We start from the raw sequence: 71,628 nt of genomic DNA on the forward strand, positions 1-71,628 counted from the left end.
AAGATGTGGCACCAAAACAGACAAGAGGTAGGTGGCTTCAGACTCCATCCAAAACCCACTGATCAAATGCCTGCTTCTGTTGATTTCAGTGGACTTCAAATCAAGACCTTATTTTTTTTTTGAGGCAAACAATTTCTATTCCTTACAACAAAGTTTTAAAACATGTTTAAATGTGCAGGTGGTACATTAACCTCTGTTCATGGCTGAAGGAGCAGCTCATCTCTTGAAAAAAGCAAGAGCTACCAGATGTGGATGAACTTAATTTTCTCTGAAGTCAAAAGGACTGATAATCCAGTAGATCCCTCAGAGAGAGAGAGTAGCATCACCATCTCCCACAGGTCAGAGCAAAGGGCCAGTACCAAATCATTTGATACATTCTGTTGATCACATCGGGAAAGAGCAAAGCAGGTCAGTCAAAACTGTAAGAAGCAAGGCATAGCTGCCATGGGGAAAGACTCAGAAGTGTGGCCAGCAGGTCAAGGGAGGTGATTCTTCCCCTTTACTCCACTCTCATGAGACTCCACTTGGAGTACTGTGTCCACTTCTGGAGCCCTCAACACAAGGAGAACACGGACCTTCTGGACTGAATCCAGAGCGGGGCCACAGAGGTGATCAGAAGGCTCGAGCACCTCTCCTAATAGGAGAGGATGAGAGAGAGTTGGGGTTGTTCAGCCCAGAGAAGGGGAAACTCTGTGGAGACCTTACAGCAGCCTTTCTGTACCTGGAGGAGCCTACAGGGAAGCTGGGGAGGGACTTTTTACCAGGGTATGTGGCGGTAGGATGAGGGTAATGGCTTTAAACTGGAAGAGGGTAGATTTAGGTTGGACATTAGGAAGAAATTCTTTAGTGTGAGGGTGGTGAGGTGCTGGCATAGGTTGCCCAGGGAAGTTGTGGCTGCCCCCTCCCCGTCAGTGTTCAAGGCCAGGTTGGATGGGGGTTGGAGCAACCTGCTCTAGTGTGAGGTGTCCCTGCCCATGGCAGGGGGGTTGGAACCGGATGATCTTTAAGGTCCCTTCCAACCCAAACAATTCTATGATTACGGAATGCTATGACTATGTGCAGAAGTGTGGTGGCTCTTCTTGTGCAACACAACAGTGTGAGGTCCTTTCACCCCCATATCTCTCACCCACAGCAGCTGACCAGTGTGTGAGATACATTCAGCCTTGCCCAGAGGACATTTGAAAAGGGCCCTCCATGAAAAATAACTGACAAACTAAAAATAAGCCTCTCTAGAGCTAAACCATATAGTTAATTTTTCAGCTGGAATCGCTGCCCTGCAGTTGCACTCCTTTTTGGACAGCTCTCTGATCTGGCTTCTCATCTTCCCACCAAGGATGATGCTCCATTTGGGTATCACCTCCACTCCCCGCACGGAACTGAGTGGGCCACATCCAGTCCATGTGAGTGCAAGGGCAGGTTCAAGATGGCACATGTGACACCACTGAAAATAGCCAGGTGTGTCTGAAGGACTTGGTCATCCCCAAGGTCCTCCTGTTAAACTGTAACAGGAGTTCTGCTTACTTACATGGATGCCAATAGAGAAAATGGTGATCTTTGAACAAGACTCTAGTTAAAAAGTAAATCTGATCTTTTGAATTTTTGACATTATTCTGATGAAAGTCTAAGCCAGACAGCTCTGACTGGGTGGTAGGTGAGGTATTGCCTCCATGTTTTGCTTCTAAAAGTAGCAACACACTCTGTCTTGAAAATGTTAATTCTGGCTCGTCCTTACCCTTGGCATAGGGCTTGGGGGAAGAGATTCACAGAGGGTCCTCTCCTGTCACCTCACTCAAAGGGCAGGATTTCACCCTGACAGAAAGGCTGAAGGAGCTTCTCTTGCCTCTCCCCAGGCATGGCATTATGCCCTTGGGGTTCTCTGCCAAAGCAGCAGCCTCTGCTCCCTGCTCCAGGTTCCCTCCTCAGTGTCTGAGGAGAGAGAGGCTACCCCTGAGCCTGTCACCCCTTTTTATTCCCCTATAACTTACTGGGACACATATTCAGAGAACATCATCACTCCCTGAAGAATTCTTAAGTGCAATCAAGAAATGCAAACACCAGAAAAAGGCAGATATCTTCATGTTTGTGGACCTTTCTGTCTACCTGGCTACCTACAAGCACATGGCAGGAATAACGCTGAAAACATCTCTTGCTCTTTCTTAAGCAGTGGTAAAAGTATGAACCCAAAACCTATCATCCTGAAGAATTTTGAGGGAGCAGTGAATACGCCCTTTCTCACAGCTAATTTTCTCTTCCTTCACCTCAAGAAGCATGGAAAACCAAAATGGTGCTGCAACATCTTAGTGCCCTTCCTACCCTCTGCTGAACCCCCACCAGCCCCATGAAGCAGCAGCCAGACATGCCTGCCCTGCAAAGATGCCCACAGCCTGTGGCCCTTCACAGGTCCACAGGGAGTATCAGCTGAACTTGGGTGCACTCCTAGATGCACGTTTGTGCAGTCTTACCGTGTGACCAAGAGCCAGGAAGGGGATGTCAAGAGGATCTGAGTTGCCCATGCAGGCTGTGTGGCCTCCAGCAAGTGAAAAAGAAGTCATCAAGGAAGAGGAAACAGGTTTTCTCCTGTTGTAGACCTCTTAGACAAGGGCAAAAAATTATTTGGCTTATGAGGACCCAGGCATGTGAGCCAGCAGCATCTCAAAGGAGCAGGCTTACGGTTGGCAAGGTGAGGGCAGTTCAACAGCTCTTAATTTTTGCATTGCTCCAGCTGACTTTTGCAGATCATACTTGGGGTTATCTGGAAGTTGTCCTGTATTCTAAATGATGATCCAAGGGCTGGGAAGCCTGCCGTATGAGGAAAGACTGAGAGAACTGGGTTTGTTCAGCCTTCAGAACAGAAGGTTTAGGGTAGACTTCATCACCATGTTCCAGTTCTTGAAGGGCAACTACAGAGAAGATGGAGAGCCTTTTTACAGGGAGTGGCGTGGAAAAGACAAGGGCTAAAGTTACTTTTGGGGAGTTTCCAATTGGACACAAGAGGAAAATTTTTCATAATGCAAACAGTCAGCCACTGGGATAATCTCCCCAGGGAAGTGGTGGATTCCCCAATATTGGGCACTTAAGATTCAACTGGACAGGGTGCTGGGCCATCTTGTCTAGACAGTGCTTTTTCCAAGAAAGGTTGGATTCTAGGATTCTAGGAGTCTTTCCAGTTTTCTATGATGTAGGTCCATTTCAGAAATATCAGGCCTCCTGCCCCTGCTATAAGAATGTCCTTAACACATGCTCTTTCTCTCTCCTATCCCAACAATTCCCTACTGACCGTGTATCCTCCTTTGTCCCATTTCTACTCACTGGCCACTGTTCTTCCTTCTTCTTTCTAACTCAAGCCTGAGCCTGGTTGCTTTATTCCTGTCCAGCCACTGATATCACCATCCATTTCCTCCCTCAGGATTTTGTTCCAGTTCAGATCACCTCTTTCCATCTAGCCCCATGGTTTTCTCCAGAGCCATCGTCTGCCTGACCCAGCCTTTTCTTCTGCTTCCTAATTAGTCCTCCTGCTCATGGACCTCAACCTGCCCCATGCTCCTGACACCAAATGGGTTGACGTATGTTCTTGAGTGGGTCCACCCAGACTTATCACCCTACGTCAGACTTATGACCTGATAATTTTGATGTAGGAGGAACTATGAGCAATGAGCTGCAGTGAAGATAAGCTCCTTGCCCATGATTTCATTTCCCCATCCCAGCCCTGCATGCTGTGTGACTGCTGCAACCCAGCTGCAACACAAGCCCCAGTGTGATTCCTCAGGAACCATTTTGGAAGGCAGAAACCCTCCAGAACAAATTTTTCCTCCACATCCACTGCCTTGAGGAGGAGCAGGAGTGTGGGTGCAGCCCTTTCCACAAGGGACGGACTGCAGGACAAGCCCCCAAGCAGCTTGCAAGTGTCTGTGAGGGATCCAGGGATGCCTGGGGCCTCGAAGTCCCTGTTTGGAGGGCAGAGAAAATGACAGCAGCAAGGCAAGCAAAATGCTTCTCTGTGCTATGGTATGGTTTCAAAACAGAGCTGTGCTTAAGTAATCCCAGTTCAAAGTGCAGAGAAAGAAGGATGAAACTTCTTGTAACGCTTGCAATGTGCTCACCTCCCAGGTTAAATTCAGGTAAGGAAGAAAGGTGACTGCTCAGAAGCGCTCCACCCTTGCTGTCCCAGTGTTCCCTTGCTTAGACAAACCTAGAAAGGAAATGATCTGGTGGCAAAAAATACATGTAGCTGTGTCTTTCCCTGTTTTCAGAGCTCAACATTTCTGTTAAGGAAAGGTGACTGGTGCTATTGGACCAGGATTTCTGACTCTAAAACCTGGGAGCTAGGCCACCGATTGCCAAGTCCTGAGAAAGGAGACTTCTTAACATTTAGAAGTTAATGTTAAGAATTTAAGCTAAGTGGCTCCATCACTCAGCCCTTCAGTTAAAAAACAAAAACCAAAAAACAAAAACAATGAAACAAGAAATGTCTTTGAAGTTTTGAGCAACTATGGCTGAGCTGGGGACTAGGGACTACTCCAGGCACTCCTTTAATAGCTCAAGGGAGGTGATTCTTCCCCTTTACTCCACTCTCATGAGACTCCACTTGGAGTACTGTGTCCACTTCTGGAGCCCTCAACACAAGGAGAACACGGACCTTCTGGACTGAATCCAGAGCGGGGCCACAGAGGTGATCAGAAGGCTCGAGCACCTCTCCTAATAGGAGAGGATGAGAGAGAGTTGGGGTTGTTCAGCCCAGAGAAGGGGAAACTCTGTGGAGACCTTACAGCAGCCTTTCTGTACCTGGAGGGGCCTGGAGGGAAGCTGGGGAGGGATTTTTTACCAGGGTATGTGGCGATAGGATGAGGGTAATGGCTTTAAACTGGAAGAGAATAGATTTAGGTTGGACATTAGGAAGAAATTCTTTAGTGTGAGGGCGGTGAGACCCTGGCACAGGTTGCCCAGGGAAGTAGTGGCTGCCCCCTCCCTGGCAGTGTTCAAGGCCAGGTTGGATGGGGGTTGGAGCAACCTGCTCTAGTGTGAGGTGTCCCTGCCCATGGCAGGGGCGGTGGAACCGGATGATCTTTAAGGTCCCTCCCCACCCAACCCAATGTGTGGTTAACACCGAGCCGGGACGGAGGGAGGCTGCACCCCAACGTTCACCTCCCGGCGCGCCCGGGTCTCTCTCCGGGACACCGTCCCACTCTCTCGCCCGGGGGGAGCTTCCACGGCGGAGCCTCCCGAGATCAGGGGGTGTGCCCCCCGCTGCAGTACCGCGCCTGGCCGCGCACCGGCAACCGCCCCCCGCGTCGGGGCGGGCGGGGAGGGGTGAGGGGGGGGATCGGTGAGGGGCGGGGAGGGCAGAGCGGCGGCGGGGGCGGGGCGGTGGCGCGGGGCCGCCACTCGGCGGGGCGGGGCGGCGGGGCGGCGCGCGCCCGCCCGCCCGCCCGCCCGCCGGTGCCGCGCGGGGCCGCTGATGCCGCGCGGGGCCGGTGGCGCCGCGGGGCGGCGGGGCGCGCGGGGCGCGCGGCCATGGGGCGCGGGACGTGTCTGGCGCTGATGGCGCTGATGGGCGCCGCCGCTGCCGCTGCTGCTGTTGCCACTGCTGCTGCTGCAGGTGGGTCCCGACCGTCCGGCGCGCGGGTTGCGCGTTCCGCCCGCCTCCGCGGGCGCTCGAGGTCGATGCGGGGGCCCGCACGCCCGCCTGCACAGGCGTGTGCCCGAGTGTGCGTACGTGTGCGTGTATATAGAGATAGAGATAGAGATAGAGATAGAGATAGAGATAGAGATAGAGATAGAGATAGGTAGATAGATAGGTAGGTAGGTAGATAGATAGATAGATAGATAGATAGATAGATAGATAGATAGAAAGATGCATGCGCGTACAGTCCCGCGCGTGTCTGCCCATGTGTGCACGTGTGAGTGCGTGTGTCTGCGCGCGCGGGGCCGGGGTGGGGGGTCACGCCCGCGCACGCAGCGGCTATCAGGTCGCAGGGTGCGCACACGCGTGTGTGTGTGTGTGTGTGGCGCTGCAGGCAGACAACCTGCGCACACGCTGGGTGTGCCTGCTTGCGCCCGCACGCGCTGCCTGCGCAGGTATGCGCGGTATGGGGGGATGTCGGTGCGGGGATGCGGGAGGGCAGGAGCACTGGCGGCGACCGGGTCCCAGCCCCGCGCCCCTCGCCGCAGACAAAGAGGGGTCCGGGCGCGTCGCGCTGCCCGCCCGAGCCTCGAGGAGGGACGGCGGGACTGGGAGTGCTGAGCCCGGGGGATAGATGCCACGGAAGCCGAGAGCGGCTGCCTCCCTCATACCCCCGCACACACACCCCCACAGGCGCCGAGCCGGGGAAAAGCGCTACGGGCTACAAGTGCCTTCGGGCCGCGGTGTCCCGAGCCGTCGTGGTGCGGACGGCGACGGGCAGGGCGGGCAAAGCGGGCGAGGCAGGCAGGCAGGGGTTTCAGAGCCCGTTCCCGCAGCATTAAACACTTCGCGCTTGGATCTGCCCGCAGCGGGGTCCTGCACAGAGACAGCTGGGCATAAACAGTTTGCATAACGCTGCCGCGGCCGGTCGCAAGCCGAGTGCCAGTTTCCTTCTTTGAAAAGAAAAAAAAAAAAACAGAAACAACCAAACTCCCTACACATGGGAAGCAAACATTTAATCAGGCGTAAGATATAAACGAAACATCACAAGGCGAGTGTTGCTAAAATGCTTCAGCAGGAAGCATATGATTTTCCATGGATGTTTTACAGGTGAGTCATGGTAGTTGCTGCATGCTCTTACTCATTACTGAAGATCCCGCTCCGGTGGCATATACAGTGTATAGAATAGGAGTGTTCAGTTGGTTGGACTAAGTACAAGTAAGGAAAAGCACATTTTCACAGTCTGTGGTAGAGCAGTCTTGAGCTCAGGGCTGCCGGTGTGTAAAACTTTATGCTCTTCCCTTGTTCTTTTACTGAATTCCTGTGGCAGCCAGCATTATACTAGAAACCTGTCGCTTTTCATAACATACGGTGCTCTGCATCCATCATGCAACTCTTTCTGGTTAATGTGAAAACAAACACCCCTTGAAAGGGGGTTTCCTCTCCCCCCTTCCCACCCTGGGACTGGTAGATGACTCTGGTTGTGAGCAGCATCTCTCAGCCCCAACTGAATCCAAGATCCCAGGCTCCAAATCTGTCTCCAGGTGAGGAAGAGATCCTCCATGGCTGACCCAAAGGCAACTGCAGTCAGTGACCCTGCATGACTAGGGCTGAAGCATGCCAGGACCTGGGAGCAATTGAATACTCTCAGATCCCAGGGACTCACGTGGGAACTTGGTTGTCAACCCCTCCTGGCCAGGCTCAGCAGAGCCTTGCGTGTGCCCTGGGGACAGCTATGTAGAGCCCTGCAGTCAGCAGTCACCAGCAAACCTCCCACTGACCAGGTCTTCCTCCACTACCTCCCCACAGGCAGTAGTTGGTGGTGTGCAAAAACCAAAAGGACTCAATGAACATAAAAAATAATCTCAACCTGTCTTTAAGTGCTGTTTTTTGGTTTGTTTTTTTTCACCTCTTCCTCAATCTGCTTTGCTGTCCCGCAGCTGAGGGAACTACAGTAAATGTTCATCTATTTGTTTAGCAACTAACTGTGCTGCATTACATGTAGCCAAAAAATCCAGGAAAGCAGCCAAAGACATAAATTAGGCCAACTTGTGGCAAGTCTAACTGATATGATAATAGCACTTACTTACCTACCCTTCAGGAGAGCTGCATAGATTAGTTAATGTTTATACAATGCTTTGAAAAGGATGTTCAGGAGATGTAAGTGATATTGCATTAATTTTACAGTTACATTTGTTTATTTTACAGTAAACATATTCTGCATGGTTAATACAGATTATCGCAGACACAGTTTGGCCAGGTCCCCGTAGCAAGCCAACTTGACAGCATTTCTGGTTCACTAACAATTTCCCAAGGCTGTGTACCCTGTGATATCCAGAGACTGGATTCACAAGTGCATAACAAGCAGCAATACACCTCTGTTCAGGATAATGGGTATAGAAAACCTATATAGATCTTTGGTGGTAGAAATGTTTTCTTTCCACTGTGTTTCTTGAGGAGCAGAAGGAAAACTGTCAGGCTCCAAAGGCTTAGCCTCTGCTAGTGCATAATATAGCTTAATTGCAACTGTGACACTGTAGACAAAGGCTGAATAAACCCCAAATAAAGGATTTATTGGATGCTAAACTGAAACGACCTTTGGGCATAACAGAAATGCCAAGAAGAAGCCATAATAAGTGGTGCACAAAGCTGACTATGTATGACTGACCCAGCGATAAAGAATACATTATGTACCTCAGATGGTTTGGCCTGCCCACATCCAAGTCATCAGAGTACTTTTTTTTTTTTTTTTAATGTTAAAAGTTATGGTTCATCAGATACAGCCTTGACCTCCTGTTACCTTTATTAATAAAAAGCAGCCAAACATTCCTGCACCAGGAGAGTTACATTGCAGATGGGTTCACACCAAACCCCACGGAGATTTTATTTTTCTTTGACACTTTAACTTTGGATTTTTAAATTGTCAGGGCTTCCAGAGAAACTTGAACAAAAACCACAGATCCTCAGCTGTGAGGCATCTTGCCAGAATAATTTCAAATGAGGATTATTCTTCTTTTTTACACCCTTTACACACATCAGTGACAGCCTTCCCAAACTTCAGCAGTGCTTCAGTTCAGCCTTGACTTCGGCAGCTGTTTGGGACTGTGGGGAGATTTTGGGCAGTGATGGAGGGGTGGACAAGAGATGAAGATTTGAGGTCATTGGTGGCAGATGTTGGTACCAGCTCTGACAGCCCCAACACCCGATCTGCCACATGGTGAGCTGAGGTGCAGCAATGCTGTCCCCCACAGCCACCATCTAGCCTCCAGCTGGCATGCCACTCTGGTGTCACCTGCAGCCCATCTTTATTGTGCTTTTCTCCCCTCTCCAAGGATGACTCAGATCCCCCTGGAGACCTCAGAACAGGGGTGGTATGGCCATAGTCACTGCCCCTGAAGCCTCAGCCCTACCCTGGGTCTCTTAAGGTGGGAGGGTGAGGTGGAGGCATCCCTGCTGCTCTGCAGCTCTGGGTGGTTATTTTCCCAAGTGCAAGGAAGCCCCGATGGTGTTTTGGATTGTTCTGCTCTTACATCCACACTGAGCTGCATGGAGGCGAGAGCTGAGCAGCAGTGCCACCAGGGCGGCACACGGTCTTGGGGGCAGCATCCCCAAGAAGTGTGTGGTGGGACGGGGTGGGAAGCCACCTTCATCCCCCCCCTCTCTCCTCCTCGCAGGTTTGGTCGGCGCGGCAGGAGCGGGCAGCCCCTGCGAGAAGGCCTGCAACCCCCGGATGGGCAACCTGGCCCATGGGCGGGCGCTGCGGACGGAGACGGCTTGCGGCCGCCACGCCACCGAGCCCTTCTGCGCCTACGCCGAGGACACCCAGCGCCGCTGCAAGCGTCCCACCTGCGGCAGGTGCAGCGGGGCCCACGCGGGGCTGGCCCACCCTCCCGCCGCCATGGCCGATTCCCCCTTCCGCCTGCCCCGCACCTGGTGGCAGGCGGCCCGGGATGCCCCTCGCGAGACCATCCAGCTGGACCTGGAAGCCACCTTCTACTTCACTCACTTGATCCTGGTCTTCAAGTCGCCCAGGCCAGCTGCCATGGTGCTGGAGCGCTCCCGGGATTTCGGCGAGACGTGGGAGCCTTACAAATATTTTGCTGCTAACTGCTCGGCCACCTTCGGGCTGGAGGATGATGTGAGGCAGAGAGGAGCCATTTGCACTTCCAGATATTCGAGTCCCTTCCCTTGCACCGGAGGAGAGGTAGGTCTGCCTGGGGTGGGAAGAGAAAGCCCTCTGTCCAGTGCCCTTTCCCTCTGCAGTCTCCCCTTTGGCATTTATGTTTCTTATTTTACTGCGCTTGTCATCAAATTTAGTTCACAAGTGAATTAACACAGTTCACTCCCAGGTGATGTGAGCACCCGTCTGCACATTGCTTTACTGAGCTCGTAGTCCTGCTCTTCCCCAAAATCTCTTCTCCCTTCACCCCATTAAACTCCATCCCCACACAATTGCAAACAAGGTGGATGTGGCCGGCTCCTCAGGAAAAGCAAAGGGAGCATCACTCTTGACGGGCTTCTCCAAATCTTGCAGTCGTGTTGTTTCAGGGTGATGCACACCAGTCTGGCTTTGGCCAGAATGCATCTAGCTTAAACCTAGATGCATCTAGTGATCTCCAGTTTCACCTTTAATAGTGACCACCTTCACAGGGAAATAAGTGTGTAACCAATCAAAACAACTACTGATAACGATGAAGTACAGTTCCCATAACCCAGATTAGCTAGGTAACTAAGAACCTTATCCCTGATATTTTTCTTTTCTTTGCACATTCATTCTCATGTGAAGAGAGCTTGAAAAAAAATGAAGAAAAGCATCACGTTTCCTAAGAAGAAAAATATATGTAGAAAAATCAGATTATTTTCAGTATCAGTAGCGGTAGATAATTGTGCATTTGGAGATGCTGCCAACAATATCTTTTCCTTTAGTGCCCAATCCTGTCCAGCAAAGCCAGAGAGCTTATCCCAGGTACTCCCACCCGTGGGACTGCCCTCTTGGGTCCCCACTGGTGAGGATGTGTCCCCCCTGACCTGCTCTGGACTTTAAAGGCTGCTCCCTCTAGTGGTCTGATTTAATGGGCTTGTCTGAAAGTTTAATGACACTTTAAATTGTTCTCAGACCTAACACAGAGAAAGAAGCTAAAATGATTACTGAATCAGGTTATATAATTTTAGATTATGCTGACAGCATGTTTTGAGGTGAAGGCGTGGTTCTTGGAGACCATAATTCATTTCTGAGAAAAATCATCTGTTAGGCCCCTTTGAAGACATTTCGTTGTTACTTGTAGCCATGCTCTGACTGGGAATCCACTCAGTACTGAGAGCTGTTCACCAAAGTGTGTCTCTCAGCTGCTTCTCAGGAGACAGACAATGTTTTGCTCTAGGAGAAGCTGCTCTTTGCTCTTACCGGCTCAGAAACAAGAATCCCCAGAGCTTCCAGAGGGACCTAGGATGGTTATTCCATTTGCACAGTAAAGAATTTAAAGCAGGTGATTGGTGAGAGAAGCTGCTATCTTCCTCTCTTCTTCTGCCTCCCTTTTCTCATGCCCCTAGAAAGCTTTCTGAACTTCCTTACACATATAGGAGCATGTAAGAAAGATGGAGAAGAGCCATTTCTGTCAGGACAAGGGACAACAGCTTTAAACTGAAATTTATTTAGACTGGGTATGAGGAAGACATTTTGCCCAGAGAACCTATGAATGCCACCTCCCCAGACATGTTCAAGGCCAAGTTGGATGGGACTTTCAGAAACCTGATCTAGTGGGATGTGTCCTTGCCCATGCAGGGGTTTGGAACTATATGATCTTTAAGGTCCCTTCCAACGCAAACCATTCTGTGGTTCTAAATTAGGGCTAACTACAAAGAGACACCTGCAAAGAAGTGATGGCTGTACCCCACTGGGAATTTTCCACCCCCTCAGCACATCACTCGAGCTGTGTCCATGTAGCCAGCACCCCAGTGTGGTCACCTCATTGGTGTACCCCCGCACCAGGACAGGCTCTGTGCCTGGTGAGAACCTGTGCAAATCCCAGCCTTGGTCTGGCTCCTCTGCAGGTCAGGACAATGTGTGAGGACAGTAGCATCAAGGTCTTATGTGCAGAAAGCAGTGCCTATCTCAAGAAGAGAAGGAATTTGGTGGTGTTTGATGCACCTGTGGTAGCATGCTGCAAAAAAGAGACTGCTTACAGAGTTCTCTCCTGCAAGATCTTTTTGGCATGGCTGTAGTCTGTGTTACTGTAAAAAAAAAAACAAAAAAACCCCAAAAAAACCCCAAAAGAACAAAACTTATAAAAATCAAGATCATTTAATTATTCCAGGTTTTAAGCAAACATTGAGTCCAGGGTGCTGGAGCTTGTAAGATTTTATTTATATGGCACACTTCAGTTCCTTGCACTTAAACACCACTTTTTACCTGCAAAGTAATAACAGCAGCTTTCTGGTGACCAGATGGCAAGCCTGCATGCTTAGCAAATATCACATTTAATTTATTACAGTGTGCTACATTCCAGCAATTACTTGTAACTGCCAATAGCAACATGTATCTCACATAAAGAAACATCAGAGTTTTGTGTTCTGTTTAGAGTTATGTTGTGCTTTACTCCCACTTTCAGTAGCGCCTAATTTCAGCCATATGGAAACAGTCATTTCACTTGAAGCAGTGGTTTCAAATATGCAGTCATCTGGAATGTCCAAGTCTGAAGGGTATTATGTAATTGCAGCTCAGTTGCAGCAGTTTTCTTTAAAACACAAGCATACATTCTGCAAGTGTTACCGGATTTCTTGGTTAAATTTTTAGAGGTCTGGGTATTTTTCTTTTCAGCTGAGATGTAATGACTGTAAACTGTGATCCAAGCATACCACCCTGTCTATATACCACTTTCTCCCACTTCAAACATTTCAATGCCACATGTGCATTTCCAGGCAGAGAGTCAGGGTTTGCAGGGTTTTGCAGGGCAGTGGGGTCTCTGCACTCTGCTAGCAGCTCGGTCACTGCCACCCATTGCCCTGGATGAGAAATTTGCACAGCACAGCAGGAGGACTCTGGAGGTGGCCACCCACCCTAAAGGGCACTGGAGCTCAGCACAGACCTGTGGCTGGTGGTTTCTGGCTTTATCTGTCTGCAAAAGCTGTGCTGATCCACCTTCATTTCTGCTGATCATTACAGTGCCTGCAAGTCCTGTTTCAAGGCAGCAGCATGCAGAAGCTTGTGGTACTCAGAGGCTTATGGCCTCTTTTTTCTAAATCTCCTGTGTTAATTTTGAGCAAAGGTGTATCTGCTTCAATTTTGACTGAAAAGAAGGGTCAGGCTTTTTGCATTTCTTCTACCCTCTTCATCATGAGTCATTCTGTAGATGCTTAGTACAGTTCTTATGACAAAAATCTTCCCTTTCCCTTATCAAAACTTGCCATGATCTTGAGGAGATTTACAATAGCAGAGAAAGCAAGCTGCCAAGCCTCTAGGTTCATTTCCAAGACCCAGAGCTCAGAGCTGGTGGAGAAATGAGGGATCCTGAAATTACTCTGGGAGGTGACTTTCATCTTTCATCTTCCTTCTGTAGTAGAACATCTCTGGGCTTCTCTTTGAGGTGGTGGATTGGTCTGTGCTGGGAATGTGACAACATGCAGTGATCACCCAAACTGAGCACTGCTATGGCCGTGGGAGCCAGAAAAGGTAATGTCCCGTGCCATGTCTGGCACTTTGTAGGTCTGCTGGTTCTGCTGGTGGGCAGAGTCACCTTGGCAGAGATTTAGCAGTTCTGGAGCAGCCTGGCTATAGTCTCAGCTCTCATGACAAAGAACCACCTTTTCAGCAGCCAGGAAACCAATGAATTCTCTGCAAGGGTCCAGGACACAAACAAAACATCTGAGCCCTTCCTTGGTAGGGAACCGAGGAAAAGGTGGACAGTGACTGTCCACCTCCTGTCCTGGCATCCCCAGGCTCTAAGTGTGTCTTGTTCAGAAACCCACCTGCAGACTGGCACTGCTTTTGGGAACTCTCACCATTCAACACCTAGGTCCCCATCATGGTGCCCATCCAGTATGAGTGGAAAAGAAGCAAGAAACCAACCTGGGGTTTCAGCAAGTTGAGGGGTTTCACCCCTCAATCTACCAGTTTGAGGGGTGGGGCTTGCAATACATGAAGGGAGAAGAAACTTCTTTCCTGTCATGGAATAACTTCAGATCTGCTGCATGCAGAGGGGTCACTAAAGACTTTCCTAATGCTTAATTTAGTGAATTAATTGTTTCACAGCAGTGGTTCACTTAGTGTAGGCAGAAACCTCTATATGCTGGCCTTATATTATCAGACTTTTAAAGGAAAGGTTAGGCCCAACTTTTCGCCTGGATCATACAAATGTGCTACAAGTCTGGAGTATTTTCCACTGTTTTCCAGGGTGTAACCCTTCAGCCATGTTATTGCAAGGGAAAAGAGAATTGGATTCACCAGCCAAACAGAATCTGACCTAAGCTAACAAGATGCAGGAATAAACTCTGTTTGTGTCAAACTCCGACAGGAATGCCAATTCTCTTAGCATGCATAAAAGGCTATCTAGTCTATCTTCCTTCCCAAAATTCAGATCGTAATATTATTTCTTCTTTACAGCCTAATGTAATTGCCGTTAAGGGCTCATCGACAAGGGCCCCTCAGCAGATGTTAATTCTTTAACTGTGAGTGAGAGTGACTGTCCACTCTGCAATGCAATTATCTCATTCACTTTACATTCCCATCTGTGGTCAATTCAGATTAGCTCGCCTGAGTGTTCCCATTTAGACAAGCTCCAGGATAAAAGGACTTACTGAAGCAGAGTCTCCTTGACAAGATTTTAGTAAATTAGTAACTTATTTGAGTGTTCAACTATTCAGAATACTGCTAATGAATCACTTGGAGACCCCAGCTATTGTTGCTCTTTGCTATTAATAGGAGAGGTGTAATTGCAGCTTGATTGTATTCCAGCAACAAATTCTAATGTGCTTTTAACTTTTGAAACACCACATGCCACTGTTCTACTGTGGGTTGTGTGTCTTATTGAGCATTTTATTGACTTCGTGTGAAAAATCTTCAAATATTTTGCCTTGCACTGTGACTGCATGCTGCTGCCTCTTTTCCTTAAGGATTTGGACACAAGTCCTACTGTTTCTACCTGAAATGAGGTGTGTAGAGGAGAAGTAAATTGTGTCCTGCTGCTCACGAGTTTGGTCCTGATAAACAGTGAAGATTTGTGATACTCACTGACAAAAAAGTAGTTAAAGATGACCAGTGATTTTTATTTTGGAGCCTGAATTATGGGTTGTAGAAACAGTCTGTCGCAGCCTAGAAGCTTTTGTACGTTTTTTTACCTGTCTTTTTAGTCCTGAATGAGCTTTATTTTAGGTTTAGCATTGCTGTCCTTAATTGAAGCTACATCTCGATTGCTGAGATTCTCCAAGGATCTTGTGGGTCACAGGAGATTAGAGTTCAGTTACTTGCAGGATTTAGGACACCACAAAGAACCTAGGGAGAGATGCAAGAATAACCTCAAAACAGCCTGGGACATCAGCCCGTTAGAGGGCTGAAATAGCTTTTTTAATTGTCCTGTGCCACTGCTGCCTGCACAGATAGAAAACAAAGGCCCAATCTGATGAGAAGGGAAGAGGAACCCTGGCTGTTGAGTGTTGTTCAGCAGTGCTGAGGACATGTGAAGACACAGCTAGGGAAGTGTGTTTTCAGGTTGTATCTCTACAGTTTGTAGAAGTGCAGTTGGGAAAACAAACAAACAAACAAACAAAAAGCAACAACAACAAAAAAAAAACCACCAACAACAAGAAAGCCTACAACAACCTTCTTACCACAACAACCTTCTCCTGCAGCATCTTGCTGATCATTCTGTCTTTGGAAAAACATGAATTATTGGGCTCTTTACAGAAATGCCATGTTCAAATGAGAGTCTGTTCAGCTAGGGGCCAAGGGTGATGGGGGTGATGGCCAGACCCAGCCCAACTCTTTGCATTGTATCAGTGACTTTAGTTGGGGGGGGGGCACTGTTTCCTAACACAAGAATAATTATTTCTATAGAAGTAGTTAATGAGATGAAGTAAACAAAGTCAGGACAGAGTCAATGAAATTATGAAAGAACCAAGAGATCATGGGTCTACAGCATCTGACCACTGAGTGTTGGGGAGAGTTCATAAGAGCCAAGTGGGATGGGTACCTGCCAAGCAGGATGCTGTCCTGCTGCCAGCCAGACAGCCCCAAATGTCTCTCAGCTCAGCCTCCAGCACCTAAATGTTGCCTTCATCATCAAAGCCCATCTTTCCAAGCCCTGGGTGGGGTTTCCATTGACTTTAACATAATGGGGTGGAAAGAAGCTTCTCCCTTTAAATAATGGGGAAGCAAAAAAGGGGATTCAGGGAGAAAGGGGAAACCTGAGTTTAGTTTTTAATCTGTGCCTGGGAGGAGAGATGGTAAGGGCAGTTATGGGCACATGTGGAGACCAACCTTTGGTTTCTGGGGTACTTTACTATGGAAGATACTTTCCCTTTAGAATTCAGTCAGCATCAGGACTGAGCAACACACCTGCTGTTTTCTGGGCACCAGCACCTAGTTTTTAAGATTTCTGTGCATGGAGTAGCAGGGGTGATACTGCCAGATCTCTGAGACAGGAAAATCCCTCCCTGTCTCCTGTGGGCAACAGGTGACTTGTCCCTTTGCTGGTACTCCCAGGTGCTCAGCATCTCTGGAGGACCAGGGCATGCAAGGAGCAAGGTGTTCTTTCAGCTCACCTGGTGATGCTTCTCATGGTTCCCCCTGTTGAAGCAAGCCCTCAAGAAGGTCTTATTGTCTCCTTTTCTCCCTGGTTTTCCCAGTGCTTTAGTCAATTGCAGGTTGGCTCTCCACTTGGACAGCTCTTGAAATGCAGCCACCTCCAGAATGGAGCACAGCCAGTGTTTAACAGTGCATATCAGCAGTCCCCCATTTAGAACAGCAAGTTTCTAACTTGGATCAGAGCTTCTAGATCAGCCTTCAATTATTGCTAAAACAAATTACTCCTCGAGGGGAGCTTGACTGGTGTGTGAAAGGGAGTATATTGTAGGCTGCCAGCAGCAGGAGGGAATTGGTCCTAGAGCTCCAGGAGACCGTTTTCAAACTTCTTATGTAGAAAGTGAAGAGCACTGTACCCATATGAAACAAGAAGAATTTGTGCAGGCAGAATTTAATTCTCTAAATTGGCATCTGGCCTTGTTAAAGTGGGACTATTGCTTTCCTTGAGAAAAGTGCCATGGGATTTCAGTGATGGCAGCCAGAGCCTCTCTTCAGGCACTGCACCCCACTGCTTCATTTCACAGTTCATTTTTGGCATGAAGGGAAGATTTACTCACTTATTCATCTCCCAGTTTGCTGGCTGGAAAGTAGGGCTGCCATTTTCTCTTTGGGATTCCTGGATAAAATTGGTTACACGGGAAGTGTGTAACTTAAAGCAGTGAATCAACATGGCTCAGGTTTGGATCAAAAGCTCATGGGGACTTAAGCTGAGATTAATCACCATGTACAATGTGTGCCAGCATGAGATATCCAGTCTACCAGTGTTCAAAATCCTACACAAATGGTGAAATTCTCAAATTCTCCCCTGGACATTTCCAGAAAGACAAGAAGTTAATGTCCAAAACCAAACTTAATAGGCACATGTGCCATGGCTCTCTACCACCAGCCTCTCTGCAGCATCCCTCATTGCCTTATTGCTTTTGTCAAAATCTATAGCCATAGGCTGAAAGAGGGATCCTGTTTCTCATTACCTTTTTGACAGTGCATATTTGCATATAATTTGGACAGGTATTTCTTCTCCTAAAATTAAGTGGTAATGGAAAAATTAAATGGTAACTGGATGGTAAGCAGCCAGTTCTCTAGACACAAAGCCTTTTAATTATGGACAAGAGCAATTGAAGAATATTAATGCAATGAGGTTACTCTTAGGCTTAAAGAAGGCCTCTTGATCCTTAATACTGTTGCAGTTACTGAAACGTCAACTTACTGCCTTGCAGGTTTTTGCAGTTGTGAGTTGTGCCAGAAGCTGTCAAAGGGGTTATACTGCAATTCTTGGGAGTGAGCCAGCTTTATTTAAAGCCCTATCTACAAACAAGCAAGTCTAGTTCTCTACCTGTCTCTTTGGAAGAAGCTCCAGGTTTTCTTGGTCTTCTATATGCATGGTGGGTACTGCTGGCAGGCCAAGGCTGAGAACATAAATCTTAGTGGGAATAGGGAAAGGTGGGGAATTACTGGAGGGAAGAGCATTTAAATACCATCTTTCTTGCTCAGGAGTCAACGGACTTCTTCCTATCATCAGCTGAAATGTGCTGATTCATTTTCCTGTGTGGGATAGTGCAGCCTTGGAAATGGTGATACTGAAGATGAGGAAAAAGATGTAATTATTTTCCTTGGTAGTGGATATCTGGTGATACTGAACATTTCTATCTGTTTGATAAGTGAAAGAAGTGATTAGGCAAAATAAAGCCACTGTGGAATAAACTGTGAATTACTGGAGACACATTGTTAGCTGAAGGTGAAGAAATCCAAAATGTTTTGAGTGGCTGTGAGGTGGAGGGAGACTTTTCTAGTAAGAATATTACTTCTGTGATCATCATCTGCATGAAGGCAGGCGTGACCTAACAGGGTTTAATTAAATCTCATGAAAATGGTGGGATGTTGAAAAGAAACTGAAATGATTGCCCCAGTCTGATTGATTATTGCCAGAGATGTTAAGGATCCTGGAGACATCCTGAGGTCATTGCTTAGCCCTTCCTTGTGTCTTTTTGAGCCAGCAAGCAGCCAAGTGCTGTGTGTCAGTAGGAGCTCATGCCAAAGAGCTTATTGCTTTTGAGAATGGTGTAAGAATGCCTCGAGTTTCTCAAAAGAAAAAAGTTCCCTTGGTGTAAATTAACTTGCTAATGTAGCTATTTGAAATAGTTTAGATTTCCTTCTGAAGTTTTCGGAAGATTCTGTTACTTTTCAATGGTGAGACAAGGGATTATTTGCCTTGTTTTATGTGCTGTAGAAGTTTTCAGAAGGGCTGTAGGCATGGACCAAATGCTGTCTTTTGTTAAAATATATGAGGAATCTGTAAAAGCTGTGGGGGTGCCATTTCTCCAGTGTCCTGAGGAGCTCATGGGCTGCTGTTGGTGGTTAACAGTGGGTTTCTGTCACGATTGCTTAGGCATGTGGACAGAGTGGACCAGGAAGGTCTGAAGGACCAGGCTCCACTGCTCACTGTGTCTCTGACAGTCATGTCTCTTCAGTGGCAAGGCAGGTTTCCCAGTTTCTCTTGCTGTTTCATCTCACCTGGGAGATGCTGAGGTGTGCACCATGAGTGTGCATATGCAGGGGATGGTCGGACCTTTCTGTGAGTTGAGAAGCTTTTCTTCACTGCAGTCCACTTGGTCTGACAGGGAGAAAACCAAAGTGTATTAGAGAAGCTGGTCAGTGATACCTGCCCTGTTTAGGTTGATGAACTTGTCACCCCGTGTGAATTATTTACAGCATCTGCAAAAAAATCTTTTTTTAGCCTGGGGTCATTGCAATGAACATAACAGAGATGTGCATGGGTTTTTCTCTTAAAAGCTCTTTCATTTGGTAATACGTGAAATAGGTTTGTTTTGTCAATAGAGTGCACCAGTGCTGTGGATTTAGCAGCTTCCTTGACAGAGGGAGGAGTCCAGGGGGAGGGGGGAGGGGACAGGCTTGGTTTTGTGAAGGAACAAGACTTCTTCATAAATCTTTCAGGAGCTTAGCGCCATTAAGATGCATCACACAAATGTGTTTGAAGTTAGCCATTGGTTTTCAAAAGGTTTTGGGGTAGACTGATGGACAGTCACATGCGGTAGAGAACTAACCTCAGTGATGTGGGAAAGCTTTGCAAAGTGAAACACTCCTTTGAAAGCACAGTTCTCCTCCCCAGGAAGAGCCAAGGAGATAGTCAGATGAAAGTTGACCACCCTGATGGAGAAAATGATAGCATGAGGTTGAGCCCTCAATGCTAAAACCAAGAGACAAGAAAATCCTATCTGCAGACTATCAGTCTCTCAGAGGGTGTACATTGGCAGGGAATATGTTGGTTGTTGTAGGTGCTAGGGCTGGTGGTTAGACTATGCATCTGATAGATGGGGTTCTTGAGCTGCTCCTGCACTGGCAGGGCTGAGGAATCCCTGTTAAACCGGGCAGCTCCTGAGCCTGATGCTTTCTGCTGTAAAAAGGGGATCCCAAAGGTATCAAGGTAGGTGGTGCTGTTTCCTGTAGGTACCAAATGGGATTTATTGTTTTGGCTTGAGTCTCTCTGCTTGGCACAGCAAACTTTGAAAGTCAAGCCATCCTCACATGTAGAGGAAGACAGTCTCACTTCACTCTTCCTTGCATATCTTACTAGGTCAGGTGTTAGGCTCCATTAAGCCTAATTACTCATTCCTGGGAAGGTGCAGGGAGATGAGCAGAGCAATCCAAGCTCCAAGGTTCCTCTGCACTACCAAGTGGTAACCAAGCAGAGGTGTGGGAAGGAGATGTGCACACACCCTCTTCAAAGCAGGAGCACTGGGCTGGCACCAGATTTCTTGCAGCTTGTTTGATATCCAACTCCCTTCACAACTGAAATAAAGAAAAGTCTAACCAGGCTTTTTTGGTGATGATGGACTTTCTTGGATGCAAGTTGAATTCAGATGCTGTCAGAGGTTGGTGTTCTAAAAAGCCCCAGTGGGTACACAAGTCATTTTTATTTTTTAAACTGCCCTTTTCTACAAATCAGCCTTATTGCCCCCTGTGAGCTTTCCATAACACTTACCAAGAGAAACAGCTGCTTTTAACTTTTACACCTACTGAGAAGGAGAACCTAACTGGTCCAATAAAACTCCCTAGCTGAGCTTCTCCAAACAAGACCATCCAAGGCTGAAAGCAGTTGACACTTTTGGGTGGTTCCTGTGGGAGAGGGCCTAGGCTCTTGGATGGGCTGGGTGGGCTGTGGAGGGAGGCACTTGGGGACAGGGAGCAGGCATGCAGTGTCTGGGGTGGCCAAGGCATACACCATGGAGCAGGTACAGCATGGAGCATCTCAGCCTGTGGGCACCAGCAGACATGGAGCAAAGCTGGGCACACAACTGGAAATTGAGTCTGGAAGGTGGGGGATGAAGGCTCCCCTTTGCTTTAGCCCCAGTGCCTGGTATGCAGTGCCTAACCTCATGCAGTGCCAGGCTGGAGGGAAATTTTTCAGGAGGTGAAGGGATGAGGTCCTGGACACGTTGGCAGAGCTCCACCACTGCCTTTATTGCCTACATATTCAGAGTGTTGTTCAGGCACTAAATAAACCAGATAGCTTCCAGTGACATGAAGATTTAACAGGGCCTGATAATGCAGGCCAATTAGACACATTTATTTAGTGCCTGCATTCCAAGAGACACTGCAGACTCCTAATGCAAACCTTAACTTTTCTTTTAAACACTTACCTAGACATCACATACCTTTTTGGTGGGGGGAAACTCTTGCTGAGGTCAGGCTTCTAGCTGGGAGTTGGAGCCTGGCACCTCTAGTGCCAGGACCCAGGGAAGGGTTGTGAGTTTGGAGGCTGTGTCAATTTCGGAAAGTCTGTGAGGAAGAAACTTCTTGTGACTTGCATGTATCTCTTCAATGTCGTGGGCATTTGTGACCCAAAGGGCCCCATTTTATCACTGTGGACATTTGTATCTTGACAAAGGTCTGGGCCCCCACAGCTGTGGTGAGTGGTGGCTCCAGCAGTCCAAGATGTGCCCGTGACTCATCGAGAAAGCTTTGCTACTGGCAGATCTTCCATTTGTTTTGTTGACTTCCTCAGACAGCTTTGACTTCAGAGTCTTATTTTGTTGCTTTCAGCATCATTCATTAGCATTTTCCTTCCCACTGTGGATATATATAAAGCTGTCCTTTCATTGCCTCTCAAGTGTAAACATACTAGGGTACTTCTTGCAAAGGGACTTTTATGTATTTATAAATCGAGGTCATTGTGGTACGAGTGGTTACTTGAGTGCACTGTGTTCATGGCCACTGTTTTATTTATATACAGGGCTACATTACTGCATCTGCAGAATGGCAAGTAGCTAAGACTTCTTGTGCCACTAAGGCAAAATAAAGTGAAGTAATCAACAGAGCAAGAGCTGCTCATGACAGCCCATAAGGAAACTGAATTGCTGTGCAAATTTGTTAAAGGGTGTCTATGTAATGATGTGCCCAAACCACAGACAGCTGGAGTGGTCTGGATAAAGAGCAGGGTATTTTTGCTCCATGGCAAGTACAAGGTGCTGTGGGGCAGATTTTCTGCTCTCGTTCCTCTGGGAATGGAGTGGGCTACCTCCTGCCGCCATCAGACATCCCACCTGGCATGGGTAGAATCCCTCTTGAGGCATAGCTGTGTCATTCCCTGACTCAGGGACTGCAGTCTGCTTTTCCTATTTAGCTGTGTAGAGAGACTTTTCACCCACCAAAAAATCACTGTGCAGCTTTTAAATCACTCCTCTGTTGGTGTCTCTTCATGCAAAGGTTGCATTTATAGGCCATGGGATCCATCAGCATAATGCCCTGTGACGTGAAAGGAACATTATCCCAAATACTAGATATTTTGTTTTAAAGACAGAGGTTCTTTTTATTTGCTTCCTGGTTTCTGATATTTGCTGCCCAGATATGAGGTATTGCTAGACATTTAGTTTTCAATGAAAGCTGAGATACAGATTCAGTTCCTGCACTGTATTTAAGAAGAATCCCAAATATCGTAAGATTTATACTGAGCCAGAAACACTGGGAATGAAAATACCATTGTGATGGAGTATATTATGGTATATCTATCAAAGAAGTGCTGTGGGTTTTCAGTTGATTACCTCCTACTTATTCTACAAAATAAAAAATTTGAGTTAGTGCATCCACTAAAGATCTGCTGATGTACAGATCCAAGCCTCCCACCCTCTGCTGTCATAAGTGGTGTTGACTACCAGAAGTCATGCTGTCTGCCTAACACTGTAATGCTGGGGTTTGACATATTGTTGGTAAAACACATACACAGAGACAGACTTAAGTGGAAAGTTGGAGGTTACCTATGAGGCTTGGAGTGTATGGGTGGATAGATTCTGCTACCATTGCTTCACCACCAAGAGAGTTTGTCACTCTGCGTGTGGTGGAGCTTTCTGCTGGCAAAGGCCTCTCTGTGAAAACAGGAACAGCATCATCTATCAAAAAGGATGTTCTCCTGAGCCTCATCAAGCTATTTATCTCTCTTGTGTAATCACAACACAGCTCCTTGGCAGGTCCCTTGTACACAGCTTCTTCCAGCACTTTTGGAATAGGAGGAGAAATGGACTTGATGAATCTGTAGGCAGCAATTCCTCTGAGAGGGGGAAAGGAACTGCCATTCCCTGTTTCATCTGACAGAGGAACTGGCCCAATAACCAAAAAGCTGACATAAGATGTACCCATGTCAACCAAGACTGTCAGGCAGCAGGACCAAAGCCCTGCTCAATGTCACCAGGGCTTGCAAAACTGCATTGTCAGATGCACACGCATGTCAGCAAAACTGTCATCTCACTCCTGCCTACATGCTTCCCCTGCATCATTAAAACTAAACAGTTTTTTGGTTAAGGAAGCCTCTATCTGCAGTGGCTGGGGCTTGCTGGCAGAACCACAGGTGTGAAAGCCCAGACAGGTTTGATGTGCAAACCACAGTCTATTTGTAGACATGATGCTGCAACCCTGGGCCAGACCCATTGATAGGAAAACTGCCCGGAAAAGTCCAAGGGGAGGTAAATGCAGGAAAGATTGTATCTGTTCATGCACATAAGTGAGGCTGGGAGGCTGGCAGCACAGGGGTGCAGACACATAGCAGCTGTATGAGGTCTGTGTGGCTCCAGCAACGTGCTGACACCCAAGACAGATTAGGATAAATCAGCAAGGTTAATAACTGAACAGGGAAATCCTGCTGGGAAACATGTCCTTGACCTTATTATGCAGCCTAGAGCAGAGAATTAGTATTTGTATGGCATCCTGCGTGCTATAATGACGGGTTTGTATTTTCTTGAAGCAGAGCTACCAGTGTCTGAGATGGAGGGATGAGGGTGTTTACTGTCTTGGCAGCACTGAGACCAGGCTCACCCTGCTGCAGGGCACAGCTCTGAAGCTGCTGGGCACAGCCAAAGCCATACGGGGCAGCCACAGGGAGCAGCTGAGAGCCCACAGCCCCTGGGAGTTACAGACAGGGCTCATGTTTAGCATCACGGTTTTCAAGTAGCCATAAAAAGAAATGTTTGTAACGTTTTAGAGCCTGAGCAGGAATACTGACTCCATTGAAATCAGCAGCATAACTCCCCCTGAATTCCATACAGACAAGATTTAACTCTGTCAACTCAGGGTTATTGATTTCCTTGCTGTGATTGTCTTTGCTGGAACTACAAACATCAGTCACGAGTATTAAATAAGGACAGATAAAAAAGAAAAACTGAAAATTAGGAGAGGGAAGTCTGCAGCTGCATCTTATCATTAATTGTTCCCATGTATGCATTTCATTCTTCACTCTCATACCAATGAAGAAAAAACAAAGAATTATCTCAGATATGAATAATGGAATCACAAGGAACCCAAAATGCTAGTTTTCACTGAAAATTCCCAGCCCAGAATATCATCTTCACTAAAAGGAAATCAATGTCCCAGTTTGGATGTTTCCCAAGGAATTTGCTTTCCCTATCTGAAAGCATCTTGTATTCACAAAACCACTAACAAGTAAATGTGATCAGAATGACATTGATTTAAACTGGGGAGAGGTGCAGGACCTGATAGTTGGGTTTGCTTGGTTCATATCTGCTTAATATTTTAATTTTAGGAAAGCAGAAAAAAGTCCATATGTTCCTGAAAGGGAGGGAGGGGGAAATCACAACATTTTTAAAATACATTACTACTCATTAGCATCCCTCATCAGCCTCAACACTTCCACACAAGGGGTGTACTGCTCACCAGCTTTGCCCTCTGACCACTTCTCCCAGTTAACCTTCTCTCTTATCAAAGTCTTCCAGCAAAAGATGCTGGAATATCCTCGGGAGGGAGCATTTGTAGGGTGGCAGTGTGGTGGCTTGGGGCTGCAGCCCATGATGTCTGGCACCAGCACATCCCTGCTTTCACCAGACACCAGCAGCGCTGGCACTTTGCGGGATGACAAGCCACAAAAAAAGCACACTGCCACCATTCATCTCCAAAGCAAGCTCTAAATCTCCTCCCAGGCCAGGATAAAGCTTCCTCCTGCGGGATCCTGGCAGCTCTTGAGAAAAGCCAGGCCTTGGCCAGGAGTGGTGCCAGCAGTGGTGGCGCTGGCAGAGGTGGCAGCCAGCGGGCAAAGCCCACGGGTAAGCAAGCTGGCAGCTGCGGGGTTGGTCTTTCCAGGAGACATGAATCCTGGTGAAATAAACAGGAAATCCTCATCAGCCAGAGCATATTAGCCTCATCTTTCTGGAAGAGCAGATTTAGGGAGGAGGATGTGATGACCATAAAGGGTACTGGCAGGCTCAAATGCTGCCTCTTGCCAGGTGCTCCATAACATCTCCTGACAAATGATGGTCACCCTTTGCTGCTGTACACTTCCTTGCTGTCCACAGGAATCGGGTCAACATTTTGGGTGGCATGGGTGTTTAACAGCGTGGCAGCAGAGTGGTTTGAGGAGGTTTTAAGGCACTGCTGGGGGCAATGCATTGAGGCATTAGACTGTGTCACACCCTCAAACACTCAAGTGACTTATTGAATGCTGCTTATAAATACTGTGGTTCATCAAGCATTCAGTGGTTGTTCAGTGAAGAGCTATTTAACTATTTAGAAAGTGTCAACTATAAGTTGAATGTACCAGCGACTGATACATTTGTCAAAATTATGTAATTTTATTCCAGTGGTACTTATATGAAATACATGCTGTTTCTGATGGCTCACTGTAGGCAGCTTGATCAACAGCTGCAAAACAAATTTCCTCAAGAAAACTGGTTATTTTTATCTAGTGCTCTTAATTTTCAGCTTGAGACAATATTTACCTGTTCAATCAGACCAAAGTTAAAATAAAGACCAACTAATATGTATTCATTTAAACTTCAGAAGAAGCCCCCGACTTCTCTTTCTTTCTTATCTTGTTTTTCTCAACTCTTAGCTTGCTGTCACTAATTGCCACACCTAATCTCCTGGAATGATTGGAGCCACATACTTGGAAATCTGAGCTTTATTTATTAAAAAATACATCCATTCGGAGTGGTGAAAGGTTAATGAAGAATCCCCTACCTGAGCATTGCCTGCAGGACTGCCAGTCCCTGTGCTGTGTGTTAGTGGCACCAACCTCTGCTTTAAGTTATGGCAAAATGTCACTTGACACCCACAGGGTCTGGACTTCATGTCAAAAGGGACATAGGGGATCATGATGGGGGGGGGGGAGGAGTGTGGGCGTCACTTAGCACACACTGGGGTTGAGGTGGATTTGCTGTTCCCCCCACTTGCAGAGGAGGAAGAGTACCATGAAAATCTGGTGTGTGCTCCCAGAGGATACTCCCATTGCCATCCCACCTGCAGAGAGAGCTGGCTAACACCCTCCTTTCTTCTCCCCTTGCTGTGTTTCTCTGCCCAGGTGATATACCGAGCCCTGTCACCACCCTACACCGCAGAGGACCCCTACAGTGCGGAAGCCCAAGCGCAGCTGAAGATCACCAACCTGCGGGTGCGGCTGCTGGAGCGGCAAGGGTGCCCCTGCCTCCTTCCCAGCCCAGCCCACCAGCCCCGGCAGCCCCCACCAGCCCTGCACTATGCCATTTATGATTTCATCGTGAAGGGCAGCTGCTTCTGCAATGGCCACGCTGACCACTGCCTCCCCGTTGCCGGATTCAAGCCTGTCAAGGCGGCTGGTGTTTTCCACGTGGTATGTACCCGTGCCCAACAATGTTTGCACTGCAGGAAAGCAGAGTTTTAAAAATAGTAAGAGTGGTATAAACTATGGTTTAGGTCTAACTATGTGGTATTTAACATGTGATGCTCTTGAAGTACAGTGAGCAAAAGTGGTCTGTACAAGGAGATGGTCTTCATGTCAGGCTGAAGCACTGGGCTTCCCTTGTGCATTGGTGTGGGGTCCACCAGGACTCTAATCCTCCCAGAGTGTTCCACAATAGATTATTTTTTTCAGGTGGATTGTTAAAAAGATTAAAATTGATGACTTTTTTCTTCCCTCGGACACTAACTTGCAATAACCCAATATCTAAAGGATAATAAATGCAGTGCACTTTGATGACAAAGAAGGAGAGATTCTCCAGAGGTGATAGACACCTTGAGATTGAAATTGCCTCTGAAGGATCCCCAGGTATTGTGTTGGGTCCTGAACTGAGGGGCCAAAGAGGTGGGTTTTGGCTTCCACTCCCAGGCCTTCTATTGCACTTTGCAGTACCCTTCTCCAAATAAACCCCCTGTCCTCCAGTTTCAAGGGGACTCACATCACAGGAGCTCTGACCTCAAATCCTCTGGGACCTACCAAGACCTAAACTCCAGTTCCCCCATGTCCTAAAGAAGGGAGAGCCACCAGCCTCTTGGTTGGGGAGGTGATGGGCACAGTAGTAGCAAATTCATTTGAGACCTGCCTCATGGCATGGCTGTGCCCTGCCAGCCCAGGGACACTCATGCCCCCAGTACATCTTGTCCTTTCTGCCCATCTTGTCTCACTTTGAAAGTCCTGGATTTCTTGGCAGATGAGCAGTAGGGAAAGCACAGAGAGTCAAACATGCTGTGCTGAATAATGCTAGAAAGGGGAAGATCATTTAAAAAAAAAACATAAGGTAAGGAGGTCTGGCATCTGTCCAGCTCTTTGGGGAACTTTCATTTCACTTAAATTATGTTCTCTGACATGAAGCAGACAGCATGTTTACCTGCTAATAGATCAGTCTTGCAACATCTTTGAACACACACCATTTTGAAAGTGTGCACCACTATGATTGATCAGGCTGTTTCAAGTAACACTGCTCCGCTTGCTACAGATGTTCCCTGAGCAAAAGTCTTTGCAAGGAGCTGTTTGCTCAGGATTGTTTTGGTGGGATACAGTGGCACAGCAGTGTGCCCCAGAGCACCACTGGGAGCTGTAACAGCGCCTGCAGCCAAAGACGCTTCCGGTACAGATATAGCCTATGGAAACCATAGTGTGCAGGTAACAGGTGGTGCTGTGGGAAGGAATCAAGTGCCAAAATCCAACTGGAAACCAAAGCAAGAAATAGCAACAAGCTCCTGTGTCGGCCCCAGGGGGACTGGAAATTCAACTCTGGTTATAAATATGTATGTGGCAGGAGTCCCAAAGGTGACGTTCTTCAGTGAGGCTGACTCATTTTACTGTACCATGCAGTTTATTCCACATGTCCCATAAGGAATGTGCTGAGGTAGGGGCAACATAGCCCCATGGTTTGCAGGGACCATCAGGGAGTAAGATGAAGTTTCTTCTCCCAGTACCACCTTTTCCATCACAGGACCAGGGCAGCTGGAGCTGCACCCAGACCATGCCAGGCGCCTGCCTGGCACAAGGCTGCAGCAATTTGGGAACTACGGTGGCAGCCTATTTGTGCATACCATATAAAAATATAAAGACTATAAAAACCAGGGTGGGGCTTACCAGTGTGTCCCTTCAAGATAGGAAAAGAGGATAATGTTCAAGATCAGAGCAAGATCCATGTGTCAATGAGCATAAAAGGGACAGAAGGCTGCAGGGTCTGTGGCTGCTTAGCTGAGAGAAGTCAGATAAACTTCTGAAAAGAGAGTAGGATTTCAGAGAGGGAGTATTTTTGTATATTTCACCTGAAAAAGTCACATTGAAAGGTAATTCTGAAGAATTACAGTCATCCAAGTGTGACATGTGGACTTCAGTCTTATTTTTAGGGAGCTGTATCTATATAGGGTTTTAGCAGAACCTTCACTGTGAAACTGAGGCCAGCAAAAGCTGGGAGATACATTACCATTTACCAGTATGATTATAAAATCTAGCTCAGTTTTTATGCTTGCTTAGATCAGAGCACTCCTGAAGAATATTCACAATGGTAGAAAGCTAACATCGAAATTTAAGCAAATTTCAGATCCTTTAAAAGAAACAAAAAACTTTCCCGAAAGAAGTACCTGTATATTTTTTAACCTTCTGCTTGATCTTGGCCCTAAGGCAGATGTAGTTTCAGTCCCTTCTGGGCCAGGGATAGGCCCAAATGTGATATATTTGTTTTTCTCTTGGGCTGCTCTGGGCAGTAAGCTGGGGCATCCTCTCAGCACTGGGTGTAGCTGCCAGGTCTCGAGAAGATCTTGCAAAGTGACCAGCAGCATTTCAACAGTCTCATCCAAAGAGGATCTGGCAAAGCTGTAAGGGGATGCTGGTGGCTGCCACTTGGGCAGGCTTGGTGCAGGGACTTGTCCCTGGGGGCCAGGATGCTCCACTTGCCTCTAGACATTGGCCCAGCTTGCTGCTGCAATATTCCTTTTATCATAAGCATTTTTTTCTCAAGGATTGGGCCATCATGTGCTGGCGATTTGGCTGTTCTGAAGAAAAAATATTCTGAGTGGCTTAAGGGAGGCTGGAAGTCCAGCTCAGCCAAAAGAGAATACTGACAGGGGACATCCTCAGGGTGTGGGAATGGGGTTTCTCCATGGGCAATGAGAGGCTGCTTCCACCCCAGCAGAAGCAGTCACTGTGTGGATACCACAGAGCAACACTTGCCATTGATTACCCAGGTCACCCTTTCTCCTAAAGGAGAAAAGAATTTATGTAGAAAAGCTCGGGGTTTGTTTGAGCATTAGAAATGCCACGTCAGCCCTTAGGTGTACTCTGAATATCCAGGTAGGGCTCTGGCTCTGGGGGAGATTATCTCTCCATGAGCTGCAGGTGAAGCCTGTAGGGAGGACTTGTATGTCTTCCAATGATGGCAAGGGCTGTTCCATGTGTATAGTATCCTGACGATCTTGTTATACTTGTTATACACTTGTGTGCAACAGACAGCTGCCAGGGTGACACAGAAGCTTTTCCTTCTCTTCTCCTCTCCTCCCTTATTTATTCAAAGGGTCACTGCCCAAATCTCACCAGCAACAGCCCAATGCATGACCAGGAAAAGTTTTGCATGGACAAACACACTTCACACACTACCCTGCAAAGCAATCAGATCAGTTTGTGGCCTGAATTACATGGCTAAGCACTCCTGTGAATTGAGAAACAGATTCGTAGACACAGGAGAACCCTGCTGATCTTCAGTGGCCATAAGACACTTTCTTCAGCTGATGTGTGGCATAGAAGTTTCTCACCCCTTGCCAGTACCTCTATGCACAGAGCTATTGCAGTGTGTGCTTGGCTCCTTACCGCATGTAGCGTACTCATGGCCTGCTTTCCACTGGTGCAAGAGTTGTAAAAGAGGAGATTGGCCTAGGCATAGGTAGAATCTTGTGATTTAGGACTCCAAAATAGGGAAAGCAAGACCAGAGATTATCTCACCTGGGCTGTGTAGTTCTGTCTCAAGGTGAGGGCAAAAGTTCATCCTTCTCCCTCACTGCAAAGTCCCTCAACAGCTAAGTGGTTTTTATGATTGGCCTGTATTGTCTGTGTTAGAGGGATGTATCCTTGCTGAGGCTCCTTCCTTAACCTCTGTGAGGTGAGATCCCATTTTCAGTTGGTGACTTCATTATCTCATTGATAATCCAGCGTTATCAGCTATCTGATGTTTCCAGCTCTCTCCTTCCTTTCTTCTCCTGCACTCCCACTAGTACAGCCCTGTCTGCACATCTTTTATCTCCAGTGAACAGAGTCAGAACAAAGTGGTCTGGTTTTATCCTTCCTTTTGCTCTCTTTTTCCCTCAGTGATAGATATAATAATGCAATAGAGCAGCTATCTGCTCTGAAGAAAGAAAACTAGAAATTAGAATCTGTGCAGGAAGAGGCTTCAACAGACTTGAGAAGTGCCCAGAAAGCCATGTGGTGTGAGACTGCTGCTGTACTGAAATGGTACTGCTGCCATTACACTTGCACACTTAACAGTCCAGGTTGCTGTGTTAGTGTAAATCAAGGACTTTTCCAAGAACTGCACTTTATTTTCTAGGCTGAACAGACTAACCAGTTCAGGAACTTGATCAGTGAATGCATCTGAACTTTATTTCTGGCAGCTGCCTGAGAGGCACCAAACACCAGATATACCTCACCTCATTTGAGGCATGCAGTGGCTGTACCCAAGTTATCCAGCTGATCTCCCTGGGCTCCTCCCCATCTCCCTGGGATAGAGGCGAAACACCATGGTTGGGATCTAGGGTAGACTGAACTACCATGCTAAAGCACTTCTGTATAGTTTGGCAGGATGAATATTCCTTCCCTTTCCCATGTGGCCAACCTGGTGACTGTTACACATTGTTATCATGCTATTGACATCAAAAGATGCTGAAGGTCTTTTCCAGTGCCACTGACAGAAGCCTATTGTACAAGGAATTAAAAAAAGAACACCAGACAGCCCCCACAGCCTGGACAACAAGCTTTGTGTTCTTTCACAAGAACAAGATAGGATATGAGAATTTTCTCATGCATAAATTTGGTTGTCTGGTGGTTTGGGAAAGAATACCTCCCTGCATGCTGACTGCAGCCAGTAGACTTCGGTTCTAAAATTGGAACAGTGGCTCAAGCAACAGTTTAAATTCCATCATTAGAGACTCAGCATGAATGCTATTATCTTCCTTTAGGCTGATATCATGCCTATTTTCCATTAAAATTAAAAAAAAAAAAAAAAAAAAAAAAAAAAAAAAAAAAAAAAAAAAAAAAAAAAAAAAAAAAGAGAGAGAAAATTCAATTTTATGATATAAAATACAATTTTAGCAGTTGCAAGAAAGAAACTGTTAAAAGCAATTGTCCCTCCCAGCTATTTAGCCTATTTGTGCTATCAGGTCTTTGCAACATTGATTTTCTTTTAGTGTGCATTTGTGTTGGACTTTGTACATGTGGGTGAGTTCTTGCAATATAAATAAATTTATAACAGGTGACTGAAAGCTTTTTTCCCTCAAAGCAGCATTTCTTTATCAATGCCCAACGTTTTGGAACATTGCAAGTATGGGGAAAAATATTTTATAGGATTCAACTAAAGAAAAAGAAAATAAAATGAATAGAAAAACAACCCACAAACACACATATTTGCATTGTGAAAGGAAGCAGTGAAAGGTTATAATTCAGCAACAAAAGGCTCTGGAAGGAAGCATGCCCTAGCAACTGTCTTTGTATAGAGAAGTCAGCCGCTCATTTATCTTGCAGAAGTCAACTTTTCTAACACTGTTTGCATTGTGCCCTCTAATGACTGACACTGCGACGGGGTCTGCAGAGCTAAGCAGGGAAACAGTGTGAAAGTGAACTGGGATGTAAAGATCCCGTGACAAAATGAAAAATGGTATGAGGAGGATTTGCCGCTTAAGTGAGTCGAGAGCCGTGTGAAGGCTTAAAGAGGTGAAACACACTGGGGACTGTGTTTGTGTACTTAGTGATGCTCCAGAATGACCCCAGTGGGTATGCCTTATGGTTAAATGTAAATTGAGGTGGATGAATAGGGAGGAAAAAATGTGCTTTTTTCCCTTGCCAATGTGTAGGGGTCACATTCACAAAGGTGCCAAGATGCTGGAGAAATCCTTGAGGCCGGGTACATCGTTTCCCTGCCCTACCTTGGGTCCCAGCAGAACTGCTGGGCTGGTTTCTCAGCCACAGCTTCTAGCTGCTCTCCGTCCTGATGGGAAATTTATAGGGTATTGTGCTCTTGCATCAGGCCCTCTTACAACTCTTACAGGCATAAATTTGCCCAGTGTAGCCAGACTGTTGAGTGTTTTTCACCTGCTGTCGTTTCAGTTTTCCTTCTATTATCCCTTCTTCTTGTCCTGTTTCAGCTGTCAAACTACCTTTTTTTTTTTTTTTTTACTAAAAAAATACCTGTCTGTTTATGGACTGCAAGAAAAGGCTTGCTAAGACTCACTCCTTTTGTTGTTTCTGGTACATAAAAATCTTTTCTGTTGTGTTGGAATTATGTAGATGAAAAAAGAGATTTTCTTCAATGGGATATAGCTACTATGGAGAGATGTTTCAAGCAGATCTGGTCAGGTGGGTAATCATTATAATGCTATTGAAAGAGAATAAATACATCAGCCTGAGGCAAGCACTTAACACTTTCATTAACTTTCTGGAAAAAAAGGAATAGGGAAAAAGGGTATTAAATAAACAGCCATATGGAGAAACAAGTTACTGAAGAGCTTGTTTCTCTCCCCTCGCTCAGTTTACCCTGGGCATTTAACTTTTAGCTTGTTCATTGGCAGATCTCTGCCAGACCCACAGGAGTCAGGGCCACCACAAGAACAGGGAGGTCCTCTCAAAGGCAGAATTTTTGGGGGGAGTTGCTCCACTGTTAAGGCTTGGCACCATGGGAATCTGGAAACCAGCTTGCCTTTCTACAAAGCTTGCTCCCAAAGACCAGAGCCAGGTGGCTGCATCCTATGGGGCCAGCTGGGCCACCATATCCTTTGCCCTCATGGATGTTCACCCAGACATGAGTCCTGCTGAGATTACGAGTCCCCAGTTCTGCTACCAGCAGGGGTGCACAAGTTTGCAAAGTGCTCATGGCAGCCTGGGCTATGGAACAACCATCTCAGCCCACATCAAGCTGAGCAGAAGGTTTGCAGGCCCCACAGTGGGATCTGGGCTTGGAAAGGAGTGTGTAATGAAGATGATGGCATGCGGTTATGATAAACCTTGGAGGAAAGGAGACTGTGAAATAGGTCCCTGTAGAGAAACCAGATAAACCAGGTGCCTTGAATTGCCAGTGAGTGGGTGTGAGTCCACCTGTGCCTGATTAGGACAGGCCCCTATTGGGCATGAGCAAGATCAGGGGGCCAATAAAGGTGGGACACACACCCACAGAGCAGACCTCAGCTCACTCTGGTGTGAGGCATGGAGAGGCCAGCAGCTCGTTGAGCCTCTGGAGCAAGAAAGGCTCTTCCCGCTACACTTCTACCCTGGAAGTGCTGTGTGGTGGCTGGAGTCCTGGAAGAGACCAGCAGCTCGTTGAGCCTCAGGAGCAAGAATGGCTCCTCCTGCTACGGGTCCCTTACTATTAGGACTGGGAGTTTGTGGCTCCTTCTGAGCTGTGGCTTCTCTACAACAGCACCTGCTGAGTGGTCATCACTGGCCCCAGGAGTAGGTTTCCAGCCTTGCCAAGTCAGCTGGAGAGCCTGCACCCACAGACTTCTGTGTGCTTGCTATTATGCAAAAGTCAGAATAGAACCATTCTGTTATTTTTTAAAGATCTTCAGTCAGACATTCATTTCCTTTCCCCCAGAGAAATCATAGCTATACAAGCAATGACTACATAAGGAGCATCATACGCTGGTCTGCCTTGGGAACTCTCTAAAGACCTACTGACTTGATTTGCACCATCTCCAAATCTGGCTTTTTTGCAGTGCTTCTCACCAAAAAGTGCTTCTCGCAAACCTGCTATTGCTGAAGCAGGATGAAACACCCTACCACGGACTTCTTTTTTATTATTAAGTTGAAAAAAAAGGCCTTCTTTAGTGTTCACATGCAGATTAAGAAGTTGGCACACAGCTATTCAGTGGTTTACTTATTAGCTCTGCGTGCCACATCAGGGTCTTGGGATATCCGTCCTCTTATGGTTTATTTTCACCCAGCTCCCTCTATTCTGGCAATGCAGAATGCTCCATTATACAGTACTTGGGCTTTCAGAAAATGCAGGCTCTTACTCCTTGGGCCATGAATGCTCCTCAGCGGGGTGTTTTGCCTCGCTCTCTGCTGGTGTTTTGGGATGCTTAATCCTTTGAGGGTTTCTTAGGTGCTGCTGAGTTTCACACTCGTATATTATTAAGGCTGAGCAGCTGCTGGCTGATTGATTGAATCCCCAGTGATTCTTTGTGTGGCTTTGGCAAGGGAGAACTGAATTTGAGGGGTGAGGCTGCAGGCTGTGGGCACAGGCAGGGGGAGAACACAACCCCTCAGTAATCCCAAGTGTCCCTGTGTCTGAGACATACCCACATTTGTAAGTCTTCTCCCATGTCCTTCTTACTTTGGCATAATGATCTCCAACACAGCAAGGGATCACCTGGTATTGACCACAGCACCCTCTGCCTCCCTCAGGTTGCCTTCCCCTCCTGATCATGCACATCCCAGGTCTGGTGGATTCCTCTACCCGGAGACCTGGGACAGTCTGATGAGGAACAAGCTGAAGGATTTCTCTGGCCACAGATGTGGCTCATGTTCCTACAACCTGTTTACCACTAATCACTCAATGGCCAAAGGACTTGCAAGAAATCCATACCAAAAGTGGCATGAAAGTTAGGGCTCTATCAAAACCACCAAAAGATGACCACGTGACTAATGCAAATTTAACCAGTTTCTGTTTCCATGCAGGTGGGTGCTTTTAAGTGTGTGTAAAGTAGCTCTGTAATACTGCTTTGTGTGTGGACTTCGCCTAAAAAATACAGAAGAGAAATTTTCACTGCAGTGTTGATTTAGGAAAGTGAGGCACCTGAGAGTTTGAAGAACATTTTGCAGGTGGTAGCAAAAATGAAAATATGCAAACACAAGACACACTTTGAGAATTAAATATTCCCTCTGCAAATTTGGTTTGCTACTTTTCTATATTTGCTTCTCATTCTTTTCAAATATTAGCACAAATTTAAGCATATTTCAATACAATAATCCACATAGACTAAGTAATATCTGTGGTGAGACCAACTGCTGTCTGCAATGAGTTCAAAATAGCACAGAAAGTGATGTTATCTCTGTATTTATGCTTTAGCTTAGATGCTTACACATTCTGTCTGACTCCATCTGTATCTGTCCATTGCTTACATAGTCCAGTTGCTGTATTTTTCATGATCCAGACATTTTAGTAAGGCAGGAAAGGATCACTAGAAGAGTTTTTTAAATATTTTGTTATTTGTATGGTTGCTGAAAAGTCTTTTAAGGACCTTCAAGGTCTATTTTGTTTTACCTATACCTGTTACATCTGAACCTTGTGGAACAGCATCTGACATTGTTTTGTAAGAAAAAAAATAAAAATCAGAAGGTCCTCATTAGCCAGGAGTGTGTGCAGTATGCATGTGTGCACCTACGTAGCAAGCAGGAGCTGTTTACAATGTGCTCAAGGTCCTCTTCTGTTTTGTTTACTGGTTGGGTTTTTCACAGGAACCATTTTTGTGGTAAATCTCAGCAGCAAAGCATACAGTTAGGAACAGCACACTTGTAAAACCACAGGTTAAACAGAGTGGAAGGTGACATTTTCCAGTAGCAGCTAAAGCTGTCCCCAAGGTCCAGGCAGATCACCAGCTGCCCCAACCTCCCTCTGTCACTCCCAGTCCCCAAAGCACCTGGTGGCTGGTGCAGCTCCCCAGCTCCATTTGGTTGATGGCCAACCTGTGGGATGAGCATGGGGCCACTCTGGCAGGACAGGCTGAGGTCTCTGTCTCATTACTGAGCAGCAGGATAAGCTGAACCACGTTCAGTTTCATTGCCTTCCTTTCCCCATCACTTTCCCTGTGACTGGTTGAGGAACGGGCAGCAGGGTGGTGAGGCACCGCTCAGCTGATGTTTCAGGAAACACAGGATGCTGATTGTGCCTTCGGCTTGGCCATGCATCAGACATATGGAGAGACTTGCAGCCAAAACAATCTTAGTTAAATTCCACTTGAAAGTAAGGTGTTGAGCAGAGTAAAGCTGAAAGCACAAGGCAGCCACTGAAATAGATCTAATAGGTAGCTGGCCACCACATTCCACAGGAAAGGAGAGGGCCTTCAGCCTTCCTGGTGCAGCCATAACTTGATTTCATTTCATCCAGGGGCTGTGGGGCTGCTCTTGCCCTCTGGCTACGTCCTGTTTTCTTTGCATTTGCCAACAGTGTGAGTAATGCTAGCAGCTGACAGGGCAGCTGGCACCAAGTGTGCTACTCTGGCTTTTCATCTCTAATTATCCCATTGCACTAGGCTGTCTAGCTATTAAATTATCTATCTGTCATTAAGGTATCTGATTATAGTAACTCATGGCCCTTATGGTATCCTTGGTTCTTCCCTTGTGGGACAAAAATTCTGCTTAGCATGAGTAGATATGTTTCAGGGGCTTGAATTTCATTTTCTCATACTTAGGCTGGTGACAGCTGGCCACACAGAGCTGGGTGCTGAGATTGTGGGTGCTACTGCTGCAGTGTGGCAAGGGTGTATCTGTGTTTGGGAGGAAGAAAAAGAAAAAGGTTTTACAGTTTTTCCCAAGGTTGCTTTGAATTTGGCTTTTTTCAGTCTCTCCAAGAAATTCAGTCTGCAGCTGGTCCTTTCAGATATTAAAAAAAAATAAAAAATGATTACACAATACCATGACCTGCTGATCCACAAAGATTAATTTGATTGAAAGTGTAACTGCAGAATAGAATATTAGCCTTTGATTGAACTGGACATCAAGGGAGACATCATGCTAGCCCTCTTTCTGGTCTCCATAACAGAATCGTGCTAGAGCAGTATCTCCTGTACACAGGCAAAGCTGAAGACTCTTTGGCTTTTCTGTGGGTAATCCTTGCTCTCTTTGCCCTACTAGGTCCATGGGAAATGCATGTGCAAGCACAACACAGCAGGGTCCCACTGCCAGCAATGTGCCCCACTCTACAATGACCAGCCTTGGCAGGCTGCTGATGGCAAAACTGGAGCCCCCAGAGAGTGTCAGTGTAAGTATCCAGCCAGGAACAGTGTCTCCAGAGCCTCTGCTGGAGTGAAAAGCTTCCTCCTTGTGTGCCTTTCTCCTTTATTCCCATGAGCAGAAGATACTGGGGTGGTGGAAAGGTGCTGTGGATGTTTGAGGATTACTTCTGCAGTGCCAGGGAGGGATGCTCTGGATGACTGCAGGCTGCATGGGACTTCAGAGGTCATGGGGCAGTTTCAGTAGCAGCAGCAGTCCAGCCAGAAGGGAGCTGAGAATTAACTGCAGCAGCCCATGGAGGTTTGCATGCGTGCTGTGTGCCATCCTGCTGAGGCTGCGATGCTATCAACACTTAAACTAGCATCAACCTGCCTGTGTGGGCTGCAGTCATATTCACTGCAGTATGGATAAGAGAATGGCAGTGAATCCCTGTTTCCACAAGCAGCATTTGATGAGCAGGGTTTGGAAAAGATCTTACTTGGCCCTGGCTTCAGGGATGTGGGCATCCAGACTTCCTCCATTGCCAGCACAGGAAAGGGGGATGCTTGCCCTCTCTCATGCACCTCCTCACCACCTGTCTTTGCCCTCTGTCAGATGCCAGGAGCATCCTGACAGCACCCATGTGGCAGATGCTGTACCGGGCACTGCTGAGTTCTAAAGCAGGGAAGGAAGGATCCTGCCCCAGCAGAACTAGTCAGTGTGAGAGGTCTCCCTGCACCATTGCTGTCCTGGTACTGGGGAACTCATATTGGAAGTAAGAAAGGTAAATTATTTTTTCTTAAATACCACCTCTAGAAGTTGATGTGATGGATACTTCATGGATTTGAATGGATAACGGTGTCATAGGTCAGGTCTCCCATTCCAAAACATGGTCAGGGTTTTTGTGTCTCCTGTCTGTAAATCAACACCTTTCACTGCCTTAATGAGTCTTTCTGTTTCCTTTGGCTTCATCTCAGCGTGCAAGTGTAATGGGCATGCTGACACTTGTCATTTTGACATGGATGCATGGCTGGCATCAGGCAATCGCAGCGGTGGCGTCTGTGACAACTGCCAGCACAACACAGAAGGGCAGCACTGCCAGCGCTGCAAGCCGGGCTTCTACCGGGACCTCAGGAAGCCCTTCTCTGCTCCAGATGCCTGCAAACGTAAGTCAGTCACCTTTTACTAGTAAAATGCATCTCAAGTGGGAAAGTGTCAAAGGAAAGGTGCAATCTTTCTGCCCGTCATTGGAGCAGTCTTCTTGCTTCAGTGAAGGACAGGGAGCTCTTTGAATTCCCCTTTTGATTCTGTTTGTAAAAAGCAATGTTGTGGTTTGCAGAGCAAAAGCTGTTGACAAATATATCCCAAGGATCCCTGTAGCTTAGGGGCAGGGTAACAGAGATGATTAATTGACTTTCTCCTGCTAGTTTTGGAGAGCAAAAGCTGCATCATGTTTGCATGTTCTCCTTGTTTGGTGATTACCTTAGAGCAACCTCAGAAGCGGGGCGCCTGAGCCAACGGGGGTGCAGCTGATAAATAGCGTTACCCCCCACTGCAGGTTCACAGCAGCAGCAGGTGGGGATGAGAGTGAGACAGGAGCACGAATTAAGTGATATTTGAGAAGATGGGACACCAAGGAGGCCAGGCCAAAGGCAGTGACTCAGCTATACATGAAGTTAAATATTTCTGAAGGAAAACCAGCAATCCAAAAGCCATGCTCCCAGGAGACCACTGTGAGGATAGTGACTCACCAGGGGGGACTCCAGATTCAGCTGAGCACATTAAACTGGTCAGATAAATATAGAGTGCAGGAATGTTCTCTGCTCTATGCCCACAGCCACCCACCAGGTTCACCAGATTTCTCCTCGCTGACCCAAATATGGGGGAGGATCTTCATGGGTGGCAGAAAAAAATCTGACACCCTAATTGTGTCCTCTTCCAAAGGAAGAAAATCACTTCTGGGTTGGGGAGCACCCCAGTCTGTAACAGTGTGCAGTTTGACTTTCTTCTGTGGGGTCAGGTGGGGAAGAGCTGCTTTTGTCCTGCTCCCTCACTGTGCATCATCCTTGAGAGACTCCTGGCAGCCCTGCGAGCCTGCCAGAGAATTCCTTCTCCTCTCCACCTTTCACTCATTGAAAGGAGGAGCAGTAACATCTGAACCGCCTGTTTTACAACCCTGATTCTCTTTATGAAAACATAATTGACCACAGTTCTCCATTACTTGTGTAAATAATTCTTTCACTGCTGTAGTATGTACACAAATTTGTTTTTTTAAACAGTGAACTTAATGAATTTTTAAGTTCCTTTACCTTCTAGTGTACATTGAAGTTTCAAGTCTCCTCTGAAACATCAGGAACTTTCACTCCATAATTGTTGCTGGAACTTAGGCAATGAACTTTTGTTTTGGAGTCTCATGAGTAAAAAGAAACAACCAAACAAAAAAACAAGTTTAAGTCTTGCAGTTAAACCCAAATCAGGGGCTTGTGGGTTTTTTCCTAACTCATGAATTCAGCCTTTCTGATAATGAAAAACCAAATTTGATTAATTGATTCCTATTAGATAATACAAGATGAAAGACTGAAATAAATTCTGCACGGGACCCTCAAGCTCCAAAATATGCTTTTCCTGGAGCTGTGCTACCTTCACTAGGATTGTAATTCCTGATGTTCTTTACATGTCAGGTCCCATTAGGGAAAACTGTGCACTTTTCTGAGACCATTGAAGTCAATTCAATCTTTGAGCACAGTCTTCTTAACACCTGAAAACAACACCCTTCACCTTGGAGGTGGTAGGAGTGGCCACTGTCTCCTGTGATATCTCATGCAGCCCATCAAGGAGATGGAGTTTCACAAGGATCTCCCTTTAAGGTTTTGCTGGTGCCAGAACACTCAGTCCGGATCCTGTGGCTTTTTGGAGGGTCCAAGAAGAAGTCGAATGGCACCTCCTGGGCTAGCCAGCATGGAACCTTGTTCCTTGCAAAACCAGATGAAACAAAGGTCTCGGGACCTACCACTGCAAAACAGCCACAGCATGAAGAGAAGGCTGCCAAAACTGTGTGTGTGCCTGAATGCAAGTTAAACCAGTGCTAATGAAGTCAGTCATTATATCCATCATTAATCAATATGCTAGCCAAATCTCAGAAGACTTGATTAAAAATTTTCTCCCAGCCCTTCTGGGTAGGAGGAAGTTGTGGAGATAAGGTGGTTAGTGGGCATTTTGTTGATGGATGGATGTCCTCAGTCCTCTCAGCTTTCTGCATTTATCTCTTAATCACTGGCCTGTGGCATTCCACTTCCCACATTTTTTTTCCAAAAAGAAGTGTTCCTAAACAAAATTTGTTTCTGTTACTCCTTAATGCAGTAATCCAGACTCTTTATGGACCATTACGTATTCGCGAACTCTGGTATTTAAAGGCCACAGGTAACATATATTTCACAAGAACTGTAAGATAGCCTTGCATACAGTGAGAAAAAGTCTGTATTTATTTACCTTCTGCATTACTTTTTTGCTTTTTATTTGCTTGTTTGTTTTTTGTGGTTGTTTGGGTTTTTTTGGTTTTTTTTGTGGGGTTTTGTTGTTTTGTTTGGTTTTTTTGTATTTATGAACTACAGAGCTTAAAGTACTCAAGTATGTCAGGGAGACAACATTCCCTGGAATAAACTAGGTTCCAAAAACATGCAGGGGCTCTCTGAATGCTTTCCTTCCAGAGACCCTATGGCTGCAAACACACAAATGGTTTCTCTCTGGGCTTTTCAAACCCTCACAAATGTTCTCCTCTCTGAGCCTCCTTCACCATTTCCCTTCTGGTCTTCTGCTACTGGAGCTGCTCCCTGCACCTGGGAACCCAGCATCTTATGAGGGAGCATGGCAGCTACAGCAGGGCTGTAGCAAATATCTAGTGACTCTTAAATTAAATTATGGAAGACCAGTTAAATCCTATGCCTGGCACATTTCCAAGGACCATGCCATGGTCTGCAGGAACAAAGGATGTGTGTGGTGCCCTGTTACTCATTCTGGGAAGGCCACGAAGTTGCCTGCTTGCTTCTGGCTCAAGGCATTCTTATTGCTCAATGGGGTAGCATTGCAAATTTAAAAATACCAATGTCAAAGTAAATAAAGGGTTGGTAAGCCATAATCTTTAAGGATACTTTAAATATTCTCGTAGGCAAATAGTGTATATAATATTTGCTCAGGAGCAGGTGTGTACCTGATAAAAGGAGACGTTCTGCCACTTAAAACAGCAATCTGATGACTCTTTCCCCCCATCATTCCTATCAGTCCTTTCCTTTATGTCCCTCATGAATTTCTAAGCCTCAGCTACCGTATAATTGGAGACAATAAATCAGGTTTTATAATTGCCAAGCTTATTTTTGCTTTTAAACTGTAGGGTTTTGCGTGTAAATATTTGGCATTTCCAACGGTTAGCTGGCAGCTGAAGAAACTACAACAGTGTCCCCACTCCAGGGCAGAGAAGTCCAGCTCCACTAGAGTCCCACTCACTGGATTTCAACCCAAATCAGCACATGCAGCATCAGGACAGGCAGCTGTTAATTCATCTGTGCATGGAAATCACATGCAAAATATTACTATGTGGTGCAGGGTGGATAGTTGGCATTTTAACAAGCTGCCTATGAATTGAAAAGAAAGCAAAAAGATCAGGCTTGTGGAGGATTTCCCTTGGCCCCAGACTGGTGATGCCCAGCCAGCTCTTCTCTAACTGGAGCTCCCTTGGTTGTGGAAACCCCCAGCCCTGTCAGTGGGGTGGCCCCACATGAGACAGGCACTGTGCCAAAGCCTCACTCAGAGACTCTTGCATTCTGTGTCCATCTGTCCACCCATGAGCTGCTATCCAACACTGTCTATAGGTGCCTTATCTGCTGCTTGGCTGCTCTTCTGACCTTCCTGGAGGTTGAGTGGAAGAAGGAAAATGAGATCTAAAACTAACACTCAGCACAGCAACCCATGAGGGAGCAGTAGCTACAGCTGCCAAATGCTGTATAATCAGCACTGCAGCCCTTTTCTTACTGCCATAGCCATAGTATGGAAACACTTGGTCCTATTTCTATGCATTTCTTTTGAAGTCAGTACAACATGCTCACATATGAGCTCGAGAATCTCATTTCTGTATTCAGTGCACTGTGATGGGCTGCACTTTATGTCTCTGCATTGTTCAGCACGTTTCCACTGCATCACCTCACAAATGTTTACTGTGTTGTAAATTTACCACCCAAAGCACCCAGATTGATCCCACATAGTGTCATCTTGAGCCTCCACCCAAGGTGCAAGATAAAAAAGCTTCAGTTCATCAGCCACTGATGGAAAGCTGGTCAGCCCCTTGGTAGCTCAGTAGTCAAGGATCCAGAAAGGATGAGGTCCATGGAGGTGGGTACAAAAACCTTGTAGAAATGACCAAGCTTTACAGAACATCTCTTCACAACGTTTATTTAAAAAGTATGGCCAACTACATTATAATTTTTAATTGGTGTCTTCGTTGTTTATGAGCTTGATGTTTTCATAACAGCCTTTGTAAATTTAGTATTCTTGCCCTACCATGGTGTTGCCCTTGCCATTAAACTTTCCACGTGGAAAAAAAATGTGTGAAAGCATTGTCTAAAACATAAAAAGCTGCAGCCTCAGTAGAGCTGGGCATAAAACTCATATGAAATTGTACCAAAATGGGATCAAATCTCTCTCTGAGCAGTGAGTTTAGCTCACCAACTGCAGGAGAACAGAAGAGGTTGATAAGTGCTTGATATTTCCCCTGAAGGGGCTGAGGAATGCCAGAAATACCCACCACATTTGTAGAAGAGAGCACTTGGCTACATATGTCAGGTGTAAAACACTTCACAGACTTCAGGAGAAAGGTATGCAAGTCTCGGGGAGCGCTGTCGAAAACTATGCTATTAAAGGTACTGGAGTTCACTGCCTGCAGCTAGTTATGCAGTGTGTGGAGAGGCATTCTAATCTTTTAATTTTATATAATTATATTTGTTTGGGAATGGAAGGGGTGGGGGAAATTTGCAGATTACTTTGGCAAAGATTTTGGAACCATAGTCGCCTCTGAGTTATTTGCCAATATTAATCTGTCCTTTAATATTTTGAAATGACACTACGTGTATGTCAGATCCCTGAAACCACAAAAATCTTGTCAGAGAAAAATTTATATGTGCACAGTAATAGGTATTTTAAGAGAAAGTTTGTATTGCAGTGGCTTTCCTATGTTATTGCCTTCACAGTTGCAAAATAAAAATATTTGTATTAGAATTTGGTGAAAATTTTCCCTCCAAACAAAACTCTCTCAAGAAATCCAATTTTTAAGTAAATGGAGTTTTGGCAAAAGTCTTTCAGAGGGGATTTTTTTGCCATAATGCACAAGACTGTAACATATCCTGGTCAGAGAACCAAACCATGAGGGAATGAGAGCATAAGTCACCCAGCTACTGTTCCTTCAGGGCACTGCATTGCCTGCTGGCCAGGCCAGATGGTCAGAGGTTTGGCTCACAATTTTGATAAATGTATTTCTGATCTTTGAAAATGTTAACATCTTTTGGGGAAAGAAAAAAAAAAAAAAGCTTGTAGTCTTGCAGGAGACACAAATTGCATTTATGCAGAAGCAAAATCCTAAGAGGTAGGTAAGGAATACTTCGCACCACTTATTTCAGGCCATCCTTTCTGATTTGTGAGGATGGCCATTTCTCCCAGTCTGTCCCAGTATGCTTCCAGTGCCTCGTTCTGCTGCAAGGGTCTGTGTGGAGGTAAAAAAGAGCAGCTGTCACTTCTGTTACGCACTCGGCAAACCTCTATCCCAGGCTATATACAAAAGCGTATCTCTAAAACATCAATATCTTCCTTTTCTTTTATTGTTTTGAAATGATAGCTTTAAGAGAAAATCAGACAGAGGGTTTGTTTTTTTTCTTCAGCCTCCACTTTAATTAAAATTCTCAGGGTTTTTTCTTAACCTCCTGGATGCAAGACAGTTGTTACTACTTTAGAAAGCAGTTATGCTCTGATTCATTTCTGCAATGAAGCACCCACAGCTTCTTGAACATCATTGTGAGCCAGGCATATCCCTGGCTACTCAGCTGGACTGGAGTCCAAATGCTACAAAGAAAGTAATAAAGTCCTGTTTGGCAAAACACAATGTGAAACCAGCATAGGTAGACTAAGATACCTCACAAAAGTTACAACTCATACCATTTCTATAGGGAGATTCTGGTCAGACTTAACACAGGTGAGAGTTTAAAAAAAGCCCAGAAGCATCCCTGTCCTTACGCAGAGCAGCACTTTCATCCCACAGAGCTTTTTAACCCTCTCCGTTTCCCCGCGGTGTCCCCCACAGCCTGCTCCTGCCACCCCCTGGGATCGGCCGCCCTCCCCCTGGGACCCCGCACCTTCTGTGACCCCAGCACGGGTGACTGTCCCTGCAAGCCTGGGGTGGCAGGGCCCCGCTGTGACCACTGCCTCCCTGGATACTGGGGCTTCGGGGCCTACGGCTGCCGTCCCTGCGACTGCGCCCGCAGCTGCGACCCCCGCACCGGTGACTGCCTCAGCAGCAGGTGAGTTGGGGCACCCCAGCCTCAGCAACACCCACCCTGCATCTCCATCCCAGGGAAGGCACCGCTCCGTCCCCATTTATGCATGGCAGGCGGTCTGAAAAGCATCCACTGTATCAAACATTAGGTGGTTGGCGTGGTTGGGAATTGGGGATGGAGTGGGAGCTGAGGCTGCGGTTTGCCTGGGTGCCCGGCACACCGTGGCAAAGCAATGGTGGGGTTGGAGTATTGGCTCTGGTGTTAATAGGTGGGTAGTTTTCCATAACCTTCACTGATGCTTCCACTCTGTGGGCAAAATATGAGCCACAGGGAGATCTAAATAAGAGGAGAACAAACAGTTAATATTGTTGCAACTCAGCTTGCATTGGCTGCACTGGACTTAAGAGTCAGGCTGACTTTTAAAAGGCAGCACATTTCAATGATACCTCACTCTCCTCATCTTATATGTTGCCTTCTTGCTATATCTATAGCATATAAATCCCTATAACACATTCCAAACCCACAATGGATTCATGTTCCACTCTGAAAACATTCAACCTGTTCACTTTAAAAAACTGCCCCTTGCTTTTAACACCACTAAGATGTGCTGTCACCTTGCGCCCAGAGGTCATGTTGGTAATGTTCCTGCTGACTCAAGGATGAAGGGTGACCATCTCCCTTTCCCCCTAACAGCTCGGATGTGACCTGGCACCATGAAACACCTCCTTTCCAGGCTATGATCAATGAGAGCGAGCCCACCTGGGGCTGGGAGGATGAGCAGGGCTTCTCAGCACTCCGGCACTCTGGTAGGACAGTGCCTTTGCACATGATTCCCTGCCCCATCCCTCCTGCCAGCAGTGAGCATACAGTCTTCTGCACTAGCTTGTAGTTGGTTGCAGGCAACTGGAAGTTGCAGGAAGGGATCCACATTTCCTTGTTAATGTCCTGGTGACCACTTAATTCTCCTCCACAAGCTGGAGGAGCCTTATGGCTCATCCCATCAATATGAGGATGTGCAAACACTTTAGGCAGGTGCTCCACACTGAAAGCCTGCACCCAGCATTTAGCTGTTGGTAAGGCAAGAGTTACTTACCTGAATTTGTAGCCCAGCTCTGAATTTCAAGGCTGAACACTCTTTATTTTATTAATCATTTTAAATCTGTCTTTGTACTCAGTAGGACTGCTACAGGTTGGACAAATCAGCAACATTATGTAGAGGGTGGCCTTTTCCACTTCACGGGCAGGGAACTGGAAATTTCCAAATAAAAACTTATCTCCCCTACAGCCGCAATACTTTGGCACCAATTGCCACTTTCAATGTGATCTGAGATTGCCTGGCATTTCAGCTGAAACCATAGCTTTTATTTCCCCCCCGAGTCAGGAGGAGGCAGGTGCTGCATGAAGTTGCTATGAGGCACTTTGTCTCTGTGGTGCAGCATCAAGCTGTCCTCCCCTGCAATCACTGCATGCAAGCAGGCGAGCATAATTTCCTGCATTTTCAGAAAGCAGTGTGATAAAATCTCCAATATACAATAATTGAGTTAATAGAGGTGAAAGAGCCATCATTTGTCTGGCCAACTTCATTTTAAACGTAAATAAGTGTATCATGTTATTCTTTGTTCTAAGATCACGGAAGTCATTAGTCTGCCTTAACCTCTGCAAACATTTCCTTTTAAAATTTTGTCTGGTACATTATGGTGTGGAAAATACCATGGGGAAAGACGTGTGTTATTTGCATCCTGAGGCAAAATAATAAGGCCTTTGTTTCCCTTCTCTTCAAATTGTAAACAAGGATTAATTGCCCTTGGACTAAAATTGTATATTCAGCCTGAACCTGAAAACAGGGATTTTTTTGCATGAGACTTGTGAACCACCTGAAAACATCCAGCAGGTCCCAGGCTTTGCCCACACAGGCTTCCATCTTCTAATTACAATCCACAGCCATTTGCTTTCTATTTTTTCCCCAGGTAAATGCGAATGTAAAGAGCAAGTTTTAGGGAACCCCAAGGTCTTCTGTGAGATGAAGTACACCTATGGTGAGTTTCGGGTGAGGTGGAAGGGCTGTAAAGGGAGTTGCTGCAAGGAGCTACAAAAATGTAAAGATTGAGAGGTGCTATATTGTGCACCATTCCATCCCTCCACACCCATGGACCACTTAGTCTGGGAAGAGATCTTTGGTCTTTTTAAGATGTATAGATGTTGTATTGCCAAGTCAAGGTTAGCAAAGCATGTTGCTTTGTTGCCTGCCTCTCTTGCTACCAAAATATTCTTGTGCCAAAATCATAAGGGGACAAGAGCTGAAAAGGTGTCTAAGAGGTTGTCTAGATCCAAGACAGATTGGAAAGCACTGTTTCCAAAAATGAGTTACTAAAGCTCTGTCTGTAGACCAGGTGCCCCAAGAACAGTCTAAAAATTACTGAATCTGAATTGGCGTTAATGAAAGGTGGTACAGTGATCACCACACAAACTGCTACACAGAGAAAGCAGCTCCAGCAGCTTCTGTGATCTTCCCCCTGTCAGTAAAGTTCAGCTGTTGCAATGGGGTGATTTGTATTCTCTGTGTCTCCCCTGGAATTAAATGAATGAGAGGAGGAACCTATGTTTCCCAAGACCTCTCCGGTGAGTACCAATGAACCACCTCCTTCATACCTCAGCAGAGTGAGGAATGCTGTGCAGAGCACTCCCTTGCTTCACAGACTTCCAGGGGGTTCTTGCACCTGTTTCATCTCGCACTGAAGTAAAAACTGCACAAACAGATAACCCCTACCTCTGCAGGCTGTGGAGCAACCTACAAAGGGAAGTTCAAGGGGCCGCCAGCTATTGAAATGCTCTGGTGTAGCAATAATAGAAAAAAATATGATTCTCTTTGCTTTGCTCCCTGGCCGCAATAGTGACTGTGTTCAGTCTTGCAAGAGATAAGAAATAATAATAATAAAAGTGTCACAGAAACCCCAAGTTCATAAACGTTATCTAAAGTGCACTCTGGCTTCCCAGCCTTTCATCATTCAGCATGCAAAGGTGTCAGCCAGACTGGATAGATGAGTTATGGGGCTCATCATGAGCTTCAGGAGGGCAAGCAGTAGGAAGAGAGGTTTCCCTGAGCTTCCAGACTTTAAGCACTAAGTAAAGCATCACTGTATGTTTAGTAAATCCATTGTAAATACTTTATATATTCCTACATTTGAATTTATGTCTTCCCAGTGATCAAGACAAAGATCTTGTCAGCCCATGACAAAGGCTCCCATGCAGAAGTCAATGTGAAGATCAAGAAAGTCTTGAAATCTACAAAGCTAAAGATCCTTCGGGGCAAGAGGACACTCTACCCTGAATCCTGGACTAACAGAGGCTGCACTTGTCCCATCCTCAATCCTGGTAGGTTTGATTTCCTGAGTAGTACCTCCCTGCCACATCTGTACAGGTTTCATTCCTAACCCTCTGTCCCCTCATGACAATGAGCTAAGATTGCAGCCCAGTACTGACTACGTTATTGGCTGTTACATCATCTGGACTCCAATAGCAATCTCCATCAAATTTGAACTTTGTGGAGAAAAACTTGGTTTGTTCTATAGAGTTTCAAACATACAGTTCTCTTTATGAAACATAATAAGTCTGGCAGCTTTACCAGTTTTGGTCTGTCTCCAGAGGGAGGGAGGTGCATATAACTCCATGACTACATGGCATATCTTTTCAAACCTAATGCTAATTTAAATCCATAAAAAAGCATTTAAATCTCATTTGAGTTGTGATACTGTGCTGAAGCTCTAATCTAAACTCAAGGGAAAATGTTTCTTTGAAAGGAACCCTTGTTTGCATCTACAAAATTTGGAAGACATTCTTCCATGTGGTGAGATGGCAGCTTTGGCTTCACAATTTTTCTCTCATCTTCTTTCACTGAAATGGAGTCTAGCCAGTGGTGGCTAAACAATGCATGCAGCCTCCAGCATGGAGGAGGAGATGAAGACTCAGACTCAGTCCTTTGTTAAATAGAACAAAGCTAAGCTCCAGCTGACACACCTTTCTTTACCACTCAGATAAACCAGCAGTTACCAGCTAGTTCAGATAAAGGATTTTCTTTCCACAAGGCACACACAGCACTTGGAAATCACCAATCAAAAGGTCGATTTCTATGCTGAGGCATCTTGTATGTATACAGCACTAGAAACTTTCTTTGGAAGGAAAGGGCTGTCTGTGAGGCTGGATCACACTAAAAAGTTATTAATTAATGAAATGTTTGCAGTCTGCTGCAACCAGAGTGACCATCTCTGGCTTTGAAGGCAAGCTGCTGTGATAGCACAGCTTTCATGGGGAAGTCTTGTCAGGTACAAGGGTTGGATGAATCAGCAGCATTAGGCACGACCTTACTGTTTAAGTGCAGTAAACTTTTAGACATGGGTAATTTACCATGAATCTATTATTAAATAGATACAGGTGTTTTATTTTTCCATACGCCATGCAAAGGCAAGCAGGAAAGCTCAGATGCAGTTGCCTTAATAAGAACATGAAGGAACACCATGAAAGGTGTCAGACACCAAGCATGCAGGGCAGCCCTGCACCCAACAACCAGCTTTGCATCTTCAGTAAGTTCAGAGGAGCTTCAATGATTTTTCCCAGTGGGGGGTAAAAAGCAGCAATCACAGAATTGATGAAGATCTCTTGGACATCAGTGGGAGGGTGAAGATACACTAGAGGCAATCCAGGTGTTACCCCCTTGCCAGCTCTCATGATTTACACTGCCAAGTTTGGCATTGACATGCAGCTGCTGGAGTCCCATTAGTATCAAATAATCTCAGCTTTCATGTTGAAAAGAAGTTGTGAAGTTTTGTCCTAATGGGAAACTTTAAAATACCAACTGAGTGTATATTTAAGACTCAGTAATTTCAAAGGGAAAAAAAGTAAAAGGATCCCAGATATTATTTAAATCTCATTTTCTTTAGCTAGCACATTCTCTTCTGAATGGTTTGCAATATAGAATATTAGCAGATTTCACCCTCTCTCAGAATAAGAGCTTGTGGCCTGCAGATGAATAAACCAATAACAGCTGGATAAAAAGCCAAGCTGACATAATTTCCTGACATATAGCTATAATGGACATCACATCTCTCAAAATCATAGAGTAGACCAAAGACAAAAATAAAATATAGACATATTTTTGTCCTGTTTCACAGCACTAAAAGGAAACCAAAAGGAGGATAGTATCTTAAAGGCTCTGACAAGAAATAAAAACTCAAAGTATTTGTCAAATCTCCATGGGTTATTTTCAGATGATGTGTGCTTAAGTTTCTGTGAGATGGTATTCGCTACCCTTGCACACTTTCTCCTCCACACTCACCCACAGAAGCAGCTGGACTTCTGGAGGACACTGAGCTGAAAGGTTTAAAGGCCTCAGCCATCTGCAAAGGAACAGAAGCCTCTTCCCCTCCTCAGCTCTGCCCAGCACTGGCACAAATAAGCAGAGAGCTGCCTGCCAGCAGAACAGGACAAAACACACAGCTGCAGGTCCTGGCTTGCAACACCTCAGTCATTTGGTTTTACCCTTCTCTAACACCAGGCTGACACTGTAGAAAGCCCTACCAAGTCAGCAACCACAGCAATATTTTCTTGCTCTCTGAGGGTGCGTGCCACATTTCTCTCTCAAGGGAGATAGATTTGGAAGCTCTTGAAAAGTGATGTTTATAACAGCAAGACTGACATCACCAAAATGAATGTCTTGTGAAGGAGGATACTGCCATACACATATCCTGTGTTTACTTGGCAGAAGAGAGTATGTGTGTGCCCAAAATCTCAGATCAAGTAGATAAGAAATTGTATTGAATTAAAGAAAAACATGCGTGACCTTTAGCTTGGGGACACTCTCCCTTTACTCTGAATTACAAAATGAAAACCCAAGAAAACATGAGCAGACACCTCACTGTGGCCAGGAAGGAGCAGGGTGACAGAGACCACCTCCCTTGGGCTATTTTGTACCACCATGTGGTGCTCCCTGGACTAGTGCAAGGAGGAGGAAGAGGCACAGGAGGGCTGTACCTCATGCTTGCTGTATGCCAAGTATGCTGCTGCAGGATGGGCAGCCTAGCAGGGAGCTCCTCCTGCCACAGGGGGATTATTCTCTTTATTGTTCCCATTTTGGCTGCTGGGATCTGTGGCAGTGCTTCTTTAGCTAATTCAAGCCAAAAGCTTCACTTTGACTCCCTGTTTGTCATTATTGACTGGCTCCATGTGCTCTTTGAATTGTGCCCTGAGAGCCAAGCACAGACCTGGATGCTTGGGTCCAACCCTGCAGCTGGATGTTGAGGGTCCACACTCAAGCCCCTTCTGGTACCTTCTTGACACCAAGCAAGGCTTTGCCAGAATCTGCTGTCATGTCTCTAAAACATCTGGTGGAGGCATGAGTTGAGGTATCTCTTTTCAGTGTGACTACCATGCCTTCAGGCTCTTCTGGGATGCTCATGCTTACAAATCTAGTATTGCCTCTCCTCTGACCTGCCTTTGCCTGCAAAGAGGCACCAGCTATTTCAAGCAACACATTGGCACTGGGCTGTCCTGTGCCATCATTGCAGGACTGGAACTGTTGTAGCAAGTACAGAAGAGGCCCACAGAGATGATCAGAGGGCTGGAGCACCTCTCCTGTGAAGACAGACTGAGAGAGTTGGAATTGTTCAGCCTGGAGAATAAAAGGCTCTAGAAGGGCCTTACAGCAGCCTTCCAGTACCTGAAGGCATCCTACAGGAAAGCTGAGGAGGGATTTTTTTACAAGGACATGTAGCAATAGGACAAGAGGCAATGACTTTAAACTGGGAGAGGGTAGATTTAGGGTAGACATTAGGAAGAAATTCCTTAGTGTCAGGGTAGTGAGTCACTGGCACAGGTTGTGCAGAAGTTGTGGCTGCCCCCTCCCTGGCAGTGTTCAAGGCCAGGCTGGATGGGAGCAAGCTCGTTTAATGGGAGGTGTCCCTGCCCATGACAGGGGCATTAGAACTAGATAACCTTTAAGGTCCCTTCTGACCCAAATCATTCAGCTTCTATGATGTTATGAATGTTCTGAACCTATTGATTTCCAGGCATAGGTATTTTCAGGAAAAGGTGAGATAGGTGGCCACCAAATGAAGGTAATAGCAGTTTTCAAGTGATGTTTTAAAACTCATAGTGCAGCCCCCAGACCTCAGCTTCCATTTATATTTAGCAGCCAAGAAAATCAAAGTTTGTATGCTGCATGCCACTGACAGACATTCCACAGAGATAATTTTTTCATAGATCATAGAATCATAGAATTGGCTGGGTTGGAAGGGACCTCAGAGATCATCGAGTCCAACCCTTGATCCACCGTTGCGGTTGCTAGACCATGGCACTGAGTGCCACATCCAGATAGATACAGAGGTACAGAAATACAGACACATGAGAGAATCAATATGTATAAATCTTTCGTCATATAAGTGCTTTTTGACATGGGATTAGATATCCAGGCTGATGCTGCAGCATCAGTAGGCCACTTGAGTGTCATGGTGTGCAGTCCCTAACTGCTCTGCTGGTTTGCAGGCTTGGAGTACCTCGTGGCAGGACATGAGGACACCCGAACAGGCAGACTCGTTGTCAACATGAAAAGTTTTGTCCATCAGTGGAAGTCGGCTCTTGGAAGAAAGGTCCTGGAGATTTTGAAAAGAGACTGCAACTAGAGGTGCACGATGGCCTAAGGGCATTTCTTTATGCACAAAATGCAACAGCCTTCACAGAGAGAAGATCTCTAGGATGAAAACTGGAATGTAAGAAAATAGTGCCAAAACATGTAGCAAGGTGTTTGGAGTTGTAGGCACTATCTAATTTAACTCTTCCTAGCCAATGTTCATTCACTTGCCTGTAGCTTCCTTGCCAGGTGTTCTCCTGAGCCTGGCTCATTGTTATGTTGAGGGAAACAAAAGGAAGGGCAGACACTTGTCTCACTTCAGTGCAATGTTGGGGAAACTCCTCTGAAGCCACTGATCACTCTAGACTAAATTGCCACCCTAGAGAGGGAAGGCGTGACCATGAGCTAGAGCTGAGAAGCAAAACACCACTGCCAGTGCCACCAGCATGGATCTGGAGTGACTTCCAGAGGTTCCCAGAGGATGCTGTGAGGAAGGCAAGGGCCGAAGTGGTAGGCAGTCACAAAAAGTGACAACCATTCTTTTAAACCCCTCCCTCAAGTTAGGGCGCAGCACCTGCCAAGGAGAATCAAGCACCACGTGCTTTTAACCTGGTCACCCCGCTGAAGGTTTCGGGGGCTGCATTCTCTGGCAGTGCTGGTGAAGATGGAGCTCCCGGAGTGAATCCAATCCCTCTGCCTTGGCACAAGTGCAGCACGGGGCAGAGTCTGGGTCTCCACCCCCCGCACGGCCCCAGAGAAGGGGCAGCTCCAGAGGGTGCAGCACCTCGGAGCTTTTTTTTGTCCTTGAAGTGTTAAAAAAATGAACCTAGCCCTAGTGTAAATATTTCATTGTATAAAGCACTTTACTACCTGCCACTTGACTGTGCAGGAAGTCTAATTGTGTTGGGGAAAGAAGAGGTTGAAGGTGGCACATGGAAAAAAAACTCCCTGAAACAGAAGCACTCCTGAAGATCCCCCCCAGTTGGACGGCGTTAACGCTATAAAGGGAAAGGCCGGCCTGGCACTGGCCACTCAGAGTATCTGAGGATACAATCTGAAAGCTAAAGTATTTGCACTGAAGTCTCAGCTTCAGACCAGCACTTGGACCCCGTGGGCAGGACTCCAGCAAGACTTTGCAACAGTGTGAGAAGAGACTTGGAGACAAAAAATGCAATTTCCAGAGGAGAAAAACTCTGCCTGTGGATGCGGAGAACAGAAAGGACTTGCATTCTTGTATCACAACCCAGTGATTCATGGTGGGCCTGGAGTTTATTTTATTTTTATGTTAGTATTTAAAACTGACCTTTTTTTTTTTCTTCTGTGTTATTGTTTGCAATATATATATGGCCATTATATTTCCTCATTAACACCAGTATGGAATATAGCACAGTCTACTGCAGCTTTCAGCACTAAAATATATCTTTTCTGTAAAGCATCTTTAAACCACATTGCATAGAGTGTATTTTGTTCATGAGAGTGAAGGGAAAGAAAAGGAAGACATACAAGACCAGAAAAGTCATAAGTCTTATCAGTCTGCTTTACGTATGTATTTTTCTTTCGAGGTCCTGTGGACTCACAAAAAAAAAAATGATACTATTTTGGTAATTTGTTTTTATATCTCATATATGTAATAAATATAATATGATTTCAACATCTTCATCTCCTGCTACTGCTTATGCCACTGGCAATGCAGTCTTTGCGCCTGCATGAGAGAGCTCAGCATAGATGGAACTCAGTAGGGAGAAGCTGCCATGAGGGACTTTTCCCTCCTCAGGGGATAATGTTTACCATATGCTAAAAAGCCACGAAACATGGATGGCTCACAGAAATCTCATCTCAACTCCATTTTGGGAGGCTTATAAGCTTTTATCCTTGCATCCACATGGGTTTGACAGCTGAGTTGCAGAGGAGTTACCCATAAAAAGCAAACCAGGGATGGCAGAAATCAGTCTCACTCCTTACATTTGAAACTGTAAAGGTAAAGATAAAAGGCTGTGGGAAACAAGAGCTGTGGCAAAAGGTCTATAAAAACACCACAGAGTGAAGTCAAGCATCAAAAATGAGCAGCCAGGGGGGTAACTCTCAGTGTGAGCAGCACCTCCCCGGGCAGGCTGTTAATCAGTGACTGGTGGGGCACTGCTCTGTGGCAGCACCCATCTCCCTAGCAGCTGGAGGAGAGCACAGGGAAGGGCTCCTGTGGTGACACTTGGAGACTAAGAGAATGCAGTATCTCTGATTTAAAAGTCTGCAGTTTTACCTGCATGACATATTTTAGCTTAACTTCATTTTAATGCAATTAAAACTCCATTTGCAATGGTTAGCTGGTTAAGCTGGACATCCCTCTGTTCATATGAGATAACCTCACAGTGACAAGGCAGCCATCTGAGCCCCTCTCAACTTGTTGAGGCTATAAATCTTTGCAAATGAGTGAGTTAATGGAAGCAGCCTGCCTGCTCTAGCTGTTTAATCCCATGTGTTACATATATAATAATAGGATCTCTTTCCCTGCCTACCTGAAGAGTATTTTTACTTCTTGATGAATCCAGGAGTAGCAATGCCTTGACCCAGTCCTATCGTGTAACGAAAATCAGTGGCAGAAAAACCAACTCAGTTATAATCATAGTTGGCAACAGCACCCACAAAAGGGTCTTTTCTTCCAGAAAGACCTCTCTGGCCTTACAGACCATGACCTTACAGGTCATGATGGAGGCAAAGCTGGCGGCTTCACCAGAAGCCAAGCTGCCCCTCCCTGGACCATGTTGCTCCTGGTGAGCGGAAAGTAGAGGTGGGTGCTGATGTCCTGGGAACCAAAGCAGAGGTGGCTGTGCCAGGAGGTACAGCAGCTTTGCCCAGAGCATCCCCACCCTGCCCTCATGCCTCACCTGCAGGTAAAGAGCAAGCATGTCCCTGCCACTGAAGGAAGCATGGTGGAGTCTTCAGCCATCCCTGTTTCCAAGGCAGGAGGGTAGATGGAAGCAGTGGCCAGGGCAGGGATGACTCTTGCTGGGTGACATGCACTTGGGCTGGAGGAGGTACAGCTGATGTCTTGGAGCCAGCTGCCACTGCAGCACAGACACAAAGCAGATACGGCAAACACAGCCCCTCCAGTGTGTCAGCATATGATCCAAACTTGTAGCAGATGTTGCAGCACAGAGGAGGGGAACACCCAGCCCCAACAACACATTTTCAGTCCCTCCTTCCACCATGCATCTCTCCAAGCTCATATGCTGTGCTGTGAGAGTTGTCAGGACAGGGCACTAAGCTAAATCTATGTGTTGGTCTGCAAGGGAAGCTTTCTCCACTGTTCTCTGCCACCTCTGCTACCTGTGGAAGAAAGCAGGATGAGCCACCCAGGACTGCCCATCATTATTGACTAACATGAAGCCAGCTGCAGGCTGGTGCTTGGAGGAGGCTCTACTCAGAGGTGTCCCATATACTGCCAGGAGGAGGTTACCTTACTAGTAACCTGATTGCTTGCTAGTAAACATTTGTAAATGGGTTGAGGGCCTGAAGTCTGGGTACTTCTTCCCATTCATCAAGAAGCACAAGGTGACAGGGCGGAGGTGTTGATGTGAAACATCAGCTTTTATTCTGTTAAAGAGCATTTTTCTCTTCAGACCACCTTAGCAGGCACCATTCATGCCCATTAGCACAAGGAGGGATGAGGCAGAGGCTGACTTCAGCCCCGACCACATCCTCTGCAGCAGCATCTGGCCGTGGGCAGCACATCTCCAGAAGATGCTACTGACAGGGACCTCCCCTGTCCTCAACACCTCCCAGACCAAGCCCAGCTGGGGACACCAGAAGTGGTGTCTTCTCCTGCCAGGGTGAGAGCTGGGAGAGGGCTCAGAGATGTGCTGGCTGCATGTGCATGGGGCCTGTCCCACCAGCAATTGCTCGCCCCAGAGGAATGGGATCTTCCAGCCACAGTGGAAAATTACAGGCCTGTTTAATATAGTTGCTCCAGCAGGGTAAATCTTCTGGGATATGACCATGTTGCTGAAAGTGACTGAACATCTGGTATTACCGGCCTGCCTAAATGGAAAGCTGGGCTGGTATGGGTAAACATAACAACTCAGAAACAAACAGTTGCAGTGAATTTTTTTTTTTTTAAATCTTTATTTTTAGTTATCATATTGACTTCACTATCAACCCTGGATAGAATAAACATTTCAAAAATGTCCGGAGGCTGCTCCCTCAGCATCCAGAGAGGAGCCCTCTCTCTGATAAGGCAGAAGGAGACGGGCTGCCTGTGGGCCTTCTGGGCTGATGTGTTGATTTTTTGGTGATGGTGTTTCCAAAGCACGCCCTTGCCTGGAGATTACAGCTCCTTGCCTCTCTTTTCCCACAGTCCAGCACAGAAACATCTCAGATGCCCTTTATTGCTTCAAGGGAAGGCAATGAGGCTTCAGCAAGACTTGCAGGCTGGGAAGTATACTATATATGGGAAATTTGTTGGCTTATTGAAAATGTTAAGCATGGCCAAGAGGCCAACATGCCACAGCAGGCACTGGGAGAGCCACTGTGTGTGCCCAGTCCTGGTACAGGCTCCTGACTTGTCCATCACTCAGGTGGCTCCTTTGGAGCAACACACAATGTGTTCACACAGGCCAGGGAAGATTCTGTCATACCCAAGTCCTTTTCCTCCCACTGTTATCTGCAGTTCAAGGCATTTTCAAGCTGTATCTCAACTCTCTCTGCATTGCAAGAGGCATAAAAGAAGTTTATGCAGCTGCTCAGAGTTCTATGGGTGTAGATGCAGGTGCAGGGGTGTGCAGGTGCACTCCCACAGGACTGATCACTGCTTCATTTCCCAGATTTTTTCTTTCCTCATGGCTCTAAGATCCCTCCAACCAGGCAGGTTGCTCACACTGCCTCCATTTCTTTCTTTGGCCTCTTCTCTCAGTCCCGTGTATACAAGGAACTTACTGAGCACAGGCCATGGATTTTAAGCCATTTGAAAATCAGAGGTGGAAGAAGACCCTCAGACCTGTATGAAAATTGCTGAGAAGGATGAAACTGTTCCTAAACCCAACATCAGTGAAGGCTCCCTGAACTGAATTGCTGTGAACAAGGATATGTACCCCCTTTCAGCCTGTGCAAAATGCAGAGCAGCTCCAGGCTCAGGAAACACACTGAGGTACTGAAACAAAGGAAAAACAGATCAAAACCAAGCAACCATCCATGAGTCTGGCATTTTGCCTGGAGTAAAGAACATTGACCACTATGTTTACCATGCCTGATTCATACAAGGCATCCCTACCTGGTTCAATACAATCATAGAATTATAGAATGGGTTGGGTTGGAAGGGACTTCAAAGATCACCTAATTCCAATGCCCCTGCGTGGTCAGGGACACCTCCCACTAAATCAGGTTACTTAAATAGCAGATATTTCTAACATGATAACCTTAAAATGCATGGCTCTTAAAAAAATGCAGCTGCTATGTCTCTGCTCTTTGTAGGATCTGGCTCTCCTCTCCTTTCATGTAGTCTCCTGGTGGTCAAATCTGCTATGTCATACCTACCTGAGCTTTATCTGAATAACACTGGTAGGAGATAAGAAAACATTATTTCAGGTACACAGATAAGGACAGGAGATTTGCCCCACTTAACGTAAGCTGTCAGTAGTAGGTGGAAGTTGTGCAAGGATCCCTTGTGGCTCCAGGGTTGCAGAAGAGACTCAGGAGCACCCCAAGGGGGGTATTACAGCTGCCCAAGAAGCTCTCAGGGGCAGGTTGGGGAGGCAGGAAGATGCACAGGCACTTCTGTAGCTCGAAGAGCATCACTAAAATACTTCCGGGAGAAGAGCAGGGGATTAAACCCACTCTCCACAGGGGAAGCGAAGTTAAACACAGCAGAAGCCCAAGAGGGGACATTGACAGCATCCTTTGCCACCTCTGCAGCTGCATGCAAACGCAGGGACAAGGGACCCCAGCAGTGGGAGATGAGGAAGCCTCAGACATCACTGCCATCACCCCTTCTTTGGCATGGCTGCCCAGACCTAACAGGCCCTTTCTCCAAATGGCTTCAACAGAGGAGTAATTTCTTGACCTGTAAGGAAGGTCCTCCAAAAGGCCCTCAGAGCTGCTGGGGTGACTGGAACAGTGGGAGGGACAGTGAGCTGGGTTACTGCAACTCATGCAGCTGGCAGCCACCTTAGGAGCTTGAAGACATTCACACAGAGCTGCATGTACAAACTCAACATGCCCAGGGCTGCTCGGCAGTGCAAGCAACCCCCATCTGTGCCATCAAACACCTCCAAAACAGATTTTGGGAGGTACCCTGACCCTCAGCAGCCCCCTGAAGGAGAGGATGTGGAGGGGATGAAGAGTTTGCAGGCCAGAGCTGTGCCAGAAGCTAACAGCTTGGTGGGCAGATCACCTTCTGGTGCCCGGAAAAGTTCCTGAAAACTGTAATTTATTCGCATGTCTGTACCTCCGGAGAATCAGCACATCCTGCCCCGTGACCTGGCCCCGGCCCCAGCCAAGAGCTACAAAGGCAGGAGGAAAAACACAACAACAAGAAAACAGAAGCCAAGTTATGCAGCAGGGGGGGGGAGGTGGAAAAATATTTCTCTGGTCACAGCGTGTGACCGACAGAAACCCTGTCAGACACTGTAAATACTATTGAACACAGCACAGACAAACAGCCCGGCCTCGGCACCCCAAGGAGCCTGACACCCCGCTGCAGGGCTCTGGAGACCGGGCCGGTGCCGGTGCCGGTGGTGGTGCCGGTGGGACGGGCCAGCAGTCCTGGTCCCGCTCGGGGATGTAAACAGGACGTCCCACCCCATGCTGATACCGATCTGCTGGAGAGGGCAAAAGAGGGAAGGGGCCGGGCCCCCGCTGCACCCCGGTCACCTGCGAAATGACAAAGCAATATTGGAAATGACAAAATAGAAGGGGATGACAGAGAGCTCTGAGAGGAGGTGGCCCGGGGGACTTCTGCCACAGACTGACTGCAGAGGGGTCTGCTCCATCAGGCCTGCTCCACACTGTTTAACTTTGACACATTAAAAGCGGTAACAACTGAATTCTTCTGAGCAAAAAAGCCCTTGTAATTGGATAATGGCCACTGAGCATCAGTAGTTGGGCTGTCTAATGCCTGAAGGAAAGCACAATAATTTTTTTCCACCCAGAGACTTATTATGAAGCTGACAAGGTCCTGCTCTCTACAATTCCCATTAATTTTACTGCTGAGCTTGAGGATTTATGACAGCTTTGTCTGACATTCATGAGGCAGACAGGTATTGTTACATGCCGACATAACCCAGGTAGCAGCCAAGGGTTGTTCTCCACAAATGACTGCGTTTCAGTCAGCTTTGGAAAACTCCTTGCTTTTGTACAGGGAAATACTAAACAAATGAGAATCGCTTTACATTCCAGTCTCTCTTTTCACCCTCAGGGAAGCCCTATACATGCCAGAGAACCGGGACCTCTGCTCATCCTGTGTATTCAAACAGCAGGAAAGCTTAAATCCTTAGAAATCCTTAAATACCCAGCAGATGATGACATACACTGAGGACGTACCATACCTGTCATTTAAACCCTCTGTGATTTGGGAAAAAATTAAACATGCAGCAGTTATTTTAGCCATGAGCAAAAGAGAAGTGACAAGCTGGCATCCTCATTCTTCTCCTTCCAGGACTTTGTTTTCTCTAGACACGCAGAGTCTTTTTCTTTTTTTTTTTCCTTAATCTTTATCTAACATCCAAAATACAGAGAAAATAAATAGAACTAAAATAGGAACACTACAGGAGAAAATACCATCGGGAGTTCCTGTTCACAAGGCTATGCTGGCATCCGGGGCTGTTGACATGCTTCATGCCAGATTCAAGTTCAAATCCACAACTTCTTTCTTCATGCTACAGTTTCTGCAGTGTCATATTCTGGAAGACAGCTTATCCAACAGTATCCTGAAAAATAAACCTACATGGTCCCGAGTTTCCCTCACCTGGGAAGCAAGGATTTTGCTTTCCTGTTATGCTAACGATGATATTTTCTGAGTGAACTACAACGAAGGATGCCTTTTGTTTTTCTTGTAAAGGGCTGTGTTACTGTGATTTTAGTACAGATTTTTTAAATTTTCGTTATAATGAAGAAACATTTCATCTGTAGTCCACAGAGATACATCGGAGTAAAACAGACTGGGAAGTAACTGGCTTTGGTCTTCCCAACTTCCCTCAACAGTCAGGGAAGCAATTGCACACAGCTTATTGGTGGAGACTGGTGCTGGGTTATACCAGGTGATGCCCAAAGAGGTTTTTTCCCCCAAAGACTGCAGGGTCTGAGGACTCCTGGGACACCAGGGCTGAGAGGAGAAGTGTCATCTCCCTTGTCTTGCTGGGAGGATTTTGTTTTCCTTCGATGGCGTCATTCATGAGTGGAGCAGGGATGGCCTTTCACGAGCAGCAGCACTCTCATGCTAAGTCCACTACAACTCTCACTAGCTTCAGTCCTGAGACAGATTTTTCAGAAGGTTCCCTCTTCTGGCTTATTTTTCAGAAGGTCCCCCTCTTCTGGCAGGGCACCATAGAGCAGAGGCACAGCCCATTATATGGCTGCAGGAGCTCAGGTCACAGAGAACACGTGTGCTAACATCCACCCTGCAGGTGACACCTGGGCTGTCATGAAACAAGCCTGCTAAAAACCAGCAATATTTGACAGTGAGGCACTTCAAACTCCATGTTTTTTTGTAACACATCCACCTACTGTTTTCCAGAGCACATAAAAGCCATGACAAAATATGATATGTGGGTTTGGAGCCCACCACAGCCCATTTTTTGTAGGTTTGGGAAATGAGGGGGATACCTCACTGAGGGACTGTCAAGGTCTGAGAGGCAGCCAGGGTAACCTGTTGCAAACCAGACATGCTACAGGTCTTGCTCGCTGTGATCCAATGGGTTTATCTTAATGACTTGCAAGCTGCTGAGCACCAACCTCCACTCCAAGTCTCTCCTTGCTATTCCTTAAAGAAACGCTATTTTAATAATAATGAACCATAAAGGTTACCAACTCATCCTTTCTTTCAGTTAAGGAAATTAATTGACCAATTACCTTAATCAAATAAGTAAAAAACCCCAAACAAGTATTTTTGTCAAGGGATTCACTGTGTTACCCATTTTAAATTGAGAAACAACCTTCAGGTATCTGTTCCCAGCCAACACAACATTCATTTGTGTTAAAGTTAAGATACTGGTTTTGTTGCTGCACCATCCCATGGTTATGGTGCTTTCCACTTTAAGCCCACTCCTAATCTGGTGACTTGGCCAATGAGTGACCTTTTCTTGTCAACTAAATACAATATAAGTTATTTTTGAAAGAGCTGGTGCCTCTGCATGCTTTTTTTCCCTTCAGTGTTGTCATGCAACCATGATTACTTTACTGAGCAGAGGGGGGGGGGGGGAACAAGAGTGGCCTATTGTAGTGTACACTGGGAAACAATTTTATCTTTTTAATGCAAGTGGTAAACAATAAAATCCATTTTTACTCTGTATTGTGTAGTGGGACAACAAGAGAGTGAAAACACAGAGATAGCTACCCTTCCCATGCAAACAAGCACAAAATAACACAGTTAAACCTTTTCCTTGTCTTTGCCTCCCTCACATTCTCAGCCTTGGAGTCCTCTGGTATCTTTAGCTGCTGATAGGGTGGCAGCTCTGACTGGGATGATGGTGAATTACAGGTGCCCATGCCCTGCCTGTCCATTCAACACTTGCTGTCCTGGACAGGTTCCTCCTGGTACTGGCCACTGTCCCATCCTTTATGCAGGAGCACCATAGCAGGTCCTTAGAGCTGATTATCTGCCACATTCTCAGCATCTTAGCACACATTTCAAGGCACTGGAGCAGCCCTTCTTGGGGACATCTCTGGAGGCAGCAGGGGACACTGGCAGCCACGGTCCTTGTGTGCAAGGGCAGTGCTGGTGCTGAAGGTGAGCATGGGCTGCACAGCTCCTGCTGGGTGTTGGGGTGCTGAGGCAGTTCTCCAAACCTGTGACTACAGGCAACAGAGATAGGAAAGGAAATAAAGTTACAGTAGTGTCCAAACAGGACAGATTCGATTGCTGTAAGCAGACATGCCCCTGCTATGCAGGATTGCCATGCACAGGCATTGTGAGCTTCTTAGCAGAAAGCGTGTAAAACTATCCTTTTAAAAAGAGAAGAAACGTCACAGACTTGAAGAATGGCTTGAAGAATCTACAGAAAGACATCAAGTATGGCAAAACATCTGGAGGAAGGCAAAAAAGACAACATCAAAAAAATATCTCTAAATAACCTAGCAGTAGCTGCTCCCTGAGGGCTTTGAATACTTTAAAGGGCTGAGTATCTCTAAGTCTTGTTTTGCTTTTCATTCCAAATCTCCCAGTCAGGTTACAAAGCAGTGAAATCTTGAACTTCATGTTTAGTAAGGGTTTTCTTTGGCAGGGCTGGGAAGTTCACACACATAGGGCAGCAGTCTCAGCACAGGTACTGGAAGACTTCCCTTTTTTTTTTTTTTTTCCAGCTATAAGCTGTTTTTTTACTAAACCTTCCTGGTTTAGTAAAAAAAGTGCAACTCCTTGATGTGCACCTCCGTTCACCCTTGGACCATCACCGGCACCACACTGACATGACAGCACTCAAAGGCAGCGATGGTTTCGCCCCTCTCCACTCTCCGGCACCGTTTGGGTCAGGGGGTGTCTCCCGCCCGCAGCCAGCCGGGCGCCAGCCGGGAGCGATGCCCGCAGGGGGAATGCTGTCCCGATGTCCCCATGTCCTGGCTGGCACCTCGCCTGCCTTCCTCTGGGGCAGCCGAGGGCAGAGCTCGGCTCCCCTCCGCTGTAGTTCCATGCTGAAAGCCTGCAGGGCAAATTTCCCTACCTGGTGCTCGGTGGGGGGGATGGATGTGCAGCCCATGGGCCTGCAATTTACATTTAAAGAATTAATAAAAATTCCAGGCCAGAGAACTTCTGTGGGGTTTATAACCTTGACCTTTTTTTATCACCCCCCCGGCTTGTTTCTTTTTCTCTTTATAACCAAACAAACCCATACAAATTAGTATTTGAAAGTATGCCATTAGCAAGCTGCTCCTGCAGCTATGCAGTTCCCCTACCACCCAGTTTCCCAATGGGGGGAAATCAACAAGAAAGAACAAAGAGAAGAATTTGCTGCCTCATATTAATGACTGTTGTTTGAGGACAGCATTTGTATTTTAAATTAATAGCTCACCGGGGACAAAAAGGTCAGAATTGCATTTTATGGTAGCTACAGAAAGGCAGGAGGACAGAAGAAAGGCAAAGGCTGGGAGCAGACAGGCGGAACAACACACTCTGCTTGCTGGCAAGGCCAGGACCAGCACCCAGCCACACTGAGGCCACATTTCTAAAAGTCAAAACATGGGCATGGTCCCACATTTCTAGGAGTCAAAACATGGGCATGGTCCTGCAAGGTGGTGAGGACAGGAGTGAGAAAGGAGCACACCTACCTCCCAGCCAAGTGAATGAGCTCCGTGGCACACAGCGTGGATTCAGAAATAATCTGCCCAGTGATTTCCACACACACTCCCCACCTAAGAATCCTTCCCTTCTGCAAAGTCATATGGATTCATCTCCTTGCATGTGGAGCTTTTTTCATCAGCTCTAATGTCCTGGAGGCACTCTGCACCCCCAAGATGCTACCTGTGGATACGCAGTAAGACCCTGACAACTTCTAGCAGAAAATCTGTGCCTATGTGTTGAGCTCAGCTACCTGGGAATGTGTCCTCCTTAATGTCTTTGAAATCCCTACAGTTAAAACTAAATTGAGAAACTCCAATGAGATATGATGCTTTATCCAGCCTTTATCCATGGCTATGGATCAATACCTTCAGGAGAACTCATCCTGCTGGCTCTCTGAGGCTTCAAGATAAAGTTGAGCCAGTATGGGACCTTTTGAACCAATAATATGAAATGAGAATGAAATAGCCACACCACAGCTGATGATACAGCTCCACAGAAAGGAGAGCCAAAAGGGCCAAAAGTCTCCAAAAGGGCCCTGAGATCCCTGAGGTGGACATCCCAGTGAGTTACTACCTGGGCAGAGCAGAGCAGCCATCTTATAGCCAACTTCTTCAAAGCTGCCAAGAGGAGTAAGAGACTTCTCCAAGTGTAAGGGCTTGTGCCATTAACCTTGCCTGGTACGAAACACACTCACAACCTCCCTGGGACACAAGAACTGACTGGATTCCCCCAGAGCTGAGTCTGAGATATGGCTCACTGCCAGGGTGCCAGAGCCCTGGACAAGAGGTGCTACGTGTAGCCCTGGCACCCCCAAGACATTTACCCTCCTGTGCATGCTTTGATGATGGGTTTTGCACAGGGACATCCCTGACCTTCTGGGAAGCCTCCTTGCTGCTTTGGGCTGGGGGACTAGGGCCATACAGCTTTAGCCAGGACCAGGCCACCCACAGACTCATGCTGGTACACTTCCAGAGAAAGGGCAAGATCTGGCACCTTGGCCCCCACCATCCCTTTCAATTTCTAGACGGTTTATTCCAGGCAATCTTCGGTGCATGCTCCTCCTCCTTCTTGGGCTCCTCCTTGTGGCTGCTGTCACCTCCTCCTCGCATCACATCTCCTGGCTGCTTTCCCAGGTGCTCACAGAGGCAGATGAGGTCCTGGCATGTTTGCACCCCTGTAGGATCTTCCTTGGAGGACAGGAATCTCTCTCACCCCAGCCTGACTCCAGGCCAAAGCTTTTGAGGAAAAAAGTAGGATACATTAAAGCTACTTTAAGACTGCTGAGCTCTCTTATTGGCTATAATAAGATGGGGATGTTTCTGCCAGTGTAACAAGCCCTTACCTGCAATCCTGTGTGAAGCACAAATGGCCTAAGGGCATCACACCTGAAGGAGAAATTCCAGTCCCTTCAATAACATATTAACATTTTTAGCATACATTCAAAACATTTAATGAGGTAGGAAAAACATGTGTTCTGGTCCTGGTGGCCCCAATAATTCATGAGAGACAAGAAGGAAGGCTGAAGTTTTCCAGCAGTGACTTCCTGGCATGCATCCTTTTTTGACATATTCAGACTAGGACAGAAATCAGAAAATCAGATGGAAAACAAGAATGGCCAAGCCAAGAAACACACCTTTTGAACCAGAGTGGTTCTGAATGTATTCCTGGAAAGAGTTACTATAAACGTGTGAGACAGATAAAGTTGGTCCCCTGCCACCCTGACCCCCACGCCCAAGTTCTTCCTTTATAGACAAATTACCAAGTGGCTCAGAGATGCCTGAGAATCACTCTTGGCTGCTCTCCAGGCACTTCATCTATGAAAAGGAGTAGCTAAAAAAGCACCACTTTAAATAGGTGTTCCCATGGTACAGGTTAGACCTTGCATTGAGTAGAGCTGGCAAAGAACCCTGCTCCAGGCAGGGAGGGGTTGGAAAAGGTGTTATTTCAGGAATCCTCATCCCATAGGACTGGCAGGCTGTTAGCAGTGTATTTCAGGCTGTGACAGAGCTGGGAGGGAAGGGGTGTTGGTGCAGGAGCAAGAAAAGTGATGGTGCTTTAGTGCTTTGTCATCCCACAGTGTCAGTCTCCCCGGGTGCTATGCAGAGCCCTGGGTGAGTGTCCCCTGTGCTAGCAGCAGAGCATAGATAGGACACCTTGCCCTGGGACTCAGCACTGGCTGGTGCTGGCTGCATGGAGCACCAAAGGCACCTGCAAGAGCAGCTGAATGCCTGTCACCTCTTCCACAGCATTTGATGAGTGTCTCCAGATGCTGAGGTTGGGGTGGGTGTGACAAGGCATAACCCACAGGCAAGGTCCCTGTGTCTCTTCCAGATGCTGGAGGCCCCCTGAGAATAGGTGGCATCCTATCACAGAGCACTCCTCTCCTTCCCCAGCCTTGCTATGGGCTTCTGGAAGCAAAAAAACCCCATTTTGTCTTTGATTTTTCAGTCCTTGTATTAAAATAATAGAAGTATAGAATAGCTAAGGTTGGAAGGAACCTTTAAAGGTCATCTAGCCCAATTCCCCTGCAGTAAGCAGGAACATCATCTACATCAGGTTGCTCAGAGCCCCATTCAACCTGACCTTGAACATTTCTGGGGATGGGTCATCTACCACCTCTCTGGGCAACATGTGCCAGTGTCTCACTACCCTTATTGTAAAAATTTTCTTCCTAGTATCTAGTCTGAATCTACCCTCTTTCAGTTTAAAAACATTACCCCTTGTCTTATTGCAACAGGCCCTGCTAAAAAGTCTGTCCCGCAGTCCATACCTGATTTACAGGTATCAGTAGGAGAAAGGTGTATGGGTACAGTGAAGCCCCTTCAGGGATTCCTCTTGCAGAGACAACTCTGGTGTTGCCTTTTTTCTGTGTTTGTTACAAAGGTTTCACCAACTTACAGCCCAATGGTGTTCCTGTAACACCTTGAAATATCCTAAATAAATCGTGCTGAAGTTCAGCAAAGCCAATTCTATTGACACAAGCAAAAAACTCAAAACAGGAATTCTTGAAAAATTCTAATAATGTCTCAAGCTGGAACTATTTTTCCCTTAGCTGGGAAATCATTGTGCTTAAAATAGAGCAGGCAGAGAGATGATATGGAAGGTTTTTTAGCAGTCCTTAAGTCACAAGACATGAGCAAATTTTGTTTTGTTTTGGCTGGCTTGGAAAACCATTTCACTCCTTGTGCATAGTTGAGCTTTCTACTTTCCAGAAGGGAAAATGCAATGATTGCTGGTTTCTGGTTACACTTGCAGCCTCTGTACTGCCAGGTAGATGGAGACATAAGATTTGCACCCATTTTCCCCCTGCATTGCATTAATATGAATGAAAGATATTTGCAGTGTGCCAACAGTGGACTTAGCACAGCAGCCCTGCTTGAATGAATAGGTCTTCTAAGCTCTTCTGCCCTTTCTGCCCCATGGCTGCATAGATAAATAAAAGCCTTATTATATTTGTGGTAGCTAAAATTAAAGGTCTGTGCTAAACCAAGTAAACTAAGTCTCTTCACACTTGTCCTCTATCACTTGTTGCTCCTTAAATCCTTTGGCTTAGGGTCTATAACCTGGTGGGAGAACAGTTCTCTGGGAGAGTGTTAAATCTGAAGACATAGTTATGTACTGATAACAGTGGGGTCTTTGCTAGACATGAAGCCCAAACTCTCACAGCTGATGTACCACAGCCCCCTCACTCATAAATACACAGGCAGCCCTTTATGCAGTTTTTTGGGTTTTTTTGTAGTTGCTGAGATGCTGTTAAAAGGGAGAGAGAATCTGTGACAATTTTTCACAGAAAAACATTTGGAAGCCTGTCTGGTTTGAATATGGTCCCTTGGGATATAATTGCTTGGGGGATAATCCTAGAACAAGATGAATCAGACTCCCCTTGCCAGTTATCCATCCATCCATTCACCCAGGTGAGGGCTTCTGGGGTTTTTTGGAAATAACCAGAAGCCTTACTTCACCTTCACACCTTTAAGGTGCTTGCCTCCCCATCAAACTGGAGGGTGCAATGCAAAGTAAGTTCATACCACTTTTTAATATAATTTTTTTACATTATTCCAGTAATTCCTTAGGGGATGAAGTTGTCTCAATGTGAGGGCAGACAAAAAGCCAGCACTAATGCAGGGCTTCATCCTTTCTGCTCTTGCTGTCCTAACAGCAGAAATGTTCCTGCTGTGCTAATGGGATTAAAAAGATGGGTATCCAGGCACCAAGAATTAAGAGAATTTTGGTTCAAAATGCCATTGGGTTTTCTTTGGAAAAGTCTGTTTAAAACGCATGAATTATTAGTAGCTAGAGACGAAAACTTCCACATTAGTAAGTACCAAAATGGACTCAGGGCTTTTTCTTAAACTAAAATATTACGAATATAGTGAGGTTTATTTGTAGGCCAAGGCGATCAGAACATAAACCTTTAGAGCATCTACTTATCTGGCATAATAATTCTGTCTTTACTCATTAACAACCATCAGCAAATCCATGCTGTAGACGCTAATATTGGGGAGTGTCTGGTACAGTGGCTTCTTTGTGAATAAATGGTCTTTCTCTGAGAACCAGACTGCTGGTAATTAATTACCTCAATGTCTTTGATCTATTTACTTTGCACATATTTCATCTGCTTTGGTTTGTTACTTGCATTTCAATGATCTCTCACATTACGGAGCAATTCCTTTGGTTGGGAAAATTCCCTTTCTCTTTCCCATGGGAGCGTAGCAGTGGGCTCACCACTCCTCAGGGATGACAGGTCCATTTTTTACTTCTGTGAGCATGACTACACTGATTTAAGGAATCTGCCAGTTTACAGCTGAGGAATTCAGTTTGCTCTTACAAAACCTCTGGGTGCATTTATAGCAAACTGCGAGCTCCCTTTGGGCTGTGGAGCTATTTGCTTGCTCTCTCAGTTTTAAAGGTAAAATGTCAGACAGAGATGGTGAAGAATCAGTAGTCATTAAAGATCATCTCTTGCTCATCAAAAGAAAAATTATCTCTATTTCTAACTAGTGGTTAAACACAATTATATTTAAGACAATAATTACAGTAAGGCTGAGTGTATATTTGATTGGCCTCAGATTTTCATTACATGTGGGTAATCTGAGCTCAAATAAAAGGACTGCTCTTGCTTTTTTTTTTTTTGCCATGACAGACAAACCCATGTTGATAGCAAATATCTCATTCCTTCTATCACCTTCCCCCCAAAACACAATGAAATTGGCGTTGGGATTTTTTTCAAATTCTTGGAGATGGACAGGGAAGTTTTCAATTCCTTCCTCCCCCAGGCTGTTATTTCTGGGTATCTAGTGTTTTACTTTTAACAGTTCATATTATCACATTATGTGTGATAGTAAAAGCAGACACAAGGAAGGAGTAGCAAATATTTTGAGTACTGCTGGTTTCCATTCTTGAAAGATAGCACTGAAAAAGGCGCAGCAAACAATTCTTAACTGGAACTACTAAAATGAAATCAGACCTAATATTGCATCCAAAAGCTATGGGAGGGCTCACTTTTAGCTTCCTATAACCTTGCCCATTCCCATACAAATTAGTACCTCATCTTAGACAAAATTAACCTCAACTTGATCTATACTGGAGAGACTGAACTCAAGACAAGGAGAAGCTACCAGAAAAAAAGTTTTTTCACCTTGCTGCTGCTGGAGAGAGACTGAAAAACAACTTCAGCTCTGCTGAGGATGCTGGAGTGCAGGGTCAGGGATTATGGGAAGCAGTCTGCTTGTCCAAGCATGCATGGCCTGTGTAGGAAAACATGATGCGGCTATATGGTCTCCCCATGCCAGAGTAGGGGGTGACTCACACTGCCAGGAGGTGCATCAACAAATATTGGTAAAATAGGACAAACTCCAAATCCAAAACCTAAACTAGAATCAGCTCTAAATTCAAAGCATGATGCATGAAGCCAGTTTTTGCTGCCCTGGCTAAAGCACATTAATTTATACAGAGGCACTTATCTAGTAATTGTGGAAGGTTCAAGAGAACTGTGTTTTCTTAAAATCTAAGCTATACCTGAAAAGCTTCTGCAATACCTAAATTGCAGGGATCATCACCAGGAGACAAATCAGAGCATGTTCAAATCTCTTTACTTGGTAGCTTCAGTAACATCAGAAAGAGCTCTTGAAGCTTTCTCAGTCTATTGGTCTGTTACAGCACATCCCAGGGAGTGCAGTTCTTTGATTTCTGTGAGAGCAATTCACAACCTGCAGCTGGAGCCCAAGGGTTCAGTGTCCTGCCTGCCTTGGAGCCTTGAGCTGTGGTTTGAACATGTGCCTGTTTCTGGGCTCCGTCACCAGCCAGTTCTGGTGTTTGTCTCCCTCTGTGGTTCTTCTTCCAGGAGAAGCCGTGGTTGACCATTTTTTCCCTCCAGGGTGATACTGGGACACAAACAACATTTTCTTTCTCTTCAGTTTTTATTGACTGAACAGCTGCCCCTGAACTGCGTCATGGAGCAAATGTATTTGCCTGAGCTAATGAAAGTGTGAAATGTACCCTGTACTGGATAAAGAGCATAGCAAAAAGATGTTTTTGCAAAAAGATGTTTTCACAAAAGATGTTTTCATAAAAAGAGATGGTTTGGACTTGCTTTGAGGCACCGTGATGCCCAAGCAAACGAGGGAAGAAGAGGTGGCACACCACCAGCTCTCCCAGCTCTGGTGCTGGAACTTGAAGCCAGCTTTGGGGTTGTCCTTTTCCTGGGATGCCCCTCCAGTCTCTCAGTAGGACCTAGGGAGGCATCAAGCCCCACAGTTCCTCTTATCCCCTTTTCCTCTGGGCCTACCTTATGTGCCAGAGGATGGCCAAAACCAGCAACCAAGGGCTGCAGTGCGAGTGCATTATATTTCCTTGGCAGCATTTTATGGCACTCTGCAAGAGGTATCCAATAAATGATGCAGTGGGAAGTGTCTTGCATCCAGTCATCAGTGGCTTATACATAGACGACAGAAGTGCCTTGGACAGCACCACAAGTTTAGGTTTAAAAAAATTCAAAACCCATGTTCCTAGCTGGGAAATACAACTGTACAAAACTCAATATTATCCCTCTGACTCCTTAGTTCAGGATTCAGGCATCATTATAGAATTTTTTTTACTGTAAATCCTGCCCTTTTCCATTCATTCTGTGTCACAGATTTTTAAAAAATCCCTTCAAAAGTTAAATGTAAGACTTTCGTTTGAGACAAGTAATTCATTCCTACCAGTTTTCCTTTTTTTTTTTTTTCATAGGAACAACCTAGGTCTGTGCAAGGTAACTTCCCCAGTTATCTCAGACTGCCCTCTTATGGCAGAATTTTAAACTGTAGGTTTTCTTGAGCTTTCAAAGGTTTTGCAAGTACAGTTACTGAAAATGCTAGTCTTAAAAATTACTGAACAACAAGATAGTCACAGCTACCTGATTAGTTTCTTCTTCACAGGAGTCCTATAGCAGCCTTCCAGTAAATGAAGGGGCCTAGAGGAAAGTTGGGTGGGGATTTTCACCAGAGAGGATAGTGACAGGACAAGGGGTAATGGTTTTTAACTGAAAGAGGGGAGATTTTGGTTAGATATTAGGAAGAAATTCTTCACCATTAGGGTTGTAGGATACTGGAATAGGTTGTCTAGGGAGGTTGTTGATGCCCCTTCCCTGGAAGTGTTCAAGGCCATGTTGCATGAGGCCTTGTGCAACCTGGTCTACTGGGCGGTGTCCCTTCCCATGCAGGGGGGTTGCA

The 71,628-nt window shown here is 46.1% G+C and overlaps 1 protein-coding gene across 1 annotated transcript; it reads left to right on the forward strand.

Annotated features, from left to right (window-relative positions):
- Positions 1–5,584: 5,584 nt before the first annotated feature.
- Positions 5,585–54,012, forward strand: NTN4 (netrin 4). The gene is made up of 10 exons (XM_030469042.1): positions 5,585–5,596; positions 9,295–9,824; positions 26,233–26,520; positions 37,210–37,336; positions 38,265–38,453; positions 44,627–44,843; positions 45,513–45,625; positions 46,787–46,855; positions 48,021–48,191; positions 52,353–54,012. Exons 2-10 carry the CDS (start codon positions 9,351–9,353, stop codon positions 52,487–52,489), a joined length of 1,785 nt encoding a protein of 594 aa, XP_030324902.1. The 5' UTR covers positions 5,585–5,596; positions 9,295–9,350; the 3' UTR covers positions 52,490–54,012.
- The last annotated feature ends 17,616 nt before the right edge of the window (positions 54,013–71,628 follow it).

The sequence above is a fragment of the Calypte anna genome, chromosome 1 (assembly GCF_003957555.1).
Source record: "Calypte anna isolate BGI_N300 chromosome 1, bCalAnn1_v1.p, whole genome shotgun sequence".
NCBI lineage: Eukaryota > Metazoa > Chordata > Aves > Apodiformes > Trochilidae > Calypte > Calypte anna.

Coding starts and splice junctions, on each gene's coding strand:
- NTN4 (XM_030469042.1), top strand. CDS start 9,351: ATGGGCAACCTGGCCCATGGGCGGGCGCTGCGGACGGAGACGGCTTGC. Junction 45,626..46,786: donor CTCAGCACTCCGGCACTCTG/GTAGGACAGTGC, acceptor TTTTTTCCCCAG/GTAAATGCGAATGTAAAGAG. Junction 48,192..52,352: donor TTGTCCCATCCTCAATCCTG/GTAGGTTTGATT, acceptor GCTGGTTTGCAG/GCTTGGAGTACCTCGTGGCA.